This window comes from Pelobates fuscus, chromosome 1, assembly GCF_036172605.1.
Source record: "Pelobates fuscus isolate aPelFus1 chromosome 1, aPelFus1.pri, whole genome shotgun sequence".
Taxonomy (NCBI): Eukaryota; Metazoa; Chordata; class Amphibia; order Anura; family Pelobatidae; genus Pelobates; species Pelobates fuscus.
The window spans coordinates 475848660-475920748 of NC_086317.1; the positions used below are offsets into that span (position 1 = coordinate 475848660).

Sequence of the window (72089 nt, forward strand, 5' to 3'; positions counted from 1 at the left end):
TGCATCTAGCCATCTGAATGTCACGGTGAGAACTTTGACAGTTGTTCCCACATCCACACCTTGGATACCCGGCAGGGTGGAGGCACTGCCACAATCACGTACCCCAACTCCCAGGTAGCAGAGACTCAGGATTGCCCTGCAGAGTGTAAAGAGGTAACTGGGGTGAGGGACCACATGGGTATATGGGGGTCTGCCAAAAAACCTGTTACACTGGTTTTTCTTTTGACATACGTTTTGCTTTGAGGGTAAGTGTATTTATTTATTTATTTTTTTGAGTGCTGCACTCACACTTGCTGTTTTAGATGTGGGCATAACATCTAAACATCGAGTCACAGTCATCGAGTGAGTAACAACTGGTGGTTGGCTTCTCCCTTTAAGTTTAACAAATTATAACAGAAAATGACTTACGCCATGGGAAACAGAGTCTGATAAAAATGTTATATCACCGAGTATAAATTATAAATGTGAAACTTTGAAAGATTAATATTTATTGGACTGACAAGTACCTTCCTTTATCCTCTTGGTAAATTACATCTTCCAATGTGACAAATGGCCCTGGGTACCCAGGGACAAGGCTATTCTAGGTTTACGTTATTTTACTATATGGTCTACTGAACAGAAAAAGAGTTCTAGGTATCTTATTTTCACCGACTAGTATCTTAACATATTTATGACACAAATAGTTTAAAGACACATTACTGTCAATGGTAGTAAAGTGAGTCTCTACTCTAGTTATTTAGTGATCCCAAAAATAAAATCATATCATCAAAAAAGTGAGCCCCTAAAATAAAAGGGCATTGGGTGAGAAAAAAGGGACAGATGGGCGTGATAACAAATTAGGGACACAGAAGGTATAAAACTGTGTCCTATCTGAGCAGGAAGGAAGCCCGTGAGATTGCTCGGTAGAAGAACTGTCTAAAAAAAAAAAACATATTGATTACTCATAGAGTTATTCATACGTGTAGTTTTGTTTAAAATACAGTATGTAATGGCCACATCATTTACACAGAGTAACTTGCATGTAGTATACAGACAATCTTACAACAAAACAAACACAGACAGCAAAAGAATGAGCTACATTTTGCATCAAATGAAATCAATAACAAAATTGTAAAATAGTAAAACAACAAAGAGAATTCAAAATATTTTAATTCAAATTTTAATTGCTGGTTAAACAAATATTTGTGCTGTTGCTTTGCTTGTTTAAATGCATAAATATTTGAATCATTACAAAGTAGTTGTACATATTACATCCCATTATTACAGGATGGACGTATCATCAGAAAACAGAAATAACAAATAGTAATAGCAGCCATTTAATCGTCGTGATTATACTGGATGAAATCCCAAGACTTATGTTGCTCTATATATGCAATCATTTCAGTGAAATGTAGAAAACCCTAAACAAAAATCAATTTTCAGCAAAAAACTTAATGATAAATGTTACAATTATTTAACCTTACACATTCTGTTTACAAAGGGACTCTCATTAGCTAAATATATACCCGTATATATGGATACTCAATGTAAAATTAATTATGTGTTAACTTAGAAATTACAGGCGCTAATAGCCCTTCCTCTGTCGCTGTTTATATGAGACGCTGGGAACGAACAAAGACCAGGAAGCATACCTGACATGTTTTATGTATCTCCAATCAAATACAACTGCAAAAGGCTATAAGCAGAAATTAAGCTTATATTTACAGATCGTTATACCTGCATCCATCATTCCAATTGTTTATTCTGCTAATCGCTACATCAGAGCATGGGACTGGTGTTGGCCAAAGCCTCTCCCATTTTTGAAGTTATTGTGAGTAACCTTCCTACTTCCCACTCAGCGCCTCGGCTATATATTACCGTCATTTATTAATTTGTCTTGCGCCGTTCAACAAAAAGCATGGAATAATATTTTTATTATCAGCAGAATGATTAATTTCACAGTGTTAAATACTGGGATTAGAGAGGATTACAAGATGCTCAAATGCAAGCAATTGTTTACAGAACTCTCTTTAGCATAAATTGTGTTATCAGAAATACTGGATCAAAATCTTAGTGGAAGGAAAAAAAAGAAAAATTCTAAATATAAGAGAATCTGCTTTTTCATCAGGTTTCATGTTACTAATAACCTATTTTTAGCGTGTTATATTTTTGTTTATTTCTTTATTATATAAATTAACTCCAGTATAACCAGATCATTTACTCTCCAATATTTCATGTTAGCCATCAAACCTAAGTGATTACTTAAATGTATTTAACGTAATTTAACATTATAAATTAATAATACTATAACAATAATAAAATAATAAAGTATGCTATAATACTGAGGAAATTTGCTCAAATAAGCAAAATGTTTATTAGAGGACCAGCTGGATAACTTATTTTATTTTGGTTTTATACCAATAATTAATACATTTCGTATTTTTTACTAGATTACCTATTCTAGTATAGGGTGGGCTTAGGGTGGTTATGGGTGTACGCTAGGTCTAAAGGCTCTTTGAAATGTGACTGTTCTTACCAATTGTTTAAAATATCTCTTTGTGTGTTGCAAGTTGCACTATGTGAATGTATATTTCCTTACATCTTACATTGAAGGTGTTAACTCTTCTATTAAGTCATATTGTCTAGAGCTAGGTTATACCGTCCTTAGCCGAGGTGTGAAAACTTGACATAAATTCATTGTAATACAATATTGAACCATTTGGTCCTCTTTTCTTCTGTTTGTATTGCATATTCCTGGACAGAAGAAGTCAACACAAAAAGGCAGAGATCAAACATTTCATAGACACCTGCAGCAATGTGTACTAGAGCTGGTTTTCAGGCTCTGCCTTATGTGAGTGTCATTGTTCTCCATTTCAACACGTTGATGAGTGATAATCTTATTGACTTGCTGATAATAACATTCCTTTTGTATTATATGTACTGCACATGATTTATACTATACTTCATTATCTGAAATGATTTATATTCTTAGCATAAGTTATGCTCCATTTTTTTAAATTTCATATTACACGCTTGATGGCGTCATAATTGTGTAACAAAACTCTTAACATACTTTTTGTGTTTCACTCACAACTGCCCTTTGCACTCTTCACTATACTATAATGATGAGTATGAGTTCTTGTTCTCCATTTGATGTCAAACAACTCTGTCTGACAGCAGTGAGTGGTCCTAAAGATCGGAATTATTTTCTCGTTCCTAAATACAGTAGTGTCAACATGATAATCATATTTATGGTCGTTGAAGCCATTTGTTCTGAAATGTTTCACCTTTTTAAAGTCAATGAATTGAAATGTTAATTTCTATGCTCCTTATTTGTTCATCTGTGTAATCGAAATCTCCAAACTAAAAAGTATAAAACTGGATCAATACAACTATTCAGGCTAGCTATAGGTCTTGTCACTTTGTAGGCCACGTTGATGGCGTTTAAGATATTGCAATCAAGGTTGATTTTACGGAAGTAATAGTACAGGGTACGGGTCACATGGAAAGGCAAGAAGCAAGTGGTAAATACAAGGATAACAATGATGATCATTTTAATAGACTTCATCTTAGCATTACCTGCTTGGGATATGTTATCTTTTGGCTTGATGAGGACATATACCATGTAGCAATAACAAATGATAATGATGGCGAAGGGAACACAGAAAAGCAAAGATAAGTTCACCGTGCTGAAGATGACAAATTGGTCAAACAGTTCTATGTCTGAGGTATCGTGACAAATGGTATTGTCTTCCAACTGGCTGGTTGTTACAAAATACAAAATTGGAGACTGCATTGCAACTATGATGACCCAGATAATCACAGAAACAATTCTTGCATAACGAATTTGGCCCCATTGAATAAACCTAATTGGGTAACATATCGCAAGAAATCGGTAAATACTGATACAAAGGAGGAAGAAAATACTGCAGTACAGACTGGTGTAGAAAAGAAATCGAACTAGTTTGCAGAGAACCTCGCTAAATGGCCAGTTGTTCGCTTTGGAATAATAATGCATGAGCAATGGGAGAGACAAGACATAAAGCAAGTCTGATAGTGCAAGATTGAACATAAATACGTTGACTGTCTTCCATGGTCGTAAACGGAATATAAAGATGTATAGGGCCAGCACATTCAGGATGAAACCAATGCAGAACACAATTCCATAGCACACAGGCAGAAGAATATACTTGAAATCTTCATCAAATACGCATGCATACGTTAGGTTACTGTCTTCATATGGGCCATCCATGACACTGAAAGATGAACAAAATATCGTTACATTAGTTTTCTACAATTTATTTACAGCAGTAACGTATCTCAAAGACATACTGACCAGTTATATTACATCAACCTTTCAATCTGTAACTACTGTACCAATAGACACATGATGGACCTGTAAGATATACAGTATTATAGTCGAACGGACTTCTTCTGAATTGTTTGGGTATTTACAAAAAATTGCTAAGATCACATTATGTAGTTTGTACCTATTCACCCATTCACATGGACATAGGTTGTTAGGTAAACTGATTTGTTCAACTCAAATGAGCAAAGAATGATATCTGAATCTGTATCTATCTATCTATCTATCTATCTACCTACGTACCTACTTACCTACCTACCTATTTATCTATCGATCTATCGATCTTTCTCTGTCTATCTCTCTTTCTCTGTCTATTTATCTATCTGTCTGTCTGTCTGTCTATCTATCTATATATATCTGTCTCTTGCCCATAAATAAATATATGTCAGCAGAGACAGCCTACACAGAGAGGCACAACCAAGTTGCTGGGGTTGTGTACCAAAACATCTGCACAGAATATGGGCTGGATCTGCCTAAGTGCAGATGGGAGATACCATATAGGGAAGATAGAAATGACAGGGCAGATTACCTGTAGAACTTTCAGCTCTGAACAAACAAGCATATACTGTCCAACCAACCTGGCATCATGGTGGTAGACAAGGAACGGAAGACAAACACAGGTGACAAACACCAAGGACTGAAAGAGGCGCTAGAAAGGATATGAAAAGTAAGTCTATAGTAACACCATTGGGGGTAAGAGCACTTAAGGCTGTAACCACCAAGCCAGGAGAGTTGCTTCAGCAGATTCCAGGTGGGACATCTGAGTTCGCTGTCTAGAAGAGTGCAGCAATTCTTACATTTAACCATCAGGGAATAGTTCATTTCTCCTGGCAGGATTGCCAAAACAATGGATAGAGATATATGGAAAAGCCATCCAGTGACTAAAGAAAACTTAGACAAAGTAAGACAAAGTAAAGGTTTTCAAAGGGGACTCAATGATGTCTAAACTATAAATACACTGTCTAAGTAGATTTGTTCTATATTTTGCTGTATTCTCTATAAAAGGATTATACAATGACATTCTATATCCACAGTAAGGGAGGTTCATAAAACAGGGAAACATCTCACTCTTCCTATTTCAATTGGTTCCTGAGTCAATTGATTTACATGATGATTACCTCATTTTCAGAACTTTGGTTCTCTGAAACAGGCTAATAATCTCTGCTGAAGTTGTTTGATGTGGGCTAATATTCTCCAAGGTGGACTATCTTTGCCTGGGTCCCACAATGTGGCTTAATCATTTCTGATGTTAGCTAATAATCTCTGCTTGGGTTCTTCCTTGTGGGTTAATAATCTTGGTCTTGGTTCTCCAATGAGGGCCAATAATCTCTGCCTAGGTTCTCTAATGTGAGCTAAAAATATCTGCCTTGGTTCTCTCATGTGAGCTAAAAAATCTCTGCCTGGGTTCTCCAATGTGGGCTAATAATCATTGCCTGGGTTCTCTAATGTGGGCTAATAATCTTAGCCTCTGTTATCCAATGTGGGCTAATAATCTCAGCCTGGGTGCCCTGGGTGCCCTCAATGATCTCCAACTCTGAATCTGCATTTTGGGTTCTATGTCATAGTTCTGTGTTTGCAGAAATAAACTGGATCCACTGTTCTCGGCAAAATGGCACTCCATCCTGGAAAATAAATAAAGAAATAGCTGTGCCCCTCATTGGCTCCTTACTTTCCATTTTGTTAGTCTGATGTAATGTATATGCAAGTTCATCTAGGCTTGGAATTGATGAAACTGGGGAGCAAAGCATCTTCCTTGATTACTTCTCTATTGTTGGATCTATGCTATTCCCTTCTGTTGGTTAATTTAGCTCCCGACCTTACCCTGATTGTTTCATAGTTTCAAATCCTGCTTTAATTGTATAAGACTGCTAACATGTCCCACAAGCTATCTACATTCTCCACTGCTACTATGTAGCCATGCTGTGTAGGTGTCACACATGCTAGAGCTATCACCCATCAGTGTGGTGTCAATTCTGACACAGCACGATATATATACACATTCAAACTATACTGGTTCAGGTTCTTGTCAATCTGGCGTTCAATATTGATGTTGCCCCATTTGTGCGAGCAGAGTCACATCATTGCTATGTCATTTTTAACACTAATAAATCAAAGTGTACCTGAAGAGTTTCTTTCTCCTTGCTTCGACTTTGATGCTACTCCAAGTGAACCTGAAGATTCACATCATTCCCATGTCATTATATACGAGACTTAGAAGAGACTAAGTAACAGTTGCATTATGCTGGCATCATTGGTGACCAGAAACATGAGCCAAGTCACTCAGGTACCTTCTGGCACACGACGATGATGTGAAGCAATAGACTTAGTATATAGGCTTGAAACCTGTTCTGCCTTTAGCTAGGTGCCCTGTTATTGATATTGCTGACCCAACAGTGCATTTGTCACAGGAGTCTTACCCCAACACGCAGGAAAGTGGAAATCCACAAAGGTGGATCCAAAAGATGCATTACCAAGCCTTAGAATAGCCTGACTTAACGTATTACTACAGCAAGAAACAAGGTCAAGATAAGCCAAGAATACAGAAATACTCAGAGTCAAGACAAAGTCGGGTCAGGATATCAGAAAATCATGAGGTCAATACAAAGCCAGGGTCAAACACAGAAAATACAAGGGAATCACTAGGGGCACAAAGCAAAGATTTATACCGAAACAATAAAATGGCAAAACAAAAAGGGCCAATACAAGCCTTAAATAGGCTTACCTGAGTTCTGATTGGTCCACGTCATCATTTCGACTCAAAACAGATTAGGATCGAAATTATTACATGGTCGTTTTAAGGGCGGGCATGATATCAAGCCTATAATCTATTTAAGGATGCGCCCTCAAAGCAAGCAGCGTCTGAAGGTCTGCCTGCGGCAAAAGGTAAGTACATTTATTTCTAACTGGGGCCATGCCACGTGTACCGGTTAAGGTAAATAATGCTACAGCGTTTCCTTGTAATTAGGATTTTTCAGCTCCTAACTTATTTCTCAGCTCCTAATTTTTGGCTTGCCTATACCATTTATCCTGTTTTCTCCTGCCGTTGACCTTAGCTTGTGCCTTGACTACCCCCAATGTAAGATCCGGACACTATATCCTAGTTTTTACTGGGTTTGCATGTTAGGGTCCTCACCTGTCATGACAGTAGGCTCCAGGGTTCCTACAGCACTTTGAGAAGAAAGGGTGACCTGATTGACAGTTTCACTGCACAAGGCAGAATAACAGGTAAGACATCTGGCTAAATAATTATTCTCTTAGTTGGTTGAGGGCCAGCACTGGAGTGGATGAGAAGAGAAGACAGATAGTAAATATATTGATAGTAATTGATTTGTAGTTGTGTAACAAAATATAGGCTCACTGATGATGAGTTAATATTAATTTATTTTTTATTATTAATTCTATAGACTTGTTAAAAATGACTTAATCCTAGTATATCAATTGCAGAGGAAAATAATGTCATAACAATCTACACTACTAAAATAATATGAACATTTTGAATCCTGTTCAACAAAGCCATTTGAAATAGTATTTATTTATTTATTATAAATACAACAAAATACAATAATTATTGGGTTTTACAAGACAGATACAGTTGGATATGTCAAACATTACTGTGTACCACGACTCTGTAAGCTCACAGTTTATAAAAGTCAGTTACCAATAATGAACGTAACCCTTCGAAATGTAGATCAAGTTATTAAGAGGAATTGTAGGACGAAAAATCAAAGAGATACCTATCTTTATCATATTAACACGTCTGTCATAATTTAGCATTTTCGCTTTAATACATAGTAACTAAGATCTACCACAAAACAAGGGCCTATAGGAAAATATGTTTATTGAAAAAGAAACTAGCAGAAATGAAAGAGGGAAAAAGTTAAGGAAACCTAAAACATAAATTATTTTTTCTGATTCTTGATGTTCCCATTGTTTTCAGTTAGATAATGTTTTATAACGAACAGAAGATGCCATTACAAATCTTATAGTTACAAATGTTCTGACACTAGCTGCTTAAAATGCTGAATATATAGTACAGCATTATTCTGCTGGCATAGCGAGTACTTTTAAAAGTCTATTCTCTATTAACTTTTATAGTCATAAACACTGTAAGTAGGGGAGAGAGTTGGAAGGCAAACTGATAAACCAGTATCAATCAAACATTCTATGGCCAATTCACTCTAACTAGGACAGGGATAGACAACCTTTGGCAAGTCCAAAACATCTGGACTGCCGAAGGTTGCCCACCCATGAACTAGAAAAATTAAACAAATATTATTAGAATAGTTTAATAAACGTTTCTGTTAATGCCACAATTTGACCACTGAACATCAAAGAACAGACCATTTGTAAGAATATTTTACGGGTTTGATATAAAGAGAAAAAAAACTGAAAAATGTTGGTAATATTGATTGCAACATGCAAACTCCACCAACCCGTATTCCATAATGAAAGATAGTTTTGTTATTGTGATGCTGTTTGTTGTTTGTAGTTTGTGATCTATGTTTACTGTTAAGGGGTTTCCAGGTCACCGTGATGCTGGTGATTCGTTAGGTATCAAGGTCAAACTTCATGTGTAATAATTTTCAGTAGAACAGTTTTCTGGAACATTTCACAAATATGCCGTTGAACCCAAATCCACTGACTTAGCATATTTAATTTTTTATAATCCTGGTTGATAAAGTCTTGTCAGAAATATCATGTTTTCCAATAAAAATTATTTTTCTTTTCCCACATGCTCCACATCTCTTCATCTGTTTAGTTTAAACCTCCAAATAAGAAAGTATAAAACAGGATCAATGCAACTGTTCAAGCTTGCTAAGGGTCTTGTCACTTTGTAGGCCTTGTTGATGGTATTTAAGATACGGCAATCAAGATTCATTTTACGAAAGTAATAATATAGCGTACGATTCACGTGGAAAGGTAAGAAGCAGGTGACAAATACAAGGAGTACTGTGATAATCATTTTGATAGACTTTATCTTCATTTTACGTGTTTGTACAATTGTTGGGTTTGGCTTAATGAGGATATACACCATGTAGCAATAAGAAATGATGATGATTGTGAAAGGCACACAGAAGAGTAATACCAAGTGCACGGTACTGAAGATAACAAACTGGTCAAAAAGGTCAATGCTAGAGGTATCGTGACAGATGATTTTTTCTTCTAATTGACTGGTTGTTACAAAATATAATATTGGAGACTGCATTCCAATGATGAGCACCCAAATTCCGAGAGACATATTCCTTGCGTAACGAATACGACCCCAACTGATAAACTTCATTGGATAACAGATAGCGAGAAACCGGAAAATACTAATGCAAAGAAGGAATAAAATGCTACAATACATGCTGGTGTAAAAAAGAAATCGAACTAGTTTGCAGAGAGTCTCGCTAAATGGCCAGTTGTTTGCTCTAGAATAATAATACACAAGCAGAGGGAGGGTCAAGATGTAAACCAAGTCCGATAATGCAAGATTGAACATGAAAATGTTGATGGTCTTCCATGGCCGGGTCCTTATGAAGAGGTAGAGGGCCAGAACATTTAGTGCAAAGCCCAAAAAAAATACAATTCCATAGGATATGGGAAGAAGCACATATTCAAAATCTTCTTGAAATATACATTTATATGTCACATTATTTGCTTCAGTCGGGGTACCCATGGCACTGAAATATGAATAAAATATTATGAATATTAGTTGTCTTCAGAAAATCAGTTTAAATCAGTATTATATACCCAGATTGATGGACCATCTTTCACACTAGTTTAAAAGCCTGAGTTCACTTGCATTGTATACATTTTTTAATAGGGATTTTGTTGTTGCCTTCCTTTCTATTTCTCCTGTAGCATTTTCATAATTTATACATTTATTATTAGTTTAAATAGATAAATACATAATATGGGCCTCTAGAACAGGGGCAGTCAACCATCAGCACTCCAGATGTTGTGGACTACATCCCCCTGACACTTTGCCAGCATTATAGCTATAAGAGCCTTATTAAAGATGCAGTCCACAACATATGGAATGTTGATGGTTGCCTACCCCAGCTCTAGATTAATATTGGTAATGGTTTCCACAAACTCATGTGGATTGGATACTTTTTAAATTCATGATGGTAGTTTTGCATCAATTCATATGAAAGTTAGATCAACTCAAACATATTCAATATTGCAAGGGCAACAAAAGACTTGACTCAGTTCTGCTTAATGGCCAACTTCCCTGAAATGACCCCACTGATGCTTGAGCAGGTGCCACCATGGCTTCTTATCAATTTGTCAATTTGCTGGCTAATACTCTCTATATTGGTTTGACTATGCTGGCTAATAATCTCTGTCTGAGTTCTGTAATAACATATGAATTATTTATATGTCATAGTACTGTGTTGGTAGACATCAACTCGATCCAGTGTTCTTGGCAAAATGGGTCTCTAACCTGGGGCAAGAATAGAGAAATAGCTGTGCCCCTCATTGGCTCCTTACTTTTCGATTTGTTAGTCTGATGTAATTTATATACAAGTTCAGCTAGGCTTGGAATTGATGAAACTGGGGAGGAAAGCATCTTCCTTGATTACTTCTCTATTGTTGGATCTATGCTATTCCCTTCTGTTGGTTAATTTAGCTCCCGACCTTACCCTGATATTTTCATAGTTTCAAATCCTGCTTTAATTGTATAAGACTGCTAACATGTCCCACAAGCTATCTACATTCTCCACTGCTACTATGTAGCCATGCTGTGTAGGTGTCACACATGCTAGAGCTATCACCCATCAGTGTGGTGTCAATTCTGACACAGCACGATATATATACACATTCAAACTATACTGGTTCAGGTTCTTGTCAATCTGGCGTTCAATATTGATGCTGCCCCATTTGTTCGAGCAGAGTCACATCATTGCTATGTCATTTTTAACACTAATAAATCAAAGTGTACCTGAAGAGTTTCTTTGTCCTTGCTTCGACTTTGATGCTACTCCAAGTGAACCTGGAGAGTCACATCATTCTCATGTCATTATATACGAGATTTGGAAAATACTGGAAGTAACATTTGCATTATTCTGGTGTCATTGGTGACCAGAAACATGAGCCAAGTCACTCAGGTACCTTCTGGCACACAGTGATTATGTAAACCAATAGACTTTAGGCTTGAAACCTGTTCTGCCTTTAGCTAGGTGCCCTGCTATTGTTATCACTGATCCAACACCGTGTTTGTCACGTGAGTTGTACCCCAAAACACAGGAAAATGGAAACCCACAAAACATGGTTTCAAAAGACATATGACAGAGGTTTAGAATGGCCAGACTTAACATATTAATACAGCAAGAAAAAAGGTCAAAATAAGCCAAGAATACAGAAATACACAGAGCAGGCAGCGCCGGAAGGTCTACGACTTTGTGTCGGTGAGCACAGGGGAGTGATTTGCCGTCGCCAATGGGTAAGTACGTTTATTTTTCACTGGGTCCATGCCGTGCGGCCGCGTGGAGCAGTCAGGTCACGTAGCAGCAGGAGGACTGTGCGTGCTGGTTAAGATCAGTAAAGCTACAGCATTTCCTTGTAGTTCTAATTTTTGGTTGTTACTTTGGCTAGTTTGCTCATATATCCTTGTAACGGAACTCCCCGTACTCCAACCAAGTACCTTCCGTTGATGGACGCTTCCTAGCTTGCACCGAGGACAACAAGCACTGCAGACTCCACAACCGCCGTAGCTTAACTGGAGTCTCGAAGTCTTCTGTCCACCCTGGATCAATACATATTCGAAATCAGCACACTTCAAATATAAACATATCCAAAAAACAGGCATTTCCCTCCAGTGGTTTAAAAGTTCCATGGAAGTCTCTTTTTGACCAACCGCACACACATTTTCATGCCCAAAACAGTTCCAGAGAATCAGGCTGTGCGGCGGGTCTATTTCCCATGTTAAAGTCAGTTCAAACAGACGAACGACAACCATTCGAATTGTCGAATTAAGTGTCGAAGGGCTATCGAATTGTCGAACGGCGTTTGAATTGTCGAATGCATTAAAGTCTGTAGAAGGTAAATCTTTAGCTGAATTAAAATGGCTGCCACCACATGTTCGACTGTACGAACGGCGGCCACCCAGCAGTTGGCAGATAACCTACAGCAGCCTCCCAGCCTGGGAGGTAAATTAGCCGCATGCTTCCACTTCTGTGTGGTCCGCCTGTACTGTTCAGTAAGCCCCATTTACTAAACCAAGTGGGAAAAGGCCATTAACACATGATTTTAACAGTCTGGGGACATAGGGCCAGTACTAGTCCAATAAAAGTCCATAAGCCCAACTAGCATTTTTAAAGGGCCATACACCCCAGGGCCATAGTCACAGGGGAGGAGGATGGCAAGCAGGCCTTTCCAGGACCAAGTGACAAAGGGCACTTTGTCACAATCTTGATTTCTCAGCTCTTGATTTTTTGCTTGCCTATACCATTTATCCTGTTTTCTCCTGCCGTTGATCTTGGCTTGTTCTTTGCCTATCCCCAATGTTGGGTCCGGACACTATATCCTTGCTGTCTGTTTCTAGTTAGTTTGCAAGTCAGGGTCCTCACCTGTCATGACAGTAAGGTCCAGGGCTCCTACAGCACTTTGAGAAGAAAGGGTGACATTATTTATGGTTTTACTGTAGAAGGAAGAATAACAGGTAAGAAGTCTGGCTGTCACGGCTAGTAATGAGGTCCAGCACGCAGAAACTATGTAAACATATACATAAGTAAGAAAAGGAAAATAACAGGATAGAGCGTAAACCGGACCTTAGAATGGCCGGACTAATACGCTAGAGACAGAGAATGGTCAAAGGGAAAGCCGAGGTCAAGGAAGCCAGAAAATACTCAATACCGATTAAACAAGCCAAGTCAGGGAAACCAGAGATCAGAATAACCAGGGAAACGCCAAGGATCAGGATACCAGGAAATCAGAAACACGAAAATAGCACTTTCAGGAAACCAGGAAACTGAAACCACGACAGGGCAAAGTACTGGGAAAAGCTAGGGGTTTAAATACCCCTCTCTAGGCTGTGATTGGTCAGAGGGCGACCTCTGACCCCAAAACGTGCGTGTGCGTTGACGTCGTGACGTCACGCACACGTTAGTATAATTCTCGGGGGCGGGGCTATCCATAGACGCGACCACGTGGTCGGCGCCATATTGGATTCGGGCGTGATGCCCGGAAGAACTAAGTGCGCGGTTCCCGGCTCGCCGACGAGCAGGTAAGCACGTGTAGTCGGTGCGGTCGTGCCGGTCGGGCATGACCGTGAGGCTCGGCGGGCCGGTGACCGCAACACTGGCTAAATAATCATTCTCTTACTTGGTTGAGGGCCAGCACTGGAGTGGATGAGAAGAGAAGACAGTAAATATGTTGATAGTAATTTATTTATAGCTGTGTAACAAAATATAAGCTCACTGATGATGAGTTAATATATTCTATAGATTCTCGAAAATTACTTAATGCTAATATATCAAATACAGTGGAAAAAACGTCATGAAAATCTACACTACTAAAATAAAATGAACATTTTGAATCCTGTTCAACAAAAAACATTTGTAATAGTATTTATGTATTTATTTATGTATTTATTTATTATAAATACAACAAAATACAATAATTATTGGGTTTTACAAGACAGACACAGTTAGATATGTCAAACATTACCGTATACCACGACTTTAATAGCTCACAGTTTATAAAAGTCAGTTACCAATAATTAACGTTACCCTTGGAAAAGTAGACCAAGTTATTAAAAGGAATTGTAGGACGAAAAATCAAAGAGATACCTATCTTTTTCATATTGACACGTCTTTCGTAATTTAGCGTTTTCGCTTTAATACGTAGTAACTACGATCTACCTCAAAAGGGCCTATAGGAAAATACGTTTACTGGAAAAGTAAAGAAGCCAGCAGAAATGAAAGAGGAATAAAGTTAAGGAAACCTAAACATAAATTTAAAACAAAATCTAATTTTTGATTTTCCAATTGTTTTCAGGTGATGTTTTATAAGACAAAACATCTCAGTTGTGGTTTAATTCAGAAAAGACCTGGAATTGATGAACAGAAGATGTAGGGGAAGATTGTTTCTATTTTATTTTACATAGCGTTATTCTTACATTTTCACAAGTTACAAATCTTATAGTTACAAACCTTTTGACTGACACTGTCTATTTGAAATGCTGAAAATATATTACAGCATTATTCTGCTTGCATAGTGAGTACTTTTTAAAGTCTATTCTAACCTTTACAGTCATAAACACGTGTCAGTGTCAAACATTCTGTGGCCAAATCATTCTAACTGGGAAAATGGAACCAACATTTTTACAAAGGTTAAATAAAAGTTTGTGCTAATGCCATACGATTTGCCCAGTGAACACCAAACAATGTATGTCGGCTGAGAATCCATTTGTAAAAATTGAAAAATGAGAGAAAAGAAACGGAAAATCTTGGTAAAATGGATTGCAACATGCAAATTCCGTCAACCCGTATTCCATAATGAAAGATAGTTTTGTTATTGTGATGCTGTTTGTTGTTTGTAGTTTGTGATCTATGTTCACTGTTAAGGGGTTTCCAGGTCACCGTGATGGATTTGTTAGGTATCAAGGTCAAAATTCATGTGTAATAATTTTCAGTAGAACAATTTTATGGAACATTGAACCCAAATCCACGGACTTAGCATATTTTATTTTTTATAATCCTGGTTGATAAAGTCTTGTGTTCAGAAATATCATGTTTTCCAATTAATATTTTTTTCCCTTTCCCCGCACGTTCCACATCTCTTCATCTGTTTAGTTTAAACCTCCAAATAAGAAAGTATAAAACAGGATCAATGCAACTGTTCAAGCTTACTAAGGGTCTTGTAACTTTGTAGGCCTTGTTGATGGTATTTAAGATACGGCAATCAAGATTCATTTTACGAAAGTAATAATATAGCGTACAAGTCACGTGGAAAGGTAAGAAGCAGGTGACAAATACAAGGAGCACTATGATAATCATTTTGATAGACTTTATCTTCATTTTACGTGTTTGTACAATTGTTGGGTTTGGCTTAATGAGGATATACACCATGTAGCAATATGAAATTATGATGATTGTGAAAGGCACACAGAAGAGTAATACCAAGTGCACAGTACTGAAGATGACAAACTGGTCAAAAAGGTCAATGCTTGAGGTATCGTGACAGATGATTTTTTCTTCTAATTGACTGGTTGTTACAAAATATAATATTGGAGACTGCATTCCAATGATGAACACCCAAATTATGAGAGACAAATTCCTTGCGTAACGAATACGACCCCAACTGATAAACTTCATTGGATAACAGATAGCGAGAAACCGGAAAATACTAATGCAAAGAAGGAATAAAACACCTCTCTGTCTAATTTTCGGCAATTTTTTGGTACAATTCATAAAATCTATTATTTTTCCCATCTGTTTGGTTTTTGTGCAGTAACCATCATTTTTTGAACATAAATGAATGGATTTATGAAGCTTTCTGGCATAAAAGTGTTCTTTTTCACTTCTCTTTTTGTCATCAAATGTAAATATTGTGGTCTACTACTATACAGAAACTGTGACTTTTTAGATCACGTTAAGAAATATGATCTAAATAATGATGGAATAATGTAATTGTTGATTTGAATAATATCCCCCATTTAAACCCATATGTTAGTTATAGTCTTTGTTCGTTTCCAGGTTAGTGACTTTCCCTGGGGCATTTCCTATGAATTATTTATTTTTAACATTATTGAGTGAAATAAAAAAAAATATATAGCTCAGAACCCAAGAAATAGAATTCCTCAAAAAGTCTTTATCTTTGCCCGTTCATTATGAGAGATGAAGGACTAGAGTCAGGGAGTGTCTGAACCAGAAGGCGCACATGCAGCAATGACTATGGCCAACCTTTAGTCTCTCCCGTTAGCTGTTCCTCTTGAGCAACTGGTTATGGTATGTCCGTAGCAATTTCCTTGGGAACCATCAAATAGTTGACCAAAGAATACTGCTTCATTCAACCCTGATTATTCCATTGTGGTGGCTTGGTAAGCATTTATAAAAAAAAAAAAATTGATAAAATATATACAGAACCCCAAACAAAATCAGACCAAGAAATCCAACCACACCACCTATAATACTGTTCTTGCATACACAACAATCACTAAACATACAAACAGTAGCAAAAAAATACTGCTTAATACGAGAGACTTATAACTACCTGAGCTAAACAGAAATCCAATGATAACCTCAGAAATCTAATTAATGGACAAAATAAAGATATTGTGCAACACAGGCATTGATTTAATATTTTTGTATTAGCCTTTCAAATAATTTAACACTCTTAACAATTTTAACATTGTGATATTTATGATATATTTTTTTTATTATATTAGGTTTTTTTTTAATAATTGTAAAAACCTATCCAAAAATATAAAATCAAGGCCACAGTTAGTCGATAGCTTCATGTCATAAGGTTAGTTCAAACTCTGCTTCCTAAATAATCGGTATTTTCTCTGAATGATTACACGATAGCGTATCAGCTTTAGTTAGACATCTCTGTGAATTCCTATCAGAATCCTATCTGTAAAAGATATACAAACTAAATAATAGCATTAACTGGTGTGCTTTGTGTGTATATTTTGATACATTTACCTACTTAACGCTCGAAATATTCTTAATGGTTTCCTTCCTTAATTCTTAATAGGAAAAATAAATTTTACAAATGTGAAAAAATGCATATTTCTCATATTCAGGTTAATAGGAATCTCTCCAGGTATGTTTTACATTGCGACATGGTGACATTTTAACATTGGAGTGTTTGTTTCTTGTTGCTAATGACAGACTACACTTCTAGTCCCCAGTTTGTTGCCAAATGTCTCCATCAAATACTTTACTCACAATTTGTCCTTCAACTTAAAATTCCTTCCTTATATCTGTTGTCCATTATAAAACGTTTACCAATACTTTACAGGAACTTTAAAAGCTGTTACATCTGTGCCCACCCAATCTTCATTAAAAAAAAAAACACATAATAAAAGCCCTGGTAGATAAAATTATCTAGGTGAACACACAGTGGCGGATCCAGAGCCTGATCTCGGGAGGGGCACTTGTAGATTATTTAAATAAATAATCCAGACACAATAACCACTACAGCTCAGTGTAGTGGTTATTGTGCCAATAGTGCTGAGACCCCCTCCCAGATTAAGTAGTCAAACTGTTTAAGAACAGTTTGACAACTTACCTGAGGTCCTCTGGGAAATGGGGCTGTAGTAGGGCAGAGGAGCAGTGGTATGTGTGAGTGGTGCAATGTGTGAGGGGTGCAGTGTGTGTGTGTGTGAGGGGGACAGTGTGTTAGCAGTGTGTGTGTGTGAAGGTTGCAGTGTGTAAGTGAGGGCGGCAGTATATGTCAGGGGTTCAGTGTGTGTGTGGGTCAGTATGTGTGTGTGACAGTTACAGTATGTGTGGGGGCAATGTATGTGTGTGGGGGCAATGTGTTTATGGGGGGCAGTGTGTGTATGTGGGGGCAGTGTATGTGTTTCGGGGCTGTGTGTATGGGGGCAGTATGTATCTGGGGGCAGTGTGTGTATGGGGGGCAGGGGCAATGTGTGTGTGTATGGGGGAAGGGGCAATGTGTGTGTGTGTATGGGGGAAGGGGCAATGTGTGTGTTTATGGGGGCAGGGGGCAGTGTGTGTATGGGGGGCAGGGGCAATGTGTGTGTGTATGGGGGCAGGGGCAATGTGTGTGCTTATGGGGGGCAGGGGCAATGTGTGTGTGTGTTTATGGGGGGCAGGGGCAATGTGTGTGTGTGTATGGGGGCAGGGGCAATGTGTGTGTGTATGGGGGCAGGGGCAATGTGTGTGTTTATGGGGGGCTGGGGCAATGTGTGTGTTTATGGGGGCAGGGGCAATGTGTGTGTGTATGGGGGGGCAGGGGCAATGTGTGTGTGTATGGGGGGCAGGGGCAATGTGTGTGTGTATGGGGGCAGGGGCAATGTGTGTGTTTATGGGGGTAGGGGCAATGTGTGTGTTTATGGGGGGCAGGGGCAATGTGTGTGTTTATGGTGGGCAGGGGCAATGTGTGTGTGTATGGGGGCAGGGGCAATGTGTGTGTTTATGGGGGGCAGGGGCAATGTGTGTGTGTGTGTGTGTGTGTGTATGATAAGAAGGATGGGCTTTTTTTTTTTTAATGTGTTTTTTTTTTTTTTTTTTATTAAAATAAATATATACCGTACTTTATGTCCCCCCTCCCTTCTTACCTTTACTGGGAGGAGGGGGGACATCTTTCTTTCCCTGGTGGTCCCAGTGGGGATTCATTGGTGGTCCCAGTGGTAGGAGTGAACTCTAGCCCGCGCTCCAGGGCTAGAGTTCACTCTCGCGAGATTTGGAGCGTTGCCGTGGTAACCGCGGCAACGCTCCAAATCTCGCGAGAGGAGGACCCGGAGGAGCTGCTGGCTGAGCTCCCGGGTCCTCTCTCCCTCCCCTGCCAGCTGTCAGCACAGTGCCTGCGGACCGGGGAGGGAGATCTCTGATCTCCCCGGTCCGCAGGCACATTGCAGGGCTGGCACTTGGGCAATGCAAGCCCTGCACTAGCCGGCGGGGGGAGAATCTCGGGGGGGGCAATTGCCCCGTTGCCCCCCCCCCTGGATCCGCCACTGTGAACACATCAGCTTTCAGTGGAGCAATGGGTAAAATCTCTGTATAAATTCACTTAGTCACTTTGTTATTCAGCACTTTGTCTTAATTTCCAGACAAAAAAGTACAAAATAGGGTCAATACAACTGTTAAAACTAGCTAAAGGTCTTGTCACTGTGTAGGCCATGTTGATAGCATTCAAGGTAGAACAATCAAGATCTGTTATTCGATAGTAATAGAACAAGGTACGTGTCACATGGAAAGGTAAGAAGCATATAATAAATACAATGAGCACAACAATGATCATTTTGACTGTACTCTTCTTTCGTTGACATGGTTGTGAGCTATTTGTGTTTGGTTTGATAAGGACATGAACAATGTTGCAGTAACAAATGAGGATTGCTGTGAAGGGAACACAGAAGAGCAAGACTAGATTCACTGTTTGGAATACCAGAAACTGAGGAACCTTATCTGTATTAGAGGTATCAGGGCAGATGGTGTTACCTTCCAACTGGGTGGTGTTTACAAAATACAGCATTGGAGACTGCATTCCAATTATGATGACCCAAATAATGAGAGAGGCAATCTTAGCAAAACGAACGTGGCCCCAGCGAAGATATTGAACAGGGTAGCATACGGCTAAAAAACGGTAAACACTGATGCAGAGAAGGAATAAAATACTGCAGTAGAGGCTGGTGTAGAAGAGAAATCGAATTAATTTGCATACAACCATACCAAATATCCAGTCATTTTCTTTGGAATAATAGTGCACCAGTAAGGGAAGTGACAAGACATAAAGCAGGTCTGATAGTGCAAGGTTGAACATAAAAACATTGACTGTCTTCCATGGTCTTATCCTGAACAAAAAGATGTAGAGGGTCAGTACATTAAGGACGAACCCAATGCAGAATACAACTCCATAGGACACACACAGAAGTATATACTTGACATCTTCATTTATTATACATCTGTTCTTCCAGAACACTCTAATCATGTCATCCATGGCACTGGAAATATGGAGAAAACATAGTTAGATTTGGTCATCTTCACTTAATTAGTAGAATTCTATCTTCAGACGAAATGCTAGATAAAATAGTTTGCCCTCACCTGTACAATATACTGCGTCTACAAAACAGTAGGAAACTTGGCACGCTTTGTAGAGTTGCATTCTTATGCATTAATGAGGTTTTTGGTTTTTTTTAACACAATCTTAATAAATCAGTAGACTTGTTGATGGCTAAGATTTGGTTAGTCCGAACCAATTTACCTGAAAAAAGGTGGACTGAATTTCAGCCATGTGGCATTTTGGTACAGACAAATGTTGCCCATGCAATTGTTTTTGGAAAAACAATTCGAACAAACTAAAATGGCTTAAAAACATGTCTATTAGTGTACTGCAATTAAAAAAAATAGTTTCTTCTCCATTCCTTCCCCCTTTCTCTGGTGCCACAGTGGTAGCTCTGGATTATAAAACAAACAAATTAACTCATCTACTGCCCTTTTAATTTGTTTTGTAATTCAAAGTTACAGAATTAGGACAAGTCGCTGATCGGCCAAAATTTAGACGAATGGCGAATGTTAAAACTGAATGCACAAGTCCATTCATCAAGGTATGTGCTCTAAAATGGATCAAAAAAGTTCCACAGGGATAATTCCACCACGTGTGTCAAGTTGGATGATTATGGACCTTGAATCAAATAGATACTCCACTAAAAGGAGATCCGATAACTCCGCAGGTAACCATGTTAACCTATCTTCACAGTTGTGTTCACGGAATGATTCCTGAATAATTATAGGTTTGTGATGTGAATAATTCTGCTAAGAATATTCATCCACTGATGGATATGCTGGATGCACTGGTTTTGGAGCCGTGTTAAGATATACTGTGACATTCAAATGCAGGTCATCTTTTTCTCAAGGGATCATTAGTGCCATAAAAAACAACACCACACCACTCCATCCTGCAATGACAATATGTGACACTATTAGCCTGATAAAGTAGGAACTGACATTAATAACAGCAGGCAACATTTTCCTAATCCTCTAATTTCCAGGGATTCCATCCACTAGTCCACTCTAATGAAAATCTCTTGAATGACCCAAAGAAGAAGAATGTTGTCATTTTATGACATCCTTTTTTCGTGTCACTGATACACTGAGTTGTGCGTTTCTCCGAAGCTCTATCAGAATCAGAGTTGTACCAGATGGACAGTTGATATTTTATAAGATATCTCTTGCTCTGCACGATTCATGTTGGCCTCCTTTTGGGCACTTTAATCAATTAGCCATTTCTTATGGACCACAAATTATACATGGAAAAACTGTTCTAGAGTGTAATTCTTGAACAAGCTTGTATGCAATGTACTGCCAAAATGTGGATTGTTTTCACCTTATCTACATCTAAAAGCATTAAGCAGATTACTTTAAAATGATTTTGAGACCACAAAATAATATTAGTCCAACAGTCAAATAGTCTCCAAACAAATTACAAAGGCAGGTCATGCACCTGCCCCATAGTTTTGACAGACATATACAACATAATGTAGCAGGTATATGAGCTTGAGGGACAAGTTCATAATTATTGTCTATGTCTGGTCTTAGTCCAGGCACAAAGAATGGATCATGAGACATGAACTACGGCAGAACCAAGCTGGGTAGAAACAAAGTATAGATCCGGGCTGGCATCCAACATCTCAGACTTAAGGATACAAGATCAGGATACAAGATTATAGTCCACCATATAAGATACTTGAGAACCAGGACCAAAATGGTTAACACAAACCGACACATTGTTCCTTGCAATGTCCAACCTCACCCACACAGCTCTGAGAGGGATTCTTGGAGAATGGATGCCGAGTAGATCACAAGGGATTTCCCAGATGTGACACAACACAACTAATTTACCATAATAAAAATTACATGAATATAGTTTAAAAGGCAGATTGTAACACATGAATCTCTAAAGTAAAGATGAATTAAATGGTCTATGGTCTATTAAAGGAGCCAAATTGAGCAGATGCATAGGAATTAAGGCTTGCCAGCAATTAAAGGAACACTCCAGACACACAAAAAAACACTGTATCTTACAAGGAATCATCACGACTTTTATTTATTTTACATTTTTGCATGATACTAGATGTATTTTTTTAAAAAGCAGAACAACACTTTCAGCTAAAACCCATTGTCTTATTTTCAAGAGAACTGGTTAAAACAACATAATCAGACACCGAATTAGTCACCTGTGCATTGTTCAGGGGTTCATCAGCAATGTGTAGCTCTGAAAGAGAAGACCATGGAAGCAACAGGATTGACTAAAAGTTCTCTGTCAATTCCAACTCAAACAAAAAATCACTGCAGAACATATGTGTACCTTGAAGTGTTCCAACTAATAACTATACAGTGATCAGCTATACATTAAAGCTACTTGACTAATATCGTTTAGGTTCTATTCGTAGTGCCAAAACAGCTCTGATGTGGTATCTGGCATCAAGACATTAGCAGCAGATCTTTTAAGTCCTGCAAATTGCAAGGTGGAGCCTCAATGGATCAGATTTGTTGTTTCAGGACATCCCATAGGTTCTCAATTGAATTTAGATCTGGGGAATTTGAAGGCCAACACCGTGAATTCTTTGCTATGTTCCTGAAACTATTCCTGAAAATCTTTGCAGTGTGGCAGGGTGCATTATCCTGCTGAAATATGCCACTACTATCAGGTTACACCATTGCCATGAAGGGATTTACGTGGTCTGCAACAATCTCTAGGTAGGTGGTACATGCCACAATAACATCTACATGCATGAATGCTAGGACTCGTGGTTTCCCAGCAGAACATTGCCCAGAGCATAACACTGCCCCATCATCTTCTTTCCATAGTGCATCCTGCTGCCATATTATCCCCAGGTAAACAATGTACACACACCATCCACCTGATCTAAAAGAAAACATGATTAATCAGACCAGACAACCTTCTTCAATTGCGCCATGGTCTACTACTGATGGTCACGTCCCAATTGAAGGCACTTTTGGTTGTGAACAGGTGTCATCATGGGCACTCTGACCGGTCTATGGCTACGTAGCCCCATACGCAGCAAACTGCAATGCACTGTGTGTTCTGATACCTTTCTTTGATCAACAGCATTACGCTTTTCAGTAAATTGAGCTAGGTGTTCTGTTCACTGGTTTCCCGAGGGAATAGTTCACTGGTTTCCTTCCTTGCACCACTTTTGCTAGTTACTAAACAAAGCATACCAGGAATGCCCCACAAGATTTGCCATTTTGGAGATGTTCTGACCCATTCGTCTAGCCATCACTATGGCCCTGGTCAAAGTTCTCAGATCTTTTCACTTGCTCATTTTTCCTGCTTCCAACACATGAAAATGTTATTCACTCCACCTTTCAGTTGTTTTAATGTGGTGGCTGATCAGTTTATATATTTATATATTATAGTTTAAAGTATTAACATAACATGAAATTACTTCACTTATAATGCAAGAATGCGTCCGTCAAAGCACATGTGTAATAAAGATCTTTATTCCCTCGGGACTGTTGGATTGATTGTTGATTTCTGATTTTTCCAGGCTAACATTTGCTGGTGCATTTAAGGTCTCTGAGAAATTCAGATGATCCCTTAGTCCTCTTCTTTCTCAGAAGCATATTGACCACATGAACCTGGGAACTTATCCTGTAGGAGGGAGTGGAATCTGGTAAAGCACTCCATGACAGTAGACAGGCTGACGTCAACACTTTGATTATAGTCATTAACCAACACACAATCATGGAATCCATCAGGGAGGACTGGCAACTTTTGGTCTGGGGTGGAAGAATAAATGAATAGCCTTTTTGTGCATTAAACTCACAGACCTCAGTTTGTGTGATCCTAGTCACATGGAGTATCCAATATAGGGATATGATCAATGAAGGGTTCTGGAGTTCTGTCATGTGACATCATATGTCACTGGAACTTCCGTCATCTGCGGCTTGACTGAACAATCACAGAGAATTCTGCATGCCTAACAAGCGCAGACAATCTATTCAAGTCATAAGGAAGCAGGAAACTTTGATAGTAGGATGATAGGAAAACACACTAACATTCAGGCAGATTAATTTTGTCCAGTCTATACTTCATCATAAGACTCATGGCTGCTCTTTAGGTAGGGTGAACACGAAAAGCCGATTTTGGGGGTTTCCTACTCCCAGCTGTGACGTTTTTCATGTTTGATGAACTAGAATAAATTGGACTCTGAGTTGAAAAGAGAAAAAAGATCCCACAGGGCCCTGGGCAAGCATCCAGGTTGGGCCCCCCTTAATTCTTCACATAATGATTGCTTTGTTTGTCACAAATAGTACCTTATACCAAGCAGTCACATTGACAAAAATACAATATTCATTACAATCAAAACTGGAAACAAACACAAGAGAAGCCGAAAACAATCCAAAACACATAACAGACAGGACACAGGACAAGCACAAAACAAATACAAAACCAGGTCAGGAAAATGAAGTAAGGAGTTAAAGGAACACTCCGCTCCCCATAACAACTTCATACAAATAAAGTTGTTATGGTGCCATGAGGACGCCGGGCGCTCTCTTACATTAAGGTGTTAAATTATTTCAGATGATTTTACCAAAGGTTGCCTTGAGCACCAATCTCCAGGTGCCCTAGGCGGCATCCAGTTGCTGAAACTGAGTTACAGAAGGTGTGGAGAGTTGCCAGGTAGGGGTTGCTCTGATTGGCTAGAGCGGTCAGCTGATGCTCTAAGCCAATCAGTAGTTTCCCTTTTATAAAAAAGGTACAAGATCCAATTGATCCCAGACCAGACATTTGACCTGGACTCGCCAACGGTTGGCTCTTATTATTATTATGATATTTATAGAGCGCCGTCAAATTCCGCAGCGCTTTACAATGGGTGGACGAACAGACATGTAGTTGTAACCAGACAAGTTGGACACACAGGAACAGAGGGGTTGAGGGCCCTGCTCAATGAGCTTACATGCTAGAGGGAGTGGGGAATAGTGACACAAAAGGTAAGGATAGTATTAGACTAGTGACAGTTGCAGAAGAGGAATCAGTCAGGAGCTATTACCAGTTTAATTGATACGCTTTTATGAAGAAGTGGGTTTTTAACGATTTTTTGAAGGAGTGGAGACTGGGTGAGCATCTAACGGAGGAGGGAAGTGAGTTCCACAGGAACAGTGCAGCCCTCGAGAAGTCTTGAAGGTGAGCATCAGAGGTGGGAGTACGGACAGAAGATAGACGTAAGTTTTCAGCAGATCGTAAGGGCCTAGACGGGACATACTTATGTATAAGGGAGGATAGATAGGTGGGAGCAGCATTATGTAGCGATTTGAAAGCAAGAACCAGAATTTTAAATGGAGCCCTATATCTTACAGGAAGCCAATGTAGGGACAGACAGAAGGGTGAGGCATGGGAGGTGCGGGCGGACAGGAAGATGACCCTCGCTTCCGCATTCATTATGGACTGTAACTGCGCAGGTTGGGAACACGTAAGACCACTGAGAAGTGGATTACAGTAGTCAAGGCGGGAAAGGACAGTGGAATGAGTCGCATCTGGCGTTAAGTAGGGGCGGATCGCGCAATTTTTTTGAGATGGAAGCGGCAGGATTTGGTGATAGAGTGAACATGAGACGTGAAGGAGAGGTCGGAGTCAAATAGAACACCTAGGCAGTGAGCCTGCGTGGTGGAGCTGATGGTAGCACCGTTGACTTGGAGGGAGACAGACACAAGAGTAGCAACACTTGAGGGAGGAAAGACCAGAATTTCAGTTTTGGTCAAGTTTAGTTTAAGGAAGAACTCTTGGGCAGTGTTCATTGTGCGTCAAGTTTCTATTTAGTTTTAGTCATAGTCTGTTGACTAAAAAGTCATTTTAGTTTTAGTCATATTTAAGTCATCTGAATCTGTAACGGATCGCCTGGCACCCCGACTGAGTACCTCCGTTAATGGATGCTCCTAGTGCTTCCTGAGGACTCCAAGCACTCTGGCAGACACCATAATCACCGAATCCGAGAAACCTTTAAATTCTCCCAAGCGTCTGAATGCTGTAGACCATTGAATAGGAACCATACGAATAGGCTTGTACTCCTAGCAGTCAACTGGAACAGCATACAATAAATCCTTCCCCCAATAATGAGACGACACATCACTTTGAGGGTAAAACAGGAACTCTGGACTGGCTCATCCAGCCTGGCTTTTATTTCCATCTCACACATACAGGCCACACCCAGGGGGAGGCATAAAAGAACCAATCACATACATGGTACAACCCACACATCCCCTCCCCTCAGATAACCAGTTAACATAATTATACAGCCAGGAAAACTACAGTTTTTATACATGTGCTATAACTTTAAATCCATACATCCAATCTTCCCAAAAACCACATATTTGGAATCAGCACACTTTAAACATAAACCCTTCCAAAAATCAGCCAAATCCCTCCAGTGGATCAAAAGTTAGCTGAAAGTCCTTTATGACCGACCGCAAGCACATTTTCCTGCCCAAAACAGTTCCATAGATTTGGGCTGTGCAGTCGGTCAATTTCATGCCGAAAAACGACTAAGTCCCATTTCGAACGGGACTTAGTCTCTGGAGCTGCAAGTTCCGTATGGGAGAAGGTAAGGGTCAGCGGTGTTCGGCAAAATGTGTAGCCGATTTCAGTTCCACAGAATCTTTAGCATATACCGCTGACCGCGTTCGACTGAACAAAGATGGCCGCCGCCACGTGCAATTAACCTGCAGTAACCTCACAGCCTGGGATGTAAATTGCCTGCACACTTTAGCTTCTGGGTGGTCCGCCTGTGTGGTACTTGGTTCAGTAAGCCCTATATACTGAACCAAGTGGGAGAAAGCCAGGGGCAAGTTATTTTACAGGTCTGGGGACATAGTCTTAAAGGGGCATTGTTCACCAAAGTTACAAGATGTCCCCAGACGGTTCTTAAAGGGCCATACACACCCAATAAAAGTCCATACGTTTTCAGGGGCCATAGTCTTAAAGGGTATTGTTACCCAAAGTCTCAATATGTCCCCAGACCGTTCTTAAAGGGCCAGCAGCAGTACAATAAAATACCATTCACTGTGCTTAAAGGGCCAGTAGCCGCCATATAAAGTACAATATGCCCCAAATAACCCAGGGGCCATAGTCAGCAGGTAGGAGGCGGGCAAACAGGCTTCTCCAGGGCCCAGTGGCGAGGTTGGTTTCGCCACAGAATCTATTTAGTCATCTGTATTGTTTTTGTTTTAGTCTAGTTTTAGGCGACTTAATTTCCAAAATTTAGTCAAGTAACATTTTACTAAAATTGTTAGTCGACAAAATTAACACTGCTCTCAGGGCTGGTCTCTCTAATTTCATTATATTATATATCTACCCACTTATCTATCTATCATCTATCCGTCTGTCTGTCTGTCTGTCTATCTGTCTGTCTATATATTTTTTAATTAAATATTGTTTTGCATTGCATTAGGCGCGATCTTCGCTCCAAGTTTTCCAGTATTACTAAGACATAAGAACCTGTATCATGATGTTAAGTAAAAAAAAAAAAGTTAAATCCAAAGAATGGGAGTACTGTGAATCTCTGTCTATTTATTATAATTACCTAAATGGATGCTGCACTCTCCTGGATCCCAGGGGTTAACCAGGCCTGAGGCTGGCCAATCCAAGCTTGACAAAGGCCCTGGTGTGGGCTAGAAAGTGAATTTATAGTTCTACGTCATACTAAAGGACAAGATCGATCAATTGGAGTAATTCTCAAAGCTTGCTATGCTTCCAGTTCAGCTATTTTGGTCATTTGAAAAATTACGTTGAATTCACTTTGAATTCATGACAATTCTAACATTAGCGTATAATGCTGTAAATATCATTACTCCAAACTTTAAATTCATCTCCATCGTTCTGCTGCTTTATACACTAAAAGAATACAAAAACGTTTTTTTACTTAAAACTATAAAAATGTTAATATTATTTAAAGTGCTCATACATTAAACATTTATCAAAGTGCAATATACATTTGACTTTTAACAACTTTCAATATATATATATATATATATATATATATATATATATATATATACACATGTTGCCTTATAAAGTGTTTTTTTTTTATGTGCAAAACTCATTCAATGCACAAAACCACACCGAATATTACCAATATATCACAGTTCCTTGGGAGGAATATCTTATTAAGTACCTGAAAATAAGGAAAACATATGCAATAGTGCAGATGGTAGTAAAATAAACATTTTGGATAATGATAAGCACATTGTTCTTGCCAACTTACATGGAGTCTCTTATGGTTGACCCCCACCCGTCTCGTAAGTTTTAAGTTTTCCAGCCTCTCTTCGAACCGATTTAAAGGCTGTACAGGAGCCTTATTTCTTAGCTTACTTTAAAAACATTGGTGCCTATTAAACTCCAAAGTGAAATATTCCTGAATGTGGAAGATGCCGCAATCCAGTGTTTTCTCAATCAGAATTTTATTGGAATATAGATTATAACAATTAAAAGCAATGCAATAAAAACTTATATAACTTCTGAAACAAAGTTCACCACTCATAATCCAGGCTTTCTCAGTCAGTGCCGATATGTTCTCGAAAGCCCTCATTACATATCTTGTTGTACTGTTCTCATCAAACAACATTACGGCCTCTCGCTCTTTCATCGAACCCTCCACAACCTTGGTATTTGTGACCCAGTTCTTTTCCTATTGTCATCCTACCCCTCCCAAGGTTCACCTCGGTTGTCTATTCATTCCTCACTTCCAACTATCTGTTTTACCTGGTGGCTCGGTTCTTGTACCCATTCTGCTTTCTTTTCACACTAACTTTTTAAACTGTTTTCTCTTTATATCGCCCTCCGTAATCCTTCTTTGACAGTTACCCTGCAGGCCATTGGAACGCCCATTGATCAAAACATGAAAGATTTCTGCTTTGGAATTAATTTTTTTTCACTTTTAGAAACCACAAGCAGTTCAGAAAATGTTGTAGTTTCCACCTAATTTATACTATTGGTATGTACTTGAAGTAAAGCTTTGTTTGTCTCCCCAATAACTACATTGTCTCATTACAAGCTGTAATGGCAGGGTCCTCTCTCCCCTCTACCAGACCCTATATTTTATTTCAATACTCTTTAGGATCCAAGTAAAATACTAACGGTAACCTACAAAGCACACACTATTCCATCTCTCATTATATTTCCTCTCTAATTCACAAGTACACCTTTTCCTGATCTCTCTATTGTGTTGGTGACTTGTCTTGCACTCTGCTTACACCTCACCTACAGGGCTTCTCAGGGACAGCATCAGTCCTATAGCGTGCTGGGATGGTAACCAAACAGGGGGTGTGTTGGCAGGATAGGAGTGATGTGGGAACTGGGGGGTGCCACTTCTCCCCTATTTAACAGCAGTCCTCCTGTTCCTCTTTGCAAAGTCATACAGTGCGTATAGTGGTGTTAACTTCCTTTCCTGCTGTGCTACTGATTTCTGGTATTTGACCCTTGCCTGTTTCACTGTTTAAGAAACTGTGCCTCCTGATCATTTTACGCACCTTCCCGCTGCCTAGTGGGCTCCGTCTTCTAAACCTAACACCTACTGACCTTGTTGTAATGCTATATACCTACCTACAGAGTTTATAGTATGGTTAGGTGGGACAACAGCAGAGACTCTGCATGTCCCTCTGCCCAGGTTGTCAGTGCTGCTACAGTATCCGAGCAGTCTACAGAGAGTGGTGAGAACTGAGGAATGACAAACCGTCCCCACCACTCACCTTGAGCTAACTGATCCACCAAACAAAGTAACATACAGGGGCTTTGCCATGGCCCAGCTCAGGTGTGTCACAAAAGATTAACAGTCTCCCACCACCCATTACTACACAACTGGTCTCTCCTCACATAAATTGTGCTCCATTTGTAGTCCATTTTGTAGTCCAGTCGACCCTCGACTTCCACTCTACAGATGTCCTACAAGCTACTCTTTTGTATCAAAGCTTACCTAGATATGGTCATCGGATGTGGCAAGTTCACCTCCACTGACATTTTTCTATTTTGTTCTTATACCCTATTTGCTCCTAAATAATAAATTCACTTTTAAGAGGGCCCTCTCACTTTTTCATATTAATGTGTTTGTCTAAACCCCAAATCAGATCTAGTCACCGTATTCGCAATACTGCTGTAGATACATATATGTAAACAATCACATCAGCTACTGGTCCAGCCATGTCTTGGTAAGCGAGACTCTAAAACTGCATCATTAACCAATCACATCAACTCCTGGTAAAGGTACTCACTACTTATCCTTAGTAACCCAGGCCATGCACGGCAAATACAAACACACAATGAAACACTTTGCACAGGGCAGTTTTATTAATGTTGTCTCATACCTTCTAATTTGTGCTCAGATCGCAGGAAAATGAACCACATTATTTCTTATCCGACAGAGCATGAAGAACGTTTCCGTGTGTAATCTCTGCTACAAAGCAATAAAAAAGGAAAGATAAACTGTGAAATAGCTAAACATTAGTATAAAGGCTGTACATCTATCAGGGTTTTACACTAACATGTGAATCGTTGGAAATGAAGAGTAATTTCAAAGTGAATTACAAGTTTTTCAAGAGCAACTACATTATCGAAAAAGTTAAAAAAAAAAATTTAAATCCCATTTATTTCAGTTTAAATTCTCAACAATTACTCCTTTAATAAATAGACTTTTTATGATAAATATATAGAGAGACTGAAAGACAGATTATTTATCTATCCATCCATCCAGCGGGCCCTCCGTGTCCGTCTGTCTGTCTGTCTGCCTGTCTGCCTGTCTGTTTGTCTATCTTTATTTAAAACTAGCAGGGCAATTTAATAGGTGTATCTCTGTATAATCACATAATATTTAATAAACAGCTCCCTCCAGCCAACATGAGACTGTGATGAAATAAGGTCACAGCCCAAGGGAGCAGCCACCTCTAACACAGATTCCCAGAGCCAGCCCTGACACCCAGAATATATCATATTCCTAAACTGACTCATAGCTGTGGCAGTGGATATTCTTTGCTATTTATAGGAAGGATTAGTAGTTTCAACAAATTCAGGTCCAGTACCACAGTGCAGAGGAAATTAAAGGGACAAATCCTTCTCTACACCGGTGTCAGTGAGTGTTTGAGTTTTGGTTACAGAGGCAGAACTTTCCATATGGAATTACAGCCCTCATCATAGACAAGTACTCCCTAATTCTAGGACTCCTTACCCTATCCAGGGCCGTCTTTAATATTGATTGGACCCTGGGCAAGAATTTACTTGGGCCCCCGGGATCCCGCCTTCCCACACCCTAGCATGCAATCACGCCCTCCATCACAACACACACAAAAATGTGCAGTATGTGAGTATATATCAGCTAACCCACTGCCTGCTTTCACCTAGGAAAGCATTGCGAAGCTATTGGGCATGCGTGGCAAAACACTGCCCTGCACCAATCAGCATCTCCTCATAGAGATGCGTTCAATCAATGCATTTCTATGAGGAGTGTTCAGGGTGAATGCCAGTGCTGCAAGTTGTGCAACACTGGACTAGGAAGCATCTCTAGTCGCCGTCTGATGAGTGGCAACTAGAGATGTTCCTAGGCAGTAATGTAAATACTGCCTTTTTTCTGAAAGGGAAGTGTTTACCTTAAAAAGCTATAGACACCAGAACTACTACGTTTAGCTGTTTGGTGACTATAGTGCCCCATGAATATAGAGAAAAAAAATAATCAGTACAAATGTATGAAATTAAATTTATGTATCTTTATTCTAAAAATTATTTAAAAAAAAAACTATGCACATTCCTAGCTTTTAGCACATCTTCTGACACAAACATTTTGTACTTTGCCGATTACTTTGTATATGTATAAAAAAGATATAATAAGTAATCTGTGAAATGCCAAATATTTGTGTCAGAAGTTGTGCTTTTTTTAATTTTTAGAATAATGATACAGCCATTTTATTTCATATATTTGTGCTAATTTCATTGCTGGTTGGAGGGGGTGACGGGCAGTATTACACAATCTTTTTATATATATATATATATATATATATATATATATATAAAAAATTTTATACATATACAGATTGTGCATCCCCTCCAACCAGCACTGAAATTAGCACAAATATATGAAATAAAATGGCTGTATCATTATTCTAAAAATTAAAAAAAGCACAACTTCTGACACAAATATTTTGTATTTCACAGATTACTTATTATTTTTTTAAACAATGTGTAGATAGAGATAGTACAATACTAACCCCTTATCCCCACCCCCCCTTCTCCAACCACCGCTCCCTAATCCTTCCCCCTCCAACCACCCAGCCCCGTTACCCCCATAGAACATCCAAGTAATATATCTTCAGTGAATTACTGTAATTTAAATATTTACAGTTCTGAAGACAGCAGGCAGCATGCTCAGTGCTCTGGGGCCTGGGCTCAGGATTCATGGTATGCGGTGCAGCTCTGCAGTTGGGGGAGACCGGGCTCACCCTAGTGTTGCCGTGACTCCACCTCCGCGTGACGTCACGGCAACGCGCGCAAGTAAAAGGCAGGGGAGGTCGGGAGTGACGGGAGGAGATCGGGAGGAGGAGCGAGTAAGTCCTTCAACTCCTTCACTATGCGGCAATGTCGCTCGCATAGTGAAGGACTCGGGAGGCAAATAAAATATGTAGCATATAATTGTGGACAGCGGGGCTCAAGAGGTAGCTGCCACGGGCCCCCCAGGAGCAACTGGGCCCGGGGCAGCTGCCCCTTTTGCCGCATGTTAAAGACGGCCCTGACCCTATCCCACATCATAGATAGATACTCCCTAATTCTAGGTCTCCCAGGCCCTAGCCCACATTATACATAGGTATTCTCTAATTTTAAGACCCCTTACCCTAGTCCATGTCATACACAGGTACTCCATAATTCTAGGACCCCCAGGCCCTAACCCACATCATAGATAGGTACTCCCTAATTCTAGGTCTCCCAGGCCCTAACCCATATTATAGATAGGTACTTTATAATTCTAGGACCCCCAGGCCCTAACCAACATTATAGATAGATATTCCCTAATTCTAGGACCCCTTACCCTAGTCCACATCATAGACAGGTACCCCCTAATTCTAGGACCCCCCAGGCCCTAACCCTGAATTTTTCCGACCCTAATCACCCCTCTACCCCTAAACCCTCTCAGCCATAGTCTTAACCGCAGCAAAGCACTAAAATTCAGAACAAACGTGCATGTAAACTGCTTCAAATCTGTTTCACATACCTTGCGTTGTCTAGTGTCCAATGGGATAGTTCCTGTACTGCAACTTGTAATTTTCCTCTTTTGTTGTTTCTTTTCAGTTTTCTGTTTCTGGGGGCACAAAAGAAAAGTTCTCAGGACACTCTTGAGGCTGCAGGAGCCCGTTCCAGGTAATGATCTGCTCATACAAGGGAGGTTCAGCAGGACTCTGTGTCCAAGTGACTTACTTAGTTACATAGTCCTGAATATTCCTGGTCCTGAATATTCCTACAAAATCATTATAAGTGCTCTGCCTCGTTTTCACATCAGTAGCCACGCTGCTAAATATAGAACTATCTGTCTTCAGCCACGTGTTGTGATATGTACCAGGGCTGCAATTTAATAACTGTCTCTATATAAAGAGTGAACTGTCCTTATAGAATGCAAACAAGAAATGGAAGCATTGCTGCCCTACAGGATTCATTTTTCTGTAAGACGTTGATATGTAAACAGCTCAGAAAGTAATGTCCTGTACGTATGCCATGCCAAGCTGCTAGGGTTAACACATTGCCTTACATGGGGGGTGGTACACTTGTGAATTCTTTATCCTGTCGGGGTAAATTGAAGGGGACCTGACACTTCCCATGGAGTTTTAATAATATGTTTACTCATCCACTATCACTATCCTTAGCAAATTCGTGTTTGTGAGATCTGAAAAATCAAATTAAATTAGAAATTTGCACTTCTGTATTAACTTCTATGCTAGTACTGGGCTACCACACGATCTCAAAGGCAACATAACTATTCTGGCAAATTTCAATGTGAAAAAACAGAAATGTAAGCCTTATATGTGACCCTGTACTGTTATACTTGGGAGACTTTGCTGAACACAAATATCAGTGTTTCAAAACAGTAAAACGTATCACAACAACTATATCATCAGTAAAAGTGCCATTTGTGTGTGAAAATGCAAAAAATAGCACTTTCACTGATGATATTTTTGTGATACATTTTACTGTTTTAAAACACTAATATTTGTGTTCAGGGAAGTCTCCCAAGTAAATCAGTACAGGTCTTATGGTGTCTTGGAAAGATACAGGGATAAATATAGGGTTTGTGAGTCAAATTCTCTGGACTTTCTGCCTGGGTTGTCAGGCAAGTCCCTCAAATTGTAATTAATTAAATTACTTCATTATGTAAACATATTATATAAATATAGATGTACAATTTAAATATGTATGTATGTATATATATATATATATATATATATATATATATGTATTTTTATTTTTATTTTTTTATTTACGTATAGCTTTATGAATAGATATATAAATGGATAGATATATAGATACATATATGCATTTATAACGTCATTCTAAATGTATTTTTATTTAAATATATATGTATATTAATATCAAAATACAGTTAGAAAAAAATTAAACAGGTATATAATTTTTTTTATTCATTATTTTTATTTAATATTTATATAATTAACGTCATTCTAAGTGTATTTTTTTAATATATATGTAATTAAATATATTAATATTAAAACACACTTAGAATAATAGTTTATGTATGTGTATGTGCATATAAAAGTACTTCGATATATATGAAGTACTTTTATTACATTTATAAAGTGTTTTAAAACTTTATTTTAACTTTTAAAACTTTTTTCATGCACTAGGGGGACAGCCTGAGAGCTCAGACAGGACTTCTGCAGGCACTGCATAAGCCAGTGTATTCCGGCCATGTGATCACGAGGGCCCAGCGATCACATGGCTCGGGAGGGCCAAATCGGGCAGAGGGGGTCTGCCTGAGCCCCAGGCAGACCTCAGGATTGCGACAGCCGTCGGTGCAACCAGGTGAGTCCTTTTTGGGATGGCTCTAAATGCCGGAGGGCGGCATAGAAGGGCAGCTGTCAGTAAAACCAAACTATATACTATCAGGATTATTCATTAAAGGGACACTGTAGGCACCCAGACCACTTCATCTCATTGAAGTGGTCTGGGTGCAATGTCCCATGTCCCTTAACCCTGCAATCGTAATTATTGCAGTTTCCGAGAAACTGCAATAATTACCTTGCAGGGGTAAGTCCTCCTCTAGTGGCTGTCTACCAGACGTCCGGAATTGAAACAGACCTTTGGTCCATTATCTGACGTTGGACGTCCTTACGCTTTGCATGAGGACCTCCAACATCAGATTTTTTTTCCATAGGAAAGCATAGTGATGGTGTCACCCTTTTTACAAATAAATTGCTCTGGGCAGATAGCAACAAATAACACACTTGTTACTGAAAGTTATTTTATTTAAGCTTAATTTTTTTATTCTTGCCAGGAATCCTCTGAACCTTGTCAATACAGATTCACCAGTGTACACCGACAATACGCACTGCCACTTTAAATAAGGTGTGCGTAATACATAATGCAGTATACAATTTAAATGCAAATATTTATAGTGACCTCACTATTAAACTGCAGGGTTTCACTGGGCAGGGTATGCTGTGTATGCTAATATGTTATCTAAATCTTGCTCTACCAGAACTACTGAGCTCCCCATCAGTGCACTCCCACAGGAAAGACATGGGTTAGGTTTGAATTGCTAAATAGGAGAAAGATAAATTTAAACATTTTCTGAAACTCCGAACCCACTAATTAATAGGTGGTATGCACTTTTGGCTCGTGGCAAATTGTCTGATGATGTAAATTAATGCCAGGCATATCGAATCAGTCTGGACTTTCGGTTATGGTTAATTTCACAGTGAATGGCTTGTGTGTAATTTTAGCAGTAAAACTCCTAGAATGGCTGGGGCAGTTATAATATCAAATATATGGAAAGAGGTTAATTACCCAGGCTCAAAGAATGTTGGAGAACATGCTTTGATATAATTAAATAAGTAGCCAATAAAAATATATTAATATTGAAGGAACATTCAACGCAACATAACCAATACAGCTTGATGTAGCTTGATGTAATGGTTGTGGTGCCAGGAGTGTCCAGGCGACCCTTACATTAATAAACTGATGTTCTCAGGAAATGAACTAGCTCTGTACTGCAAGGTTATCTCAAGAGAAGTAATGTAAGTAACTGCTCGGAACTTCAAGCAGCACTGTCGCATTAGTAGTGGAGGCGGGGAGCAGAACCCAGTAGACCCCAGGTAAGTAGTCAAACTGTTAAAAAATAGTATGCTTACTTACAAAAGCCCCAAGCAGCTCCTTGCACCAAAACCACTAGTGCTATCTTGGTGTTTGGTGTGTTCCTTTAACCATTCTAATGGTTACAGAGATAGATTTATAGATCTCTGAAGAGTAGATAGATGAGTCGATATTTCTGGGAATTAAACCTATGACTCTGAGATAGAAACAAGTATTAGTAAGGGCATTTGGCAGCTGAGATACCCATGGGCGAGTCATGGGTCACTGACTGACACCCCCTGAGTGGAGGAGTTTTATATAGCACTTCCTGTCAGATTGGTTACTGTGGTCCGCTTGGCCACACAACATGGACAGCGGAGAGTATGGGGCATAGGTGCAGAGGGGGATGGGAGAGAGACACATGGAAGGGACTTGGGGGAATTGAGACATAAGGAAGGGACTTGGGGGGATTGAGACACATGGAAGGGGCTGGGGGGGAAATTGAGACACATGGAAGGGACTGCGGGGAGAATTGAGACGCTTGGAAGGAACTGGGGGGGAATTGAGACACATGGAAGGTACTGCGAGGAGAATTGGGTGACTGGGGGGGAATTGAGACATAATGAAAAGACTGCGGGGGCAATTGAGACACATGGAAGGGGCTGGGGGGGGGAATTGAGACACTTGGAAGGGATTGCAGGGAGAATTGAGACAGATGTAAGGTACTGGGGGGGGAATTGAGACATATGGAAGGTACTGCAAGGAGAATTGGGAAACTTGGAGGGACTGGGGGGCAACTGAGACACATAAAGAGGGGAATGACACATATGGAGGGGCTGGGGGAGTAAGACATGAAGGGTCTGGGGGGATTTAGACACATGAGGAACTGGGGGGAATGAGACATGTAAGGGCTGGGTGGGGGTGAGACACATGGGAGTCAGAGTAATTTCTGCCCCGAGACCTGATGGTTTCTAGTTAGGCCTCTGCATATGTACCTGTAGTTAATGTGTTTATGTGCGTTTGTGCTGAATGTTGTGCAGAAAATAGTAGGTAGGTGGGTAGGTAGGTGAGTGAATTTGACTGCATTAGTGGATAAATACATCTAATTCCGAGACTGGGTTGAATGTGACAAGGTATGTGACTATATGTGACTGACATGGTGTGTGACCGAGTTTATGTGACTGGGTGACACTATGTAACAGGTTGGCAGTACGTGATGGGGCATGAAAAGTGAACGTATTAAATGCTTCCTGTGACAGGTCCATTCACAGATGCAGGACACCAGGGACCTAAATCGGGACAAACAGACAGGACCCTGAAATCGGGAATGTCCCACCGAAGGTTGGAAGGCCTAAGTATATTGAGGTGTCTGGCAGCATTGCACCCCTCAGCTCTCCTCTGGAGATACCTCTATGACAGCTAGTCCCCAGCTTTAATTTGAGGGATTGCAAAGAGTGTAATACCTCTGTCTGCTCTTATAAAAAATATATTAAAAGGATCCACAATACACAGAATGTATATTATTAATTACATTTAATTTAATTTTAATATTAATACACACACTTTGACTGACATTTGTAACTTTTAAATCACCTTCTTTCTAGATATTCTTTGACAAGATACTTCAATCTCTTCTAAACTGCCAAGAATAACATGCAAACTATATAACTCAGAGTATTGCTGGAACCCACGGGCTGCCTACATCAGATTTCCAGTATATCTGTATAGATTATCTATAAAAAAAAAAAAAAAAACTGATTCATTGTTCTAAAAGTAGAGCAGTCACCAGGTTAATTAAATGTTCCAACAAATTGCTCAGCCCGGGTTGTTTTCTTTATATAACGGATAGCATCCTATTAAGAAAATATATATCTAAAACATTAAAACAAGTTCTGGTTGGTTTGGTACTGGCTGCAATTTATTGTGTTTATTTTACGGTTGGCAAACTAGATTGCCAGATAAATCATAGATGTTTATACAAAAATATGCGTTTTGCAGGTCAGCGGTTATTGTAGTGCAACAAAGTAGGTTAACCAGAGCCTGTTACAAGACATTGAGATGTAGTCACATTAATACATAAATATACTGTATCATTAATAAAATGAGTATCTCTTGTTTGCTATCATTATTCTCGCCGTTACTGTCATACTTTAAATATATCTTGCAGACCCCATCTAGCCTTACCTAACTATACTTAGGGCCCTTTTGTCTTTAACCCCTTCACTGCTAACCAGTGTTAATTTTGTCAACTAACAATTTTAGTCAAATTTTTGTCGACTAAAAGTTTTGAGATTTAGTCGACTGAAAATAGAGTAAAACTAAAACAATTCAGATGACCAAAATACGACTAAAACTAAAAAATGTTTTTTAGTCGTAAGACTATGACTAAAACTAAATTGAAATTTGCAGCCAAAGTCAACACTGCACAGAGGGGCTGGGGAAGGGGCAAACGAGACAGACCGGGGCTTGGGAGAGAGACACCTAGAGGGGCTGGGAGGACACAAAGTGACACAAAGGGTCTGGGGAAGGGGCAAACGAGGCAGGCCGGGGCTTGGGAGAGAGACACCAAGAGGGGCTGGGAGGATGCAAAGTGACACAAAGGGTCTGGGGAAGGGGGCAAACGAGGCAGGCCGGGGCTTGGGAGAGAGACACCTAGAGGGGCTGGGAGGACGCAAAGTGACACAAATGGTCTGGGGAAGGGGCAAACGAGACAGGCCGGGGCTTGGGAGAAAGACACCTAGAGAGGTCGGGAGGACACAAAGTGACACAGAGGGGCTGGGGAAGGGGAAAACGAGACAGGCCGGGGCTTGGGAGAGAGACATCTGGAGGCGCTGGGAGGACACAAAGTGACACAGAGGGGCTCTGGAAGGGGCAAACGAGACAGACCGGGGCTTGGGAGAGAGACACCTAGAGGGGCTGGGAGGACACAAAGTGACACAGAGGGGCTAGGGAAGGGGCAAAAGAAACAGGTAGAGGCTTTAACTAAACCCATTAGATTTTAGTTATGTCGATTAAAATCTACTGGAGATTTAGTCAACTAAAACAAAAATATGCCTAAAATACGACTAAAGCTAAAATGGCCTTTTAGTCAACAGACTACGACTAAAACTAAATTGAAATTTGATGCCAAAATTAACACTGCTACTAATCCCACTATTGCCCAATTTTTAAGAATTTTAAAAGCATTGAAACATTTATTTTGTGGAAAATATGGGAACTATATTGTCCCCTACTAGAAACCCTGGTAGTATATTGCCATAACTAACGTCCACACTAACAACAGGCTTTCTCTTATACAATGTAAATTATATATTTTTTTAAATACTTGACAGGCAATTTAACCATATAGAGACTTTTAAAGGCTGGGCATTTAACAAAGTTAGTGAAACCAATAAAAAAAACTTACCTGATGAAGAGTCTTTGAACCTTAAACTACCGAAGTCCAGATAGCTATTCAGACAGGTCTGCGAGGTTCCACTTCTGTCAAGCCTGATAGTTGATCATTACCTTCTGCAAACATCAGTCATTTGTTTTTGGTGTCACTGTCCTACACAATTTTCCTGCTGGCATAATGTGTGTGTGTGTGTGTGTGTGTGCGTGTGTGTAATTTCAGAACAAGATGAAGAGAGAACGAGTCTTGCTCAAGAACGGAGTACTGAATAAAACTCACAGGGCAATCATTTGTTATGCACAATGAGTCATGCGGATCGCAGCCTACAAACACGGTTATTACGAACTGCAGTAAGATTCCAGCGTGCGGAGGCTGCAAAACACAGCAGCAGTTGTTAATTAAATTATAACCGGTGATAAAATGATTATGTTTATTTTTATAAGGATTAAAGATGACAAGGAGTTGGCTGAACAAGTAAAGAGATTTTAAAGTAATTATGAGGTTCTAAAAAACGTTAATAAGCGTGTTTCATTTAAAAAAAATTAAAAAGTGCAACAACTGTTTGAAAAATGAGAATGTCTAACATTTAACAATTAATACTTTACAGTAATATAAGAGATGCCCCTATTTATAAACAGAGCTTGAGATAGAAATGGATAAAAAGCTATTTTTACCTTGTTAACCAGTAGAATAGATATTAAAAAAAAGTTACAAAAGTGATACTTTGTTTGCTAACAATTTGTTAACAAATAAACAGGTATGATGCCACAAATAAAGCTTTTGTATAGATATAGATATATACTTACCTCCATTTCAGCGCCAGGGCCAAGTCCTCCCCTTAGTTAATTCACCCCACTGACTTTACATCCAAACGGGTGAGTGATGTAGGGGAAAGATGGGCTAAGGGGTGCACATGGGTGGCATGGAAGGAGACCATGCCACCATGGACTGTCTGTCACCAGGATGTACAGAATTGATATGAGAAACCCTGGAACTCTTGTTCTGAGCTGGCTAATAACACCCCAATGTCACTGCCGGAGGTGAAGTTACAGAGTTAGCAGAGGGGTTAAACTACAGCCACAATATTAAAGCTGAATAACATTGATTATATTGCTACAATGGCACCTGTCAAGGGGCGGGATATATTAGGCAGCAAGTGAACAGTCTGGGTTTTTATTTCATGTATTGGAAGCTGGAAATATGGGCCAGCGAAAATATCTGAGTGACTTTGACAAAGGTGAAATAGTGATGGTTAGACAACTGGGCCAGAGCATCTCCAAAACAACAAGTCTTGTGAAGTGTTCCTGGTATGCAGTGATTAGTACCTACCAAAAATGGTGCAAGGAAGGCTGACCGGTGAATATTGGTCCTTCCTGGTACTGGGACTTATCCACTAGAGCACCCTAAATTCCATGACGAAGAGTTGAGTGCATTTCCATTATCTACACACACTCACTGACAGACACATACACTCACTCAAATTCACTGACACACACACACTCACTGAAACACACACACTCACTCACATTCACTGACACACACTCCCTGACTGACACACTCACTCACATTCACTGACACACACACTCACATTCACTGACACACACACACACACATTTCCCCCACTCACAATTATTATTATTATTTTTTTTTATTGAAATCCACCCAGCCTACTGTTGGGATAGCTGGGGGGATTTTTCACCTGGGATCCAGTGGGGCTGCTCGGGGGGAGGCAGCTAGACGTGCAGGCGGGCGGGCAGCCACAGTAAGCTGTCAGCAAGGGAGCACTTTCCCCTCAGCTCTCTGCTCAACTCCCTTGCGTGCCGCAGTGTGATGCCGGGAGCCAGAATATGACGTCATATTCCGGCTCCCGGCATTACTGTGGGTCGCGAGGGAGCTGAGCAGAGAGCTCAGGGGAAAGTGCTCCCTGACTGACAGCTTAGTGTGGCTGCCCGCCCGCCGCCCGGAAACAACCACCTGCTGCCCCGGGGGAGCCCAAAGGTGGCCAGCCAGCCAGCTTTTGGGCTCCCATAAAACGAGGCAAACAAGGTATTTGCCTGGGCGTTTTCTGCCGCCCCCTGGACATTGCCGCCCCTTTACGACAGTGGTGTTCCTTGGTGGCAGTGGTCTTATTCAGCAGGATAATGTACCCTGCCACACTGCAAAAATTGTGTAGGAATGGTTTCAGGAACATGACAAAGAGTTTAAGGTGTTGTCTTGGCCTCCAAATTCAGCATATCTCAATCCGATTGTGCATCTGTGGGATGTGCTTGAACAACAAATCCGATCCATAAAGGCCCCACCTCGTAACTTGCAGGACTAAAAGGATCTGCTGCTAATGTCTTGGTGCCAGATACAACAGGACACATCCAGAGGTCTTGACGCATCAGAGTTGTTTTGGCAGCGGGGCCTACACGATATTAATCAGGTGATTTTAATCTTTTACTTCAAATCCCTTAAGTCGTTATGGTGTTTGGAGCAACTTTTTTTTTTTTTTTTTTTTCTTTATTTTTCATTTGCAAGGTGTAACAAGTCGGCTGAACAAGCCATGATCGCTATAACAAGCGTGGTAGAACAAACAGTATATATCAGTTACATGGCCTATGTTTGAACTGCAATTTTATATGTATTTATCGAGTATCCTGCTTACCTAACTGTAATGTGGATATGTAGTTTGTGGTGTGTGGGCTGGGTACATGTTACTGTAGGTGTGCTTGGTGTGCCGCTGATGCCCATCTGCGCTGCCTTGTTGTGGTAGTTCAGCTTGCTGCGTGTCTAGCGCGTACGGTGGCATTAAAAATAGTGTTATGTGCTTCGCATGGAGCTAAAAACTTGTGTCTCATGACACTTTAGATGAATTAAACTGCCCCGTAACCCAGGGGAGGGGGGGGTGGGGGTTGGTGCCTTAGTGGCCTGGCTTCTGCGAGTTGGATGTGAGCGGCGCCGTGTGGCCTCGGGTGCCGTGGGTGCCTTAGGGCTGGTAGAGTTTTACAGCCCCCATGTTGAGAGGAAAAGGGTGCCGGTTAAGTCAGGTCTACCATAATCTACGGCCGTACTGCCAGTGGCACACAACCCATGGGGCCCCGGTGCGAAAACTGATCCGTGGGCCCCCCCCCCCCCCCCGCTCTTACTCTGCACGGGCTGGGGCCGCAACACATGGCGGCGGGCACCTGGTAGCAGGGCTGCGACCCGTGCGACCGCGGTATGTACGCCAGTGCATGCATAAACACATACACTTAAAGGACCACTACAGACACCCAGATCAAATCAGCTAATGAAGTGGTCTGGGTGCCAGGTCTCTCTAGTTTTAACCCTGCAGCTGAAAACATAGCAGTTCAGAGAAACTGCTATGTTTCACTGAGGGTTAATCCAGCCTCTAGTGGCTGTCTCATTGACAGCCGCTAGAGGATTTTCTGCGATTCTCACTGTGAAAATCACAGAGAGAAGACGCTGAACGTCCGAGAGGCGGATCGGGACGGAGAGATCCCCAGCGCCAAGGGAGCCCGGCGCTGGAGAAAGGTAAGTGCTTTAGACACACACACACACACACACACTCTCATGAACAGACTCACACATTTACTGACAGACAGACGCACACAAACATACTCAGTAACAGACACACACACTAACACACTCACTAACACACACTCACTAACACACACACACACTCACACTAACACACACACTAACACACACACACACACTAACACACTCACTAACACTAACACACTCACTAACACACACACACTCACACTAACACACTCACTAACACACACACACTCACACTAACACACTCACACTCACACACTCACTAACACACACACACTCACACTAACACACTCACTAACACTCACACTAACACACTCACACTAACACACTCACTAACACTAACACACTCACTAACACAATCACTCACACTAACACAATCACTCACACTAACATACTCACTAACACACTCACACTAACACACTCACTAACACAATCACTCACACTAACACACTCACTAACACAATCACTCACACTAACACAATCACACGTTTTGTTTTTTTTGTTTTAAATTTAATCCCCCCAGCCTCCTTACCTGTGGGAGAGCTGGGGGGATTCCCTGGGGTCCAGTGGTGTTGCTGGTCCTGCTGTCACCCGGCTGGCTGGCAGGCGCGCGAGGGAGCACTGTCCCCTGGGTGCTCCCTCTTCAGCTCCCTCGCGCGCCGCGTACTGATGCCGGAGCCGGATGATGACGTCATCTTCCGGCTCCGGTTTCAGTGCGGTGCGCGAGGGAGCTGAAGAGGGAGCACCCAGGGGACAGTGCTCCCTCGCGCGCCTGCCAGCCAGCCGGGTGACAGCAGGGCCAGCCTCGGGGGGCCCGGAGGTGGCCGGCTCCTGGGCCCCCCAGCAGAAGAGGCTGGCCCTGTGGGTACATACCTGGGTCGCAGGGCGTCCGGGCCCCCTGGTGGTCCGGGCCCGGTCGCAGCCACGACCCCTGCGACCCCGGTATGTACGCCACTGCGTACTGCCATGTGTTAGGGAGTGTGCCCTTATGGAGTACCCTTATGGGAGTATGGTGGTGGATCAGCTCCATCCTGTCTGACAAGAAATAAATTTGAAACGCTAAAACAAGAGCAACAAAGAAAATAATAAAAAAAAGGAATATAGATATATAGAACACTTCAAAGGGAGTCCGATTGTTTTAAACTGTTTTGGGTGTTACAGTCCGTAGGGATATGCCTAGAGTAGGGAGGAGGTCTTGTGCTCCTTGCATGTCTTGGACCGTGTGCTGGGAGTTGCCGTGGAGGATTTGTGCCCGTAGTAAAGACGTAAAACGTTGGAAAGAGCGGCGTCAGGTCATCGTGGGCCGTGACAAATCTGTGTAGAACGATAATGACATATTTTCACCACATAGGGGGTCTGGTTTCTTGTAGCATTCATCACCGCTATTTTATCCCTGTGATTAGGGAAGCGAACCAATAGGTCCCTGGGTAAGGAACTTGTTGCTTTGGCAGGCCATGGGAGACGAAACATCCCTTCAGGGATTATCTGTTTGGCATGTTTAGGTGTCAGGAGGGCTGAGAGAAGCCTCCGTACAAGGTGGGGCAGCTCAGTCTCCGGCGTTTCCTCTGTTATGCCCCTTATCTTAATATTCTTGCTTCTCCTCTGGTCCTCCATTGCCGCCAACTGGCGTTCGAATTTTAAATTTTGTTGTTGCAGCTCAGTAACTTGTTGCTGCAGCTGCTGCGTTTGTATGGCGTTCTGGTTCGCGCCATGTTCCACGGCGCCCATGCGGCCTGTCAGGCCCTGCAGGTCCGTTCGTATCTGGGCTATGTCGGTCTGCAGTGCGAGCTGGACCCCAGCGAGTAGGTCTTTCAGTACTGTCGCCGTGACAGGGGCTGAGTCAGCTGGTGGGGGCGACTTGTGGGGTTTTATTGATGCTGGTGTAGGCTCTACCTCCAGACTTGGTGTAAAGTCGTCTGAGAAGTCAGAGTAGTCATCCTGAAGGGCGGCCATGTTTGTGCCCAGAGCGTCCTGTGCCTGTTTCCAGAGGTCGCTAATGCTTGCTTGTTGCCGCGGCTTGTCGGGTTTGGATTTTTTTGTTTTCCGCCCCATCTCTGCTCCAGCTGCCCTGGTACCCGTTTTAAGTCCGGTAAGTCGCGGGTAGCCGGTATATTCGGGGTAGAAGTGGCCGTTTGGATCGGAGCTTAGACGGCGTGCGGCCATTCAGTTCAGTGGCTTGGCTCCGCCCCCCTGGAGCAACTTTTTAAATATGACGATGACGAATAAAAATAACCTTTTATTATGTTCTTCAACCCTTTCTGTCTGTGAAAACACACAGATTCATCTGGAGCAGGATTTGGCTCCCTTGGCTAAATTTCTTTACACAAATTACTTTTTTTAGGTTATTTTTCAACAGAGAATATGATAACACTGAGAACGGTTAAACGCTCAGATAAATTCAATAGTTGAAAAAAGCACCAGGAGCGGTGCAAAACGCGTTGAGGGCCTACCAAACTTTTTTCTGGGTTGGCTTTCTTGGTGGTCTTCCTCTTGTTCAGCAGCTGCGGGTGGTCCTGCTCACAGGTTTTGGATTTTTTTTTTGTTTTATGTTGCTCACGTTTGGACCATTACAGCATACATGTTATATACACTTATTTTGCATGTTATTATATGTTAATATTTGAGCATTTGTCTATGTTTTTTTTTTATTGTATACTGTGTTGGATTACCTATTATTACATAGTTACATAGCTGAAAAGAGACTTTTTTTTTTTTATACGTTGCTTGTGTATTCTTTACGCCGAAGTGCATAACTTTGCATTTTTCAACATTAAATTTCATCTGCCATTTGAGTGCCCAGTCCCCCATTCTATCTAAATCCCTCTGCAGCAAAGTAATATCTTGCTCACATTGTATTACTTTACAAAGTTTTGTGCCATCTGCAAACACTGAAACATGACTTTCAATGCTTCAGTGTTTGCAGATGACACAAAACTTTGCAGATCAATGCATTTTTTTCTTTGTGTGACGTTGTGTTAAACTCAATATTTGACCTTTGATGAATCTCCGCTCATGTCTCAAAATAGTTTTTTTCTCCCTTGTGCCATAACAGAGTTAACCTACACCATTTGCATATCAGACTGATTCCGCCCACGAGGACAGTTCAGATCTGCCAGAGACATACAGCAAACTCGGACAATCATTTCAGCCTTCGTTGGGCCTCGTCAGTGAAATGTAGCTGATACAAGTCTGAGCACAGGGAGCACAGAGTCCCCGTCTGCATTACCCTCTTAACACAGGGAGACCCTAAGCAAATGCAGTGAAGCAAAAACAAATAATATGAGAACTCCGAGATTGGGCAAAAGTTTTAAGCAGATCATTTTTATTTATTTTTTGGCTGAGTAGGAATATTGATTTTATGGTCATTTTATGAAATAATAGAAAATGCCAAATAAGAATTTAGCTCATTGACCTGTAAATTATTTTTTGAATTAAAAGAGTTTAAGTTTAAAAATAAATGTGGAACTCAGTGCCTTTGAAGACATTTTGGACTCTTCACTTCTTATTGAAGGGCACAATTAAAGGGACATTCCAGGCACCCAGACCACTTCAGCTCGTTGATGTAGTCTGGGTGATGTGACCCTTTTGCACCTAATGCTGCAATGTTAAACACTGCAGGTCCAGAGAACTGCAATCTTTACATTGCAACTCTAAGTCTGCCCTCTGTGGCTGTCCAACAGACAGCCACTAGAGGGCTTCCGGAATCCAAAACGACCTTTGGCCGGTTATCTGACACTGGACGTCCTCACCGACCTCCAGCGTCAGATTTTCCCCATAGGAAAGCATTGCTGGGTAAGCAGATGATGTAATGTGCTAAATGGAGTGGTGTTCTAAAATTGAGTGGGAGGAAAATTCTCACTCCTATTATTTTGGAAACCTCTGTCAGTGTGCATTTGAAACGGAATGTGGCCAAACAAGTTTATAAATACTATTTAGAAAAATATGCTATAGACAGTCTGTATTGTATTCTGTGGCCTTGATATAAATTGTATTTTGTTATTTCTATTCTATGATGAAAATACATGTGATTATTTATGTTCTACACCCTTTTATTAAAAAGGTTTCTAGTTTTTTTTTAAATTGTTATGTGCATTGTTTGTAAATGTATATGTGACGAAACCAACCTCGCCACTGAGAACTGGAGAAGCCTGGTTGCTAGCCTCCTGCCCTGCGACTATGGCCCCTGGACATATTGCACTGTAAAAACTATATTTGGGCATGTAATAGTTTATATTACTGCTACTGGGCCTTTAAGGGCCAACCGTGGACCTATTGGGACTTGTGGGATACTGTACCTTTAAGACTGTAGAGCATATTACAGTAATCCTGCCTTTAGTCCTTTAATATCATGTATGCATTTATGTGTTCAGTTAACCTTGGTTATATGTATGCAGCATTCATCTGATTGTTCGGTAGAATCACTCCATTCAGTATATTGAGTGAAACTACCGAACAACCAGACCACCCAGGAATAAGTGTGCCTCCAATTACCGTTTGCAACAATGTTGCAAACGGGTAATTGGCAATCAGTGTAATGTATTCTTTGTCCTCTGGGTGGCCGCCATTCGGGAAACGAACACGTGGCGGCGGCCATCTTAAACTACCAAACAGCGGTGTTTTGCCGTCGAGTGTCTGGAACTAAAATCGGACACTTGACTAGGCAAACACCGCTGAGACCTCCATACTTCCAGAAATTCGTATAGAAACTACCGAATGACCCGCCGTTCGGTAGAAAGAACCCCACAAACAAGGGAATTCATTCAAACCCTCTCCAGGCTCTATAACCCAGGCAATTCGTCTGTTTTCATTCCCTTGTTTGTGACCGACCGCAGGGCCAAAATGCATGGAACTGTTTTCAGATACTTTACCCATCCGGTCGGTCAAATCTTTGGAACCCCATATCTCCCGAACCGTTCATCCGAATGACTTGAATTTTGAATATGTTGTCCCCCTGAATAAGGGCTATCCAGCGATGCTGGATTTAAAGGTGTACCCCCTGTTTTTGGGGTACATCCAGAACTTGGCTGAAAAGGTGTACCGGATAATTGGGTTTAATGTTATCTGAGGGGAGGGGATGTGTGGGCTGAACCATGTATGTGATTGGGTATTTTATGCCTCCCCCTGGGTGTGGCCTGTATGTGTACTCATGTAATAAAAACCAGGCTGGGTGCCCCAGCACCTCAGACCACTGCTTGACCCTCAACACGGAGCCTTGTCTCGTTCTTGGGGGGATTCACTGTATGCTGTTGGAGATTGACTGCTAGGAGTGTAAGCTGATGTCCGCTTTTCCTATTCATCTGCTAGCAGCTATTCGTGAGGTTCCAGCTTGGAGTGCTATCTTATTCCCTGGTATGCAGTTCGGGAGTTTGATGCATTCGCCTGTATCTAGTTCGTGAGTTTTGATGTTCTGCAGTAGCTGTGCCTTTCTGAGAAAAGGGGATTATCGCCTAAACGGATTTTAACCCCTCATATGCTGAAACGGTTCGTTACAGTATATGTTTGCAACACACTACACATAGTGCCGGCACGTCCTATTGGCGACTTAAGCACAAGATTTGAGTGACCCAGCAGGAGGGAAGTGCACAGTGCTCCCTCCTGCCAGTCACTCAGTGTAGGGTGGTCAGGCATCTGTTTCACTGAGAGAGCACTTCCTGTCAGTCCAGCTGGGTATATGAAACAGAAGCTCCTGTACCGCGGTCCGCGCCCCCTGACCATGCTTCAAAGAGGTAGGAGAAACACTAGGGAGGGGAGTGGAGACAGCACTAAGGGAGACTGGGGGGTGGGAGGAAAGAGGAGAGACCACTAAGGGAAAGATTGGGGGGGAGAGAGCACTATGGGATAAGGGGGAGGAAGAGCACTAAGGGGCTCAGCACAATGGGACGGGAAGGCAGGGGAGAGCACTAAGGGTCTAGGGGAGAGCATTGAGAAGGGTCAGGGGAGAGCATTAATGGGAAAGGGAGTGCACTAAAGGGCAGGAGAGAGCACTAAAGGGCAGGAGAGAGGGGGGAAGGGGAGAGCACTAAGGGCAGGGGAGAGCACTAAGGGGCAGGAGAGAGCACTAAGGGAGAGGGGGAAAGGGGAGAGCACTAAGGGACTGGAGGAGAGGGGAGAGCACTAAGAGAGAGGGGGAGAGCACTAAGAGAGAGGGGGAAGGGGAGAGCACTAAGGGGCAGGAGAGAGCACTAAGGGACAGCACTAAGGGACAGGGGGCAGGGGACAGCACTAAGGGACAGTTGGGGAGGGGAGAGCACTAAGGGACAGAAGGGAGAAAAGGAGATGAGACCAGTAAGGGATGGGGGGAGTGAAATAGATAAATAAGGGCCTCACACGCAGACACACTGAAACATTCAATGCATCCTACACGCACACAGAAACACACAATGCATCCATTACACACACAGAATTCATACCTCACACACACAGAAACACACAATGCATCCCTTACACACACAGAATTCATACCTCACACACACACACACACAATGCATCCCTTACACACACAGAATTCATACCTCACACACACACACACACAATGCATCCCTTACACACACACACAGAAACACAATGCATTTCTTACACACACATCATGCACCCCTTACAGTATGCATTACATTACATACTGTAACAAACCACCTCTTTTACCGGTAGGATTTTGCCACAGATCTTACGGTTACCACAGCCTTCTAGGGTAATCAAAGTCCAGGACACATCCAGCTCAGTTTTTCTGATTTATTTGATGCAAAATATACAGGTGCTTCAAAATAAAATAAACAAAACACAATTCCTTGCTCTTGTTTGAGCAGTTACTAAACACAGTAATCATTATCTGGAATTGGGTGGCTTTCCCACTTACCAATTTACAATAGCAAAATATAGCTGCAAAACACACCATTCCTCTGGCTCTTTCTCCCTCACTCTGCAGCAGGCTGATCCCTTCTTTTAAAAGCCTGCCTGCTAATTGACCAGCTACAGGTGAGTATCAATTAGTTCAAATCTCTGGAACTCCTAAGGTATATACACAAGATTTGGTCTGGCTGTTATATAGCAACTAGTGCTACTGGCCCGCCCAAATGCTCTGCCCCAGGGAACCTTACCATGGTTTGCAGAGTACCAGCAATGTATCTTGCAAACTTAACATCTCTCCCTGGGGCATTTAATTGAGAAACCTCAGGCTGTTGTTTAGTAAATCAGGCCTAATATATCTTCCCTCAACAACCATTCCACATTTTCTCTCACAATACATACATATTCAGACACACACACTGCATTACATTACATACATCCATACATACATATACAGAAACACACATATTGAATCCCTTACACATACAAACGCAGATCCACACGATGCATCCCTTACACACACACACACACACCCAGAAACACACAATGCATTCCTTACACACAAACACACACTGCATCCCCTATACACACACTACATACCTTACACAAATTGGTATCCCTATACACTACATTCCATAAGAACACACACACATTACATCCTCTACAATAACACATAACACATCCCCTACACACATACACTGGGCATTGAAGGCATAAGGCTTATGGTCGGGCCTTGTAGGCATATCCTGTTCGTTGATATTTGTGAGCCCTTCCTCCAGAGAGCCTGTTTTAACACCAGACCAGTGGAGCCAGACTGCAGTCTGAGACCATCATCATCCTCTTGTCCTCATCTGGTGGTAAGTAGGCAATTCAGTATATTATTAGTGGCACTAATCCCAAATTTACCTCACATTAAAGGGACACTATAGTCACCAGAACCACTACAGCTTAATGTAGTTGTTCTGGTGTTCATAGCCCATGGGTAGTCAACCTGGTCCCTACCGCCCACTAGTGGGCAGTTTGGGATTTCAGGTGGGCGGTGGTGGGTTCTGTGGAAAACGCCCAGGGCGCCTCGATGGCTGTGGACCAAGGCCGGCAGGGGAGATCCTTTCATCTCAACTGCTAGCCCATGCAGAGTCAGCCTTGCTGTAAGCCTTCTCGGGCTGGTGAGGAGATCAAAGATCTCCCACACAAGCCCATTGGCACTTAGTTCTAGCAGAGGGAGGAAAGGACCTGGGAGGCTGTGTGTTCCTCCAGCGAACAGGCTGGTCAGAGCGTTGCCATATGTTACCATGGCAATGCTCCAATACAGTGCTCTGCCCCCAGGAGGACAGAAGTGTTAGTCTGCAGCCAGAGGAGCTGCAGGCTAAAGTGAGCATGCCACCACTGGACCACCAGGGCTTGCAGCATTATGTCCCCCCTCCCTGGTAAAAGGTAAGAAGAAGAAGGGAGGAGGAGACATTAATATATATTTTTAAATCTTACACACCCACACAAAGCATAGACATTATGCACCCTTTACACACACCCCTTACCCCTTCACAAACACCCCTTACATACACTGTCCTCCTCACACACACACTGCCCCCTCACACAGTCTGCCCTCTCACACACATACTCCACCCCTCACACTTACTGCCCCCCTCACACGCACAGTGCCCCCCTCACACACGCACAGCCCCCTTCACACATGTACTGCTCCACTCACACACGCACAGCGCCTCACACACACACACAAACACACACCACCTTCACACATAAACACACACAGCACCATTCACGCACACAGCACCTCACAGACACACATATAAAAAAAAAGAAGAAGGAAAAAAAAAGGGAAAAAATAGATAAATTTAAGTTTTATTTTAAAGAAAACCCTAATTTCTAAAAAAAAAAAAAAATAATAATAATGTTTAAAATTGCTCTTGTGCTTTAAAATGAGTTACTGGGGCAGTAAGGAAATTTTACCCACTGGGGTGGGCGGTAAGGAAAGTTTACCATCAACAAAAATACAAAAGTGGGCGGTAGGTATTAAAAGGTTGACTACCCCTGCTATAGCCTGTCCCTGCAGGTTTTTTTAATGTAAACACACTGCCTTTTCAGAGAAAAGATACTGTGTGCAGCACTGGCATTGGCTCATATGGCAGATCATATGGGTGGGGCATTGTGATGTCACATGGTGGGCAGAGCATATGGGGGGCGCCAAATTTTTGTTTGCGTAGGGTGGCAAAAATCCTTGCACCGGTCCTGACTACACATATAGTACACATTTATGTGCCTGACATTGGCAACACACTGGCTCAGCACTTAAATTCTAGCTAAATTAACTTTAATACTTTTTCTGCACCCAAACACGTTGGCAAAGACGAGATTATATTGCCCTAGTCATGCAGTGTGTTTTAGCAGCTGACGATGTTCTAGTTCTCATAGCTCTTGTTCTACTAATGAACAAGACCTAGAGGCAGAGCAAGGTGGCAAAAGAAGCCATGTAGGGCCTGAGGTAAAACAGGGGCCCAGCCCATGACCCATTGTGGTCTGCACCAATATTATTTTAACCCCTTAAGGACCAAATGTGACGGAACGCTGGCACTCCGACTGAGTACCTCCGCCAATCGATGCGCCTAGTGCTTGCTGAGCACTCCAAGCACTCCAACCGACACCATCAGCACTGCAGACCCCACTTCCAGCTATGCAGCTGCGCCGCGGTCTCGCCGTCTCCACCCACCCTGGATCCACGACCAGGATCCAGCTCCCAGCGGGTGAACCTCTCCTAAATCCAGAGAGCGTAGCAGGAACAAATCAAGCTATTGCAAGAGCTTACTCTTGCAAGTGAGTAAGTGATTATAGCAATCCCCAGAGTGTAGGTATCCCTACCCCCAAACATGAGCCAAGGCTTCAAGAAAGGTTCAAGATGATCTGATTTTAATGGTCACACACTGGCTTTTATGCAAGTCCCCATCAAGGGGACATCCCACAGGGTGGGACACAGTACAACCAATCACACACGTACATTACAGAAAACACTCCCATCAATTACACACAAAATCCACCCCCTCTGCCTGTGATATAATTATGGTACACAATGGTTAACATAATTATCACTAGCAGGAAAAATACAGTTTTTATGCATGTACTATAACTTTAAAACCATACATCCAATCTTCATAAAAAAACACATATTCCGAACCAGCACTCTTTAAATATAAACACTCTCAAAAATCATACAAATCCTTCAGTGGATAAAAAGTTAGGTGGAAGTCCTTTATGACCGATCGCAAGCACATTTTCCTGCCCAAAACAGTTCCATAGATTTGGGCTGTGCGGTCGGTCAATTTCACACTGAAAAATTACTAAGTCCCATTCGAAAGGGGAGTGGAGAGGAGAGGAGAGACCAGCCTGGGCGGGGTTGAGAAGGAGAGACCACTAGGGGGAGAGAAGAGGAGAGACCACCAAGGGGGGAGAGAAGAGAGGAAAGACCACTAATGGGGTGGGGGAGAGGAGAGACCACTAAAAGACAGGGGAGGTGAGGATAGACCACTAGGGGAGGAGTGGGGAGGGGAGGGGAGGGGAGGGGAGAGGAGAGACCACCAAGGGGTGTGGGGTAGGAGAGAGCACTAAGGGACAGGAGGGGAGAGCTCTAAGGGACAAGAGGAGAGAGCTCTAAGGGACGGGTGGGAGTGAGAGATTGTTAAGGGACAGGGAAGTGGAAGACACAGAGAGGCCAAGGAAGGGGGGAAAGAGAAGCACAAAAGTGCTGGTAGAGGAGAAAGAGACACACAGAGGTGCTCGGGAGGGAGATACACAAAGGAGCTGGGGGGAGTAAGACACACAAAGAAGTAGGGAGGATGTAGGAGACATAGAAAGAGGGGGGATAAGAGACAAACAAGGTGCTTGCAAGAGATACATTAACCCCTTAAGGACGCTGGACGGTTCAGGACCGTCATCGGCATTTTTCCATTGCCGACCGGTGACGGTCCTGAACCGTCCTAACGGTCCAATGTACTTACTCGATCGCCGTCGTTCCCCCGGCGGCGATCGGCGGTGCTCCCGTTGTGGGGAGACTGCCTGCAGCCCAGACAGTCTTCCCATGGCGGATTAGGACCCCTGTGGCCATGTGATCGCCCAACAGGGCGACCACATGGTCACAATAGGTGTCCATGTATCTGCCTGCAGGGGGACTGTCTGTGCTGACAGGCAGTCTCCCTGCTGCTGTAAAATCATAAAAAAAATGTAACGTTAAAGTGAATAAAAAAAATTATTATTATATATGTGTATATATATATGATATATAGACATATATTATACCTATATAATATAAGTCTATATATCATATATATAATGTCATACTAAGTGTATTTTTATATTAATATGTACATATATTAATATAAAAATACACTTATAATTAAATTACACACATATATATATATTTTTTTTATCTAGAGATTTACTGCATTTTAGTTTTAATTATGCTTTGATTCTTTAGTAATTGTTTCTAATGGATGATGATGGTTTTTGATCGAGGTAGTTGTGATATTATTACTGAGCATGTGCGGACTGCTTTTGGAACGCACGTGGAACGCACGTGGAACGCAAATGGAACGCGGAAGTGAAGGAGAACGTCCACTTCCGGTTCCTGCGTTTGAAAAACGCGCTCGTTTTTGAGGCACCGAAATGCCGAAAATATAATCAGCTGGAAGACACCATCCTTGGACCAATGAAGAGCTGCCCAGAGGATACTCCCACACTTTGGACCAATGGGACATTGGGATTAGCCCTATTTATAGTGATTATTGTTAGGGTGAGTAGGATGTATATTTTTTTACAATCTGTAATACTGCTGGTGATTTCTTTTATTGTGCAGTCCCTGATGAAGTTCCTGTGTTGAACGAAACGCGTTGGACCTATTGCTGCACTTTTAAATTTTATTTCTATGGTGTTGTTTCACCTTTTTAAAGAAAATAAAATTACTAATATTTTCTACTACTACTCACCTGGAGTCCTGTGTCCCATTGGCTGCTCGACATTTGCAAAGGATACCAGTATCCCCCCACATATCCTGGGGAGGCACCTTTGAATGCTCTTTTATCTCCACTATCTCACTGTACAGCCGTATCCCATTTCTGCTTGTGGTTCTATACATATATTACGATCGTTTTGGGTGGATAACGATCCTGGGAGGCTACAGATTGATTGGAGTTAAGTAATTTACACGATATTAACACTTAGCAACGGTGTTGTTTTGTTTGTTATCCATTACACACACAATGCATCCCTTGCATACATACACAGAAACACACACTGCATCCCTAACACACAGAAACACACAATGCATCCCTTACACAAACACACACAAACAAACACACACTGCTTCTCTTACACACACTCTATTCACCCCTTAGAGACAATCAATGCACCCTTAGAGACACACACACTGCATTGCTTACATACACATAAACACACTTTGCATCCCTTACCCATACAAACACAGATTCAACAATACATCCCTTACACACAAACACACACTGCTTTCTAGCCTTTACACAAAAGCCCTTTGCATCCACTACACACACACTGCATCGCCTACACAAACTGGTATCCCTATACTCTACATTCCATAAGCAGGGCCGCCATCAGGGGGTGACAACCATAACAGTTGTCACGGGCCCGATGGCCCTGGGGGGCCCGGCCGCCCGGGCCCCACGTGTGGGGCCCAACGGGTGGCCCACACACTTAGGGCCACCTTCAGGGGCCCGGTCAGCGCTGTGGCCATGGTATAGCGCGACCGGGCCCCTTTAAAAAAAAAAGCAGCCCCAAGTGCTGCTGGGAGGAAGTGGTTACTTCCTCCCAGCTCACTCCGCGCGCAAGGAGCGCGCGCGCAAGTGAAGAGGGAGCTGCGCCGACTCCCATCATCCCCAGCCACCCTCCTGCAAAAGGTAAGAGACAGGAGGGTGGCTGGAAAATGAGCACTGTGTGTGTGTGTCTGTATGCATGTATGTCTGTGTATGTCTGTGTATGTCTGTATGTCTGTCTGTATGTCTATGCATGTATGTCTGTATGTATGTGTCTGTATGTATGTGTCTTTATGTCTGTCTGTATGTCTGTGTATGTCTGTCTGTGTATGTATGTCTAATGTATGTATGTCTAATGTATGTATGTCTGTCTGTATGCCTGTCTGCCTGTGTATGTCTGTCTGTGTATGTCTGTATGTATGTATGTATGTATGTATGTCTGTCTGTATGCATGTATGTCTATGTCTGTCTGTATGTCTGTCTGTATGCATGCATGCATGTCTGTCTGTGTATGTATGTCTGTATGTCTGTATGTGTATGTCTGTATACCTGTCTGTATGTATGTATGTATGTATGTCTATGTATGTCTGTCTGGATGCATGCATGCGTGTATGTATGTCTATGTATGTCTCTCTGACTGCATGCATGTATGTCTATGTATGTCTGTCTGTATGTATAAATGTCTGTGTGTATGTATGTCTGTATGTATGTCTGTATGCATGCATGTATGTCTATGGATGTATATATGTATGTCTGTGTATGTCTGTCTGTGTATGTATATCTAATGTATGTATGTCTAATGTATGTATGTCTGTCTGTATGTCTGTCTGTATGTCTGTCTGTCTGTGTATGTCTGTCTGTGTATGTCTGTATGCATGTATGTCTGTCTGTCTGTATGTCTGTATGTCTGTCTGTATGCATGTATGTCTATGTCTGTCTGTATGTCTGTGTATGTCTGTATACCTGTCTGTATGTATGTATGTATGCATGCATGTCTGTCTGTGTATGTATGTCTGTCTGTCTGTATGTGTATGTCTGTATACCTGTCTGTATGTATGTATGTATGTTTGTATGTATGTATGTCTGGATGCATGCATGCATGTATGTATGTCTATGTATGTCTGTCTGACTGCATGCATGTATGTCTATGTATGTAGGTCTGTCTGTATGTATGTATGTATGTGTGTATGTATGTCTGTATGTATGTCTGTATCCATGCATGTATGTCTATGGATGTATATATGTATGTCTGTATGTCATTATATATGTATGCCTGTATGTCAGTATGAATGTATGTCTGCATATCATTATGAACGTATGGATGTCTGTATGCATGTATGTCTGTCAGTAGGTCTGTATATATGCATGTATGTCAGTCTGTATATATGAATGTATGTCTGTATGCCATTATGAATGTATGTGTGTATGGATGGTCAGTGTCTGTATGTCTGTATGTATGTATGTACGTCGGTGTCTGTATGTATGTATGTGTCTTTATGTCCTCATGCATGTGTGTCTGTATGTATGTTAGTATGTGTCTGTCTTTTACTATGTATGCCTGTGTGTATGTCTCAGTATGTATGCCTGTATGCATGTATGTCTGTTTCAGTATGTGTGTCTGTTAGTATGTATCTGTGTCCTTTTGTATCAGTGTGTGTATTTGTGTATGTGTGTGTATTCCTGTGGGCGGTATTTGAAGGCGGACCCAGTGGGCGGTATTTGGAGGCGGGCCCCTGGGGGCCCAGACCCTGAGCTGAGTTAGGGGCCCCAAAATTTCTGGTGGCGGCCCTGCCCATAAGCACACACATTAGATCCTCTATGGGTGGGCCTTATGGGCATACTCACCGTCAGGCCGCGGGGTCCCAGACCTTGAGCTGTGCAAGGGGACCCAAAAAATGGAGCTGCTTCCCATTCCCTCAGAACAATGATTTTTTTTGTGACCACAGTTACAAACAGCCTCCAGAGATCCTGTTCTACACCAGACCAGTGGAGCCAGACTGCAGCCAGAGCCCATCACCATACTCATCTGGTTGTAAGTAGGCAATCTAGTATATTATTAGTGACACTAATCTCTAATTTACCTCACATTAAAGGGACACATTAGTCCCCAGAACCAATGCAGCTTAATGTAGTGGCTCTGGTGTCCCTGCAGGCTTTTTTTTTATGTAAACACACACTGTGTGCAGCACTGGCGTTAGTTCATATGGCAGATCATATGGGTGGGGCATTGTGATGTCATATGTTGGGCAGCGCATATGGGAGGGGGAAGGCGGCAAATTTTTATTTTGTCTAGGGCGGCAAAAATCCTTGCACCGGCCCTGTGTTTATGACGTCTGGAACATTTGAAACTCCTGTTTGGTATGGCACAACCCAGCTTCCAAGATCCTGCATTGCTCACAGAACACAAAGTCTGCACCCAGCAGTACATTCAATTCTGTCACACCCTACAGATGTGGAATCACTGGAAGTATGACTTTTACCAGCCGGGTGGCATCCCCCATGACATAGGTGCTATAGCTTACATACATGCATTGAAACCACACCTGTTTATAACCATTAATAACTTCCATCCAAAAACATCCAGACATTGTAAGGTGTCAACGGGAATGAAAGCCCCGAGTGGGTGCACAATAAATAAATAATTAGGAAAGGCTTTGTCTAGCCAACTGCTAAAATGATTCCCTGTGCTTGCTTGTGGTTACGTCATTCTCATCACCTGTTTATACTTATTATTTTAAGGTATTAGAGATTTTCGTTCCAAGATACATTGATGCTCAGTCCAGAGGGAACAGATATTTGGCCTTTCGATCATAGAGATTTAGATGATGCAAAAATACTGATGGAAACATGAAATATCGGTGTGGTAAATGCTGTGATATCACGGTTGTGCATCAAAATCCGCGCACAACTGTTGAGACAATTTTTGGAAGACTTGGTATCCTTTGAGGTGATGTAATGGCTAAAATGGTGGAACAAGGAAAGACTATATATAGCGCAGATCTAGGGAAGACCCTTACAGGATGAGTTTGCTGTAAATCTACTGTTTTGACTACATTGGTAACAAATGACTACCTTTGTGAACACAGCTTAGATACTGTGTCATTGCACAAAATTTGTATTTCTTTATAAGAATCACTTTGCACACACTGGATAGCCTGCTATGTCTGCACATCCATAAATTCCCATGTACTTTTCCTGCAAGAGTCAGGCCTATTTGTTCATTGGGAGCCCTGGGTATGTCTGTGCTAATCTATGGTCCTGGCATATGTACTAATGTGTGAACACACCTTGAAGATGTCCCACATCCATATGTCCCTCCTGCAACGCATGATTCAGTAAGCTATGATGCTGAGTGTGATGAGTGTTGAAGTAAAATATCGATTTATGAGACACTAGTTAACCCCTTAATGACACAGCTTCAAACGCTTGTCTTACACTTAAGGACACAAGCAATTTTCTCATTTGTTTGCTGTTTGTGTTCAACTGCAATTTTCATTTTACTAATTTATTGTACCAACGCATATTATATACCATTTTTAAAGGACAAAAAGGGCTTTAATTTGATGTGACATATACATATATAAATGCTTATTAATTATAAACAAAATACAAAAAAATGCAACAAAAATGACAAATATTGTGTTTTTTTACAGTTTTTGCAATAATAATGTGTGCATAATTAGTGCAGGTTAAGGAAAGTAACTAAAAAAAATTAATTTAGTTGTTCTGATTTACAGAATATATAATGTCTAAGATTTTACGTTTTTTTTGGTAGTTACAGGTCACAAAACACAAGGAGTAAAATAAACTTTTAATGTGGAGCAATTTTAGAATTTGGTATGTTTGTCTTGTAAGCTTAATAGCCATCAGAGAAAACAAATTTGCCACAGAAAAGTATATATTTATATCAAGTAGACATCACAGGCTATTTACCTAAGGTTATTATGACACTTTTTACGTAGCCATTTCACCGCTAACCTCTGCTAAATATTGGAGTAAAATTGTGTTTTTTGACACACAAACTTATAACAAAGATCTTGTTAAGTAAAGTTGGTGTGTGCTATTCCTGTACAAAACCTCATTTTGTATTTAGCTACATCTGCTGAGTACAACGATACCCCCATTGTATGTCTTTGGCACTATTTTGTGAAGCTATAGTGCCATTTCAGTATTTACAGTAGAATTTTGAGAGACTGGTTTGAGAGGCCTATGTTTTAATTTGGGGCATTATGGCAGTTTGACTGTTCGGAAAAAAAAAAAAACCACAAAGGCCTACCATTTGTAAAAGTGACACTCCAGGGTATTTTATATGGTGCATATTGTGTCTTAACAACCCCCCATTTTTTCACCAATATATGTCAAAGTTTGTGGTAAACAGTAATTTTGGGCATTTTTACATATGTATTACATTTCTGCTGGGCATTTTGTATATTTATGTGCCACTATGACTAAAGCCCCAAAATTGTGCTCAGCTAAGTCATCTGAGTAAAACGATACCCCAATGAATGTCTTTGGCACTGTATTAAGCTACAGTGCCATATAGGAGACCTGTCCATTTCATTATTTACAGTAGAATTTTGAGAGATGGATTTGATGGGCCCATGTTTTAATTTGGGGCATTATAGCAATTTGACTGTTCAAAAAAAAAACACACAAAGCCCTACTTTTTGTAAACGTAGACACCCTAGGGCAAACATGTCAAACTCAAAGTCTAGCACGGGCCACATAAACAAAGCTTATGTTTATGTGGGCCGCAAAAAAAAAAACTACTTACATTTTCATATAAAATAGAAAGGTGAACAGCGCTAAAGATCAGAAATTGTACATACGTTTAGTAGAAATACTGGCCAGCGGAGTAACTTAAAAAAAGGAGAAACAAAGATGCAAATAATGGTACAGTATGTATGAACGATATAATTCCACAAGAACAAAGGTGTTATATTCACACTCACACTTTGAGGAGCTATATCAGCTCGGTGTTAAGAGCTTGGACGGAATAATCCCCGTCTATGGATTTCTTGAGGTTCCAGATCGTTGGTGAGTGTATTCGTTATATGAAAAACAAGAGTAAAATACGCCACATGGTCTAGTACGTAAATATAAAATATTGTAGTAAGAGTAGATGATATAGCAGCAAAGCAGTATTAAATAGGAAGGAGGACAAAAAAAATGACTGGATGGTTTAAAAATTATATATACTTTAATACAATAAGTAAAAAGTGAATAATACACTATAAAACCAGTCCTGTATAAAAGTCGAAAATTCTTCCTCACTTGACGCGTTTCGCCGAAGCTTTCGCAAAAGTTTCACTTTTGAGAAAGCTTCGGCGAAACGCGTCAAGTGAGGAAGAATTTTGGACTTTTATACAGGACTGGTTTATAGTGTATTATTCACTTTTTACTTATTGTATTAAAGTATATATAATTTTTAAACCATCCAGTCATTTTTTTTGTCCTCCTTCCTATTTAATACTGCTTTGCTGCTATACCTGGGTCCACTATATCCCGAGGTGGGGATTATTCCACCTGAAATTCTCCAAACTAGAGCAGGTCGTTGCTCTAGTATATGTAAGTAGGATCATCTACTCTTACTACAATATTTTATATTTACGTACTAGACCATGTGGCGTATTTTACTCTTGTTTTTCATATAACGAATACACTCACCAACGATCTGGAACCTCAAGAAATCCATAGACGGGGATTATTCCGTCCAAGCTCTTAACACCGAGCTGATATAGCTCCTCAAAGTGTGAGTGTGAATATAACACCTTTGTTCTTGTGGAATTATATCGTTCATACATACTGTACCATTATTTGTATCTTTGTTTCTCCTTTTTTTAAGTTACTCCGCTGGCCAGTATTTCTACTAAACATATGTACAATTTCTGATCTTTAGCGCTGTTCACCTTTCTATTTTATCTGTCCATTTATCACAAGGTAGAGGGAACACCTTGTTGGTGAACTGCTGCTCACCCTTGAGAAGAGAGCGCTTATTACCCTTTTGCATTTGTTACATTTTCATAGAAACGTAGGTTTATTTTTATACCGCACCCCCTCTAATAACTAAATAGGGGTAACAACACACGAAAAGGACTTGGGAATTGTTATAGACAACAAACTATGCAACAATGTGCAATGTCAATCAGCAGTGGCCAAGGCCAGTAAGGTATTGTCATGCATGAAAAAGGGCATTCATTCTCGGGACGAGAATATCATTTTGCCTCTCTATAAATCACTGGTAAGACCACATATTGAATATGCTGTGCAATTTTGGGCACCTGTTCTAAAGAAGGATATCATGGCACTAGAAAAAGTGCAGAGGCGGGCTACAAAATTAATAAAAGGAATGGAACATATCAGCTATGAAGAAAGGTTAACAAATTTAAACCTATTTAGTTTAGAAAAACGTCGCCTGAGAGGGGATATGATAACATTATACAAATATATTCGGGGCCAATACAAACCATTGTGTGGAAATCTATTCACAAACCGGACTTTACATAGGACACGAGGCCATGCGTTTAGACTGGAAGAAAGAAGATTTCGTCTAAGGCAAAGGAAAGGTTTTTTTACTGTAAGAACAATCAGGATGTGGAATTCTCTGCCTGAAGAAGTGGTTTTATCAGAGTCCATACAGATGTTCAAACAGCTACTAGATGCATACTTGCAAAGACAGAATATTCAAGGATATAATCTTTCAATGTAGGGTAATAACTGCTTGATTCAAGGATAAATCTGACTGCCATTCTGGGGTCAATAAGGAATTTTTTGTCCTAGCTTGTTGCAAAATTGTGCTTCAAACTGGGTTTTTTTTTTTTTTTTTTTCTCTTTTGGATCAAAAGCAAAAAACAGGTGTGAGGAAGGCTGAACTTGATGGACGCAAGTCTCTTTTCAGCTATCTAACTATGTAACTATGTAATAAATCCCAGTCCCAGTCCCCCCCATATACTAAATCCCAGTCCTCCCCTATACTAACTCCCAGTCCTCCCCCCCTCTTCTAAATCCCAACACCCCCTTCTTGCTAACAAGCAGACTCCACTTACATTGCCGCTGCCAGTATGTGACTCCGGAGTCCGGCCTCTGGTATTCCCCAAAAAGCATCGTCCGCACCGTGCACCAAAGCGGATACTCCCAATACTTCTTGAAACCCTGTGAAGGTGGAGCACGTTGACTTCAGAATGTGACGTGGCGTGCCTCCGTGCACCTCCAGGTACTCCACTGTCCAGCCGCGGCCATCAAAACACTGACCGACACACACTCACTAACAGACACACACAAACTTACTGACAGAGACACACACACACACACTCACTGACAGACACACTCACTGACAAACACACAGACAGACATACACACACACACACACAAATACAGACACACACACAGACACACTCACTGACAGACACACACACTGACAGACACACACACAGACAGACAGACACACACTCTGACAGACATACACAGACATACACACTCACTGACAGACACACTCACTGACAGAAACACACAGACATACACACTCACTGAAAGACACACACACTGACAGACACACACACAGTAATACAAACTCACTGACAGACACACTCACAGACTGACAGACATATACACATACTGACAGACACACACACACTGACAGACATACACACACACTCACTCACTCACATCATTCCCTGGGGTCCAGTGGGATCTTCTATCTGGAGCTCAGCATTCCTGCTCCCTCGCACGCAGTTTAGTGATGCCCGGCATCAAAACAGACGGTGCGGGGGAGCAGTGAGGAGCAAGAACACTGAGCTCCCTCGCTGCTGACCGTGTCCTGCTTCCTCTCCTCCGGCTGGGTAAATGATAGCAGAGTAGGAACCTGCAATGTGGGGCGAGCAGGTGCCTACTCTGCTTTTACACTAGGCATGTACTCGCGGCTTGCCGGGCTACAAGGAGGTCCATTGTGGGCTGCATGCGGCCCGCGTGCCACGATTTTGACATGCTTGCCCTAGGGTATTTCCAAAGGCATTTTTTAAACCTTAGCGTAGGATCCTTTTTTTGTTAGTTTGTACCAAGTCTAGTAACAATTGGCATTTTTTTCTGCCTTTTTGACACACACTTGGAAATGTTACTGTATATTTTGCAATCCTTATGTGTGCTACGGCAGTATAACACCTAATATGTTGCTCAGCTTTGTCGTCTTAGTACAACAATACCCCCATGTGTACCTTATTCAGGTATTTGTGGATGTTGAAGGGGCACATTGGAGACCAAGCTATATCAGTTTTTTGCAAACTTTGAATTTTGACGCTGGGTCCATGTGCAATTTTAGAGCATCTTAGCAGGTTGATCATTCAAAATACCCCACAAAGGCCTACCATTTATTAAAGAAGAACCCCTTCCTGCTTTGCTTGCTTAACAATATTACAGATACGTCTCCTGTCTCTGTGAGCAGTAGCTCCGGGAAGACATCTCACAAGACCACCATTGTCCATCTCCACACCTCTTATGATGGAATCCCCCAACAACAACTGCTTTCTATTAGGCCTCACCATAGTCTCCAAGTCTGTCTCCACAATACCACTACACTCGGTGCCTGAGAATGTCTCCACGACACCACTAGGATGCAATAAAAAATATACATTTACAGGTCTGAATTATGTACCTAGCTGAAGCGTTGTATATTTTTTATCGTATCCTGTGCCATATGTGGCTTTAATAAAGGGAGTTTGTTTTTGCTTGCACATTCATTTTGATGGCTATCTTTCCTCTGTGTTAATAAAAAGGGTAAATCTCCCAGCAACTTAATCAGGTTCTGTAGCTAGATGTGTATTTGCTTAAATGTCTTCATTTTCAGCTGGACTACAAGCAGTCAACTCAACAATTACTGCCTGGAATTACGTAGAGGTAAGAAGGTCTTGATGGCAAGGCCTGCACTCTGTGACCTGCAGTCATTCATAATTTACCTTGAATAAAATACGTGCTCCCTGTTTAAATATAGTTATTACTTAAAATACTTAAGGTACCATGTAGGTTTTTCTCCTCATTGTTCCAGACTCTGAAAGCTTTGGAGACACTAAGAAATTAAGATACAGATAAAAAGGTCTCCAAAAACAATACAGTAACGGCAAAATGTTAATAGACTCGGTATGTATTAAAGTTAAAGGGACACTGTAGGCACCAGACCACTTCAGCCCATTGAAGTGGTCTGAATGCCAACTCCTATTGTCCTATTTATAGTCAAATCCCCCCTCTAATAATATTGTAAAGAGCTACGGAATCTGTTGGCGCTATATAAATCGCAATAATAATAATAATAATAGAGAAAAAATAGCTTGTACTGAACATTTAAGGGCCAGTTATTAGACTTCTGTCCCAAAAAAGTTACTGATTAATAATGAACACGACAGACCTTATTTAGCCATATTATGCTTCCATATTATCCGCATAACATCTTGTTCTCATCATTCAAAGTAAACTTATTAGGGGCATAATATTATGTATTACCACCCCGTGCCTTCATTTCACATATTATATTATATATAATATATTTAGACTTAGTAGCTTTGTCTCATTTGCTACCTTTCCTGGTTTCTGTACACACCAGCTGTAGTGTGAGTGTTTTTTTTTCTGTCTCACCCAAGGATAAAATACAAATATAAAAATTAAATAAAACATTAAAATATAATGTCAAAAGTTTTCACATGTATTTAACTTTTTAATTAATTAAAGCATGCCATAATATAGCCACTCATAAGATCATAAAACACCGCATTGCTCATCTTGGCACTGTGAATGTTTGCAAACTACATTCCCCATGATGCTCAGTCAGATCGGAAATTTGAAGGTTTGTTACCAGCAACGTATCATTTGTCCAAAATAGAAGAAAGTATGTTGACTTTGAAAAAGGCCCACAGACAGAGATTCCGTAAGAGATACTAAGACTTAGAACTGGTAGATGCACTCTCTCATTATTTGTGTAAGTGGAGAGCTATCCACATGTGACAATGAGATTTCTTATGATCATCCATAAATCACCCGAGAAGAAAACTCCCTGTAAGAACATAAAGTCAAGATTTGGGACATTTGTCTAAAAGTAACATATCAAGCAGAACCAGCTGAAGACGATATAATTAAACCAGAAACTCTGTATGATCATTCATTTCTTGCCTCTTTGATGCGTATTTGAACACAAGTGTATATAGCTGTGAATAAAGCAATTTGTGTCACCTGCTGCAGAATATGTACCATTGTCCTTCTTGACATTTAACACGAGATGATAATTTCTTGCAGCTTGTGTCACTAAGCAGAAAGCGCAGGATTACTGAGAATCGACAGTTTACACCCACACTTGTAAATGTGATTCATCTTTTAACACCTTCCCTTCCGACCTGGTGTGATGAAGGGGCTAATTTTCATTTTGCTTTTCAGAGCAGTGAAAAATGAAGTACAGCCCGTAAATCTCCATTTACATTCCCCTTTGTTCTGGTTAGACTTTTACCCAGCAGAAACATTATTTTATGTCTGCCAATAGAAGTCTCCCCTCCCACCTCCCGTACTGCACAGCAGCCATTGCAGGTCAAACTTCAGGGGTGCATTCTAGCAGCTACTATGAAAGACTAAGAACTCACAGCAATGCCCTCTGTAGTTGGGTGCCAATATACAGGCATTGTGTTTTATTCTGGTGTCCTTTTGATGATGGTGCAGTCTACAGTGAGGGAAATAAGCATTTGGTCCCCTGCTGATTTGAAAATTTGCCCACTTACAAAGAAATGGTCAGTCTATAATTTTGGTAGGTGTATTTTAATAGTGAGAGACAGAACAACCAAAAAAAAATCCAGAAAAACGCATGTCAAAAACGTTATAAATTGATTTGCATGTCAATGAGTGAAATACGTTTTTGACCCCTTCGACTAATACTTGGTGGGAACACCCTTTTTGGCAATCACAGAGGTCCAACGTTTCTTGTAGTTGGCCACCAGGTTTGCACACATCTCAGGAGGAATTTTGTCCCACTGCTCTTTGCAGATCCTCTCCAAGTCATTAAGGTTTCGAGGCTGACGTATTGCAACTTGAACCTTCAGTTCCCTCCACAGATTTTTTTTTGGATTATGGTCTGGAGAATGGCTAGGCCAGTCCAGGACGTTAATGTGCTTTTTTTTAGCCACTCCTTTGTCGCCTTGGCTGTATGTTTTGGGTCATTGTCATGCTGGAATACTCATCCACGACCCATTTTCAATGCCCTGGCTGAGGGAAGGAGGTTCTCACCCAAGATTTGACAGTACATGGGGCGTCCATCGTCCTTTGATGCGGCGCAGTTGTCCTGTCCCCTTAGTAGAAAAACACCCCCAAAGCATTATGTTTCCACCTCCATGTTTGACGGTGAGGATGGTGTTCTTGGAGTCATAAGCAGCATTCTTCCTCCTCCAAACACGGCGAGTTGAGTTGATGCCAAAGAGCTTGATTTTGGTCTCATCTGACCACAACATTTTCACCCAGTTCTCTTCTGAATCATTCAGATGTTCATTTGCAAACTTCAGTCGGGTCTGTACATGTGCTTTCTTGAGCAGGGGGACCTAGTGGGCCCTGCAGGATTTCAGTAAATCGCAGCGTAGTACATTACTGTGAAGGAAAACCCCATCACTTCCAGCTCCTTTCGTACATACGGATTCGTATTTAATTTTACTTCGTATTTTTCGGTTCCAGAACCAAGACCACCCCAGAGACCCATTAGAACATGGAACTTGAGTATCCTGTATGAAAACCGCAAAATAAATAATTAATAGAATGCTCCACTTGGTGGCCGTCATTTCGTGCATGCGAACGTACGTGGCTGGGCCAATGGATGATTGTCTCCCGAATGCTGAGAGCGGGACTTGGTCGTCGAGTGCCTGAAACTCATTTTGGCCAGGCACTCCTTCAAACACCGGTCACCATGGACCTACTGCCCATTCCCATTCCAGTTCACCTTTACGAACGGCATTCGGGAGTTACAGATTACCGAACACGGGGAGCATTCTACACGAATCAGCTTCCATCTACTTTATGTGGTTTTCGTACAAAACCTCATGAATTGCCATAATTTCCCTGGAACTATTTGGAGCTTCAACCTCGCAGCAGACCGGTCAGAACTTCCCCGCTATGGTGATCCAAAACTACCAAACGGATCTGGCTGATTTTTGGATATATTGTTCACTCAGATCCAGGCTATCCGGGACTTTTGGGGGGTTTAAATGTATTTTGGAGGGTACTTTTGAGGTGGTTAAGAAATGTAAGATTTTTCTGTAACTGAGAGATAATATAATTAGCTATGTGTATTCCGATAATTATCTCTCAGGCACAGAGGATAATGGGAGGAAATTCCCTGTTTTTCTATGTTAGAGATCCTGTGTTGGGGCTTTTGCATAAAAAGCCGTGTGTGGTTCCAAATAAACCAGTCTCCTCCCAGCATTAAGCTTTGGCTCATGTGTGGGGGGTTATGGAACAGCCGTGATATTGTTACCTTTGGGATCATTCGTGTTTGTGAATTGGGAAAAGGGCATCTGTGGCGGTGATTTTCTGGCAGACCGCCACAGTTAACAATTGTTTTCTTGGTGACTATAGTCCCAGCTGCCTTGAGATCATTAACAAGATCCTCCCATGTAGTTCTGGTCTGATTCCTCACTGTTCTCATGATCATTGAAACTCCACAAGGTGAGATCTTGCATTGAGCACCAGACCGAGGGAGACTGATAGTTATTTTGTGTTTCTTCCATTTGCGAATAATCAAACCAACTGTTGTCACCTTCTCACTAAGCTGCTTGGGAGATGGTCTTGTAGCCCATTCCAACCTTGTGTAGGTCTACAATCTTGTCCCTGACATCCTTGGACAGCTCTTTGGTCTTGGCCATGGTGGAGAGTTTGGAATCTGATTGATTGATTGCTTTTGTGGACAGGTGTCTTTTATACAGGAAAGGAGCTGAGATTAGGAGCACTTTACCTGTGCAAAAGACACCTGGGAGCCAGAAATCTTGCTGATTGAAAGGGGATCAAATACTTATTTCACTCATTGACATGCAAATCAATTTGTAACTTTTTTGACATGCGTTTTTATGGATTTTTGTTTTGTTTTGTTATTCTGTCTCTCACTGTTAAAATACACCTACCATTGAAATTATAGACTGATCATTTCTTTGTCAGTGGACAAACATTCAAAATCAGCAAGGGATCAAATACTTTTTTACTACACTACTGTATTAGTCTCTACCATTGCAGCTCGAAATCTATACCATATACCTACTATTCTTGTTGTACAAAACCATTTTTTGGTATCTGATAGTACTGAGGTTCGGCAAACTAAAATGTGTCCTAGTGAAAACCGGCCAGTTCCCACAAATAGTGTACAATTTAAAGTATTAGTAACCTGTTCCAAAATCTATGTATCTGAGTAGTGTTAGATTAAAACCTACAAACATCCTTTCACTTTATAGCTAGCTGTAAGGGGAACTCTGAGTCCCATAACCACAATACCTCACTGAAGTCACTGTGGGACTAAAGAGTCTATGATCAAGTTTCACCCAATTGGTTTATGTCCAATAGTTTTTAAGCTGCTCACATCTTGCATTAAACTCTTTGAATTCCCAAATTAGACTGTCCAACTTTACGTGACAAAGATACGTTGAGAGCTGTGGATAAACCACTCCCAGCTCCCTCAGCCTATCACTGACACCCAGAAGCGTAAATAGAAACCACGGGGCCCCGGTGCGGAAATTGCCCTGGGCCCCCCATACGTCCCTGCCCCCCCCCCCCACACACACACAAACACACATGCACACATACAGGCACACATACATGTAGACACACACATACATACAGACACAAACATACATACAAACACACATACACCCAGAGACCCAGACATACATACATACACACACACACACACAGACACACACATGCACTAACAGACACACACATACACTCAAAAATACATACACACACGCAATCACAGACACCCACACATTCAGACACACACTCAGACACATGCACTCACAGACTCACACACATACACTCTCAGACACACACACAAATTATTCATATTTTTAAAATTGTCCACCCAGCCTCCCTACCTGGAGAGCTGGCATGGACCTGTCCCTGGGGTCCAATGGGGCTTCAGTGAGGCGCGGCTGTGTTCCTGGCAGAGGCGGCGAGGGAGCTGTGTTCTACCTACTCTGCTCCCTCGTGCTGCGCAGGCCATCTACTGATACTGGGAGCCAGAATAAGACGTCATATTCCGTCTCCCGGCATCAGCAAATGTTGCACGAGGTAGCAGAGCAGGGAGAACACAGCTCCCTCGCTGCCTCTGCCGGGAACACAGCCGCCCGCTGGGGGGGTCCATTAGGTGGCCAGCAGGAGGCTGCATCCCGGTCTGACAGGAAGTGCTGTCTTAGTGAGCACTTCCCGACAGACGGCTCGGCCACGCTACACACAGGCAGGAGGGGAGCAGCACAGTTCTCTCCTCCTATCAGACACCCGGGTGGTATCCAGGCAGCCCACGTCGGTAGGTATGCCACTGCTACCATCCAAAGTTGGACAGTCTAATGTGGATGTTTACTATAGATGCAAATAAATACAAAGAAAGGGAGCAGGAGCCTGGTTCTGTCTCCAGCCAGTCTGCAATATCAAAGAAGAAAGAATTGTTCCAACATGTCCCTAGTGACACAGTATCCCTTTATTAAAGTGTTTTAAGTGAACAAGTCAAAGTTTCGACTGCCACCACGGTTTTGTCAGGCTGGACAGTGGAAGCAGTCAAAACATAGCCGGGTAATCATAGAACACTTCAAAAACGGGACGCTGTTTCACTAAGGACATGCTGGAAAAAAAATCATTCATGTTGAATTTACTGCAGATTAGCCCAGGTTTTCATCAAACACCCCCCACCCCCCAAAAAACAATTGATTAATATAATCCAGGGGGGTTAAGCCCAGATACTATTTGCCCCAAAACCACTATAATGAGTTGCAGTGGTTATGGTGGTTAGAATGTCATTAGGATCTCATTGTATCTGAGTATGGCTCGGTGCAGGCAAAGTGTTATTGTACGTTAACTATTAACCATGTATCTATGTGAATAATGATTTCACTAATAGACTTGTGCTGTTTGTTTATGTCTTTGATGACACGCAGTACATAGAGGGTGTTTAACTTTGAAAAGCTTATTTTCCTGGATGTGTGAGGTGGAGGTATATTATAAGTGAACATCACTAAAACAAACAGATACTTAGCACCTGACCCGTATCTATGGAATTAACTCTTTACCTCCTCATTACCAGATGCTTCTCGTTTAAAACAGAACATTTATTTAAAAAAATAAAGTCATTCTAATTCCTTTAAATTGAAGCAGGGGATAAATAGCTAGCACATAAATGTAGGAGCATACAATAATGTCTTACATACATTTCTGTTCAAGGATTCCTTTTAAAAAATAAAAATAGGAAGTTAATTGTTTATATATTTACTAATCGTTTACAGAAATAGAAGGATTACAATTGAGAAAGATTATATGGTAGCATTATCTCACGATACATTGGGCAAGGGACGAAAAATTAAAACAGAACCAGAAATAACATTTTGTCAAACAGAGTAAGTGTCGTAGAACTCAATAAAAATGGTCAGAATTAAGCTTCTGGGTCCGTGTATGGAATCTGAGGACATTTCAAGGGATTACTGCTGCTTACTGGGTACTCTTCTTGGGCAGCACCCTGATCTTCGTCTCTGTGCATGGATTCCATAGGAGATTGTGGATAAAATGGGTTGGGTTCTGAAAAGTGGTATAAAGTACTAAAAGTATGTCAATCATTCTGGAAACCAATGGAACCAGCAAGCATGTTTTATTGGTGACTTCACTCCTTTCTCATGTTTACGCTATTTTCACAAGACGTTTTATACATAACCCCTTAGTATTTTATTTATTTTATTGAGTTTTGATAATCGATATCAACTCAACGCAGTCTACAGCAGACAAACAGCGATGTGGTTTTAAGATAATTTAGCCTTATTTTTGCATGTCTAAACGTTGTTTCAGGAGACCAAACATAGCATGACATTGACATCAATACCACCTCCTCCTTATGCGTTTTGCCTGGACCATAGGTGTCTTATTGGTAATGCACTTTGCAGGAACAATGACTAAAATAATTTGTCAGAAAAGTGTCATCTCGTGATAGTGCTACGTGGACAGT

General features: G+C 41.3%; 4 protein-coding genes across 8 annotated transcripts; all 4 read right to left on the minus strand.

Moving 5' to 3' along the window:
* Positions 1–3115: 3115 nt before the first annotated feature.
* On the minus strand, positions 3116–30423 carry LOC134572808 (P2Y purinoceptor 2-like). Of its 4 annotated transcripts, XM_063432041.1 has the most exons (3): positions 30346–30421; positions 4316–4375; positions 3116–4235 (listed from the first exon to the last, which is right to left on the minus strand). In XM_063432041.1, exon 3 carries the CDS (start codon positions 4229–4231, stop codon positions 3317–3319), a length of 915 nt encoding a protein of 304 aa, XP_063288111.1. In that variant the 5' UTR covers positions 4232–4235; positions 4316–4375; positions 30346–30421; the 3' UTR covers positions 3116–3316. The 4 variants fall into 4 exon arrangements, with proteins under 4 accessions (XP_063288111.1, XP_063288104.1, XP_063288129.1 ...); XM_063432034.1 differs by lacking the exon at positions 4316–4375 and having other exon boundaries at positions 30346–30423; XM_063432059.1 differs by lacking the exons at positions 4316–4375; positions 30346–30421 and adding an exon at positions 7479–7651.
* LOC134572836 (P2Y purinoceptor 2-like) lies at positions 9020–30433 on the minus strand. 2 transcript variants are annotated; one of them, XM_063432081.1, is made up of 2 exons: positions 30346–30433; positions 9020–10008 (listed from the first exon to the last, which is right to left on the minus strand). In XM_063432081.1, exon 2 carries the CDS (start codon positions 10002–10004, stop codon positions 9093–9095), a length of 912 nt encoding a protein of 303 aa, XP_063288151.1. In that variant the 5' UTR covers positions 10005–10008; positions 30346–30433; the 3' UTR covers positions 9020–9092. The 2 variants fall into 2 exon arrangements, with proteins under 2 accessions (XP_063288151.1, XP_063288160.1); XM_063432090.1 differs by lacking the exon at positions 30346–30433 and adding an exon at positions 19465–19508.
* Positions 15002–15765, minus strand: LOC134585679 (P2Y purinoceptor 2-like). Its single transcript, XM_063441137.1, has one exon. The coding sequence runs from the start codon at positions 15763–15765 to the stop codon at positions 15115–15117; it is 651 nt and encodes a 216-aa protein (XP_063297207.1). The 3' UTR covers positions 15002–15114.
* LOC134572828 (P2Y purinoceptor 2-like) lies at positions 19039–30433 on the minus strand. The gene is made up of 2 exons (XM_063432069.1): positions 30346–30433; positions 19039–19967 (listed from the first exon to the last, which is right to left on the minus strand). Exon 2 carries the CDS (start codon positions 19961–19963, stop codon positions 19049–19051), a length of 915 nt encoding a protein of 304 aa, XP_063288139.1. The 5' UTR covers positions 19964–19967; positions 30346–30433; the 3' UTR covers positions 19039–19048.
* Positions 30434–72089: the final 41656 nt, after the last annotated feature.

Excerpts from the sequence above, each read along its gene's own strand:
- LOC134585679 (XM_063441137.1), bottom strand. The coding sequence starts at position 15,765 with ATGGGAAAAATAATAGATTTTATGAATTGTACCAAAAAATTGCCGAAA.
- LOC134572828 (XM_063432069.1), bottom strand. The coding sequence starts at position 19,963 with ATGGATGACATGATTAGAGTGTTCTGGAAGAACAGATGTATAATAAAT.
- LOC134572836 (XM_063432081.1), bottom strand. The coding sequence starts at position 10,004 with ATGGGTACCCCGACTGAAGCAAATAATGTGACATATAAATGTATATTT.
- LOC134572808 (XM_063432034.1), bottom strand. The coding sequence starts at position 4,231 with ATGGATGGCCCATATGAAGACAGTAACCTAACGTATGCATGCGTATTT.